The following is a 68,107-nucleotide window of genomic DNA, read 5'->3' on the forward strand; positions in this document are numbered from 1 at the left end:
GGAAGAGAGAAGATGGGTGGGTTAGACACACAAAGTCCTGCATCTTGGTAGGGGTTAGACTAGATGAACCTTGCCAGGGGCGGTGAGTTATATGGGCCCGTGGTGCCTGGGCTCCAGCAAATTCAGGGCCCGGGGGGTCTGGCTCCACCAATGTACAGTGCAGGGTTTCTCCCCCAGTCCCTCCTCCCGCCCACACGCGCCTCCCCCAGAGCGTCCCCCAGCCCGGCCTGCTGCCCCCACACGCCTCCCCCGAGCATCTCTGCCTGCCCCCTGCAGCTCCGCGCTGCGCTCCCTGGCCGGCCGCTGCCACTGCGGGGTACAAGGGAGCGGTGCCGGGGGCAGGCTGAGGCGGCTGACGCGCCTGCGGAGGGAGGAGGCGCACAGCAGCCTCTCTCTTCCCCCCCGGCAGGTGACTCCGAGTTGAATCCGAGGGAGCCGGGGGCTTATCCTGGCAGGACCTCCTGAGCAGCAGCCTGGCGGGGCTTCGGTGAGTGTCTTGTCCCTGGGGGGATCCTCCCCTCTGGCCCCCACCCCAGCCCCAGGGCAGCCTGCCTGCTGCACCCCAAACTCCTCATCCCTGGCCGAGCCCCACACCCTGCATCCCCTCCTGCACCCCAACCCCCTGTCCCAGCCCAGAGCCTGCAACCAGCACCCAAACCCCCTCCCATAACCCCTCCTGTACGCCAACCCCCTGTCCCAGCCCAGAGCCTGCACCCAGCACCCAAACCCCCCTCACACCCAGCCCCCAAAACCCCTCCTGCACCCAAACTCCCTCCCTGAACCTTGCAGTCCCTTCTAACCCGATGGGTCTATAATTCTTTGATTCTAGCATCTGTCACCTAAAAAGAAGGGCTGACGCGTATGGATTTCCTCCGCATCCTCTGCACTGAAGACAGAAGCAAGGAATTTATTTAGCTTCTCCGCAATGGCCTGGTCTTCCTAGACTGCTCCTTTAGCACCTCGATCGTCTAGTGGCTTTGCTGACTGTTTGGCAGACTTCCTGCATCCCATGTACTTAACCAATACTTTGCTGTTAGTTGTTGTGCCTTAGCTAGTTGCTCTTCACATTCTTTTTTGGCCTTATTATACTTTTCATTTGACTTGCCAGAGTTTATGCTTCTTTGTAGTTTCCTCACTAGGATTTGACTTCCAAAGTGCCTCTTTTACTCGGCTGTGTAGCCCTGGGGGCATTTTTTTTATCCTCGCACTGGTTTGTTTTTTATTTGCGGGATACATGTAGTGTGAGCCTCTAGCATGGTGTTTTTAAATCGTCTCCGTGCACTTTGCTGGCATTTCACCCTGGCATGTTGCTTTTAATTTCCATTTAACGAGCCCCCTCACGTCTGTGCAGTTCCCCTTTCTGAGTTGAATGCTCCTGCGGTGGGTTTCTTTGGCAGTTCCCCCCTCCAGGGCTGTGCCATGTAATTCGATCAGGGCTGCGATTCCTGAGAGTAACTACTCCAGCGTGGAGGCTGCACGGTGAGAGCTCACACCGTGCACTGTCCTAAGCAGAGAACGTCTCCAAGGGCCGGCGCTGCGGTACCGCTCTTCGCCAATGCCGGCCGGTCCGCTGCATGTGCCCCGTCAGCCAGCAGGGGTTTGTGCTCGATTGTCACAAAAGGGGAATAAAAGGACTCTCTGATCTGTGTGAGGGGGACCGTTACCCATGGTAGTGTGGTGCAGTGTCTGGTATAATCACTTATTTATCACATTTTGTATATAAGCCACCACTCACTTTTTCTTTTCATCCAAAAGGTCCTGTATAGACATAGAGGTAATTTTTATTCACCAAAATCTTATAAACTTTGTATTTCCATCTAGCTCTGGCCATAAAGGTATCCCAATTTACCTATATACAGTTTTAAAATGTAACTAACTGGAAAATGCAGTATTTGCCTTTTTTCCTTCCTCTTACAATATTTCTCAATTGGTGTATTTTTTTCTCCATTATAACCACCTAATGGCATTAAACCAGTCTGAGGTCCTAATGCCAGTAAATGTCTTCCTATTTTAGCTTGATGTCTTTCACATGAGATTAGGGATATATGTGTAAGGCACAATTTTATTGGACACACTTGCTTCAAGAGTAATGTAAAGGGCAGGGCCAAAGGTAGAGTGGCTTTAAATTTAGCATAATTTGCACTTTGGTAATTTATAGTATAAGAATGTATACAAATTACCATCATAACATCTTGTCTTCATAGTCATTGCTTTGTGTAAAATGCTTGTTATATTTTTAGTGTCTAGCTCCTCAGACATGACATAGCACAGTCATGTCAGCTGATTGAAATCCTCCTTTCCTACTCTACTTTTCTTATTCTTTTGACTTCTTGGGTCAGTGTCTTGCTTTGACAAGTCATTGATTCTTTGTTCTTCCTACTAAACAGGGGAAACAAGTGGTTTGAGCATTGGCCTGCTAAACCCAGGGTTGTGAGTTCAATCCTTGAGGGGGCCACTTAGGGATCGGGGGCAAAATCAGTACTTGGTCCTGCTAGTGAAGGCAGGGGGCTGGACTCGATGACTTTTCAGGGTCCCTTCCAGTTCTATGAGATAGGTATATCTCCATATATTATATATTAATTCTTGATGTCAGAGCAATGTAGGTTTTTACCCCTTAAGCCTATATAATTGAGGAAAGGTATATTTTGTCATTCATATCTATAATGTTGCTATATATAGTATACAGTAATGTAATTTAGGTCAAATACTTCTATCTCAATTTTAATAGCTTTACATACAGTGAAAAAAAGTAGTCCTTGAGCACCCTACAGTATGTGTGCCAGTTGCTGTATATATCTGGCTTTCTGTATTACATATAGTAGGGGGAAAACCTATTCTGTAGGCACTATCACCACACAGAGATGTGGAAAAATGTTAATAGTAATGGCTAGCGTTCTGATCCTGAAGGTCTTATTGAGAAAAAACTCCCATTCTAATAAAATTATTAATGAAGACTGCAGAGCTGAGCCCTAGACTCTCAATGTGTATTTGACAGACACCTTGGTCTCCCAACACGCAATATCTTAGTTCTCACTAGATCACTTAGTTCTCACTAAAATGAATTGGGCCATAAGAAAGGTTAACACCCCCCAAATAAAGCAAATGCTTGTGCTTTCTATTCATTGGTAAGCAGACAATGTAATAGCCATGTATCAAGATAGTAATTAAGGTGCAAATACAAACTTGTCTGAGAGTTTGTCCTAATGTGTTGCATTAATAATTAACACACGATTCTCTAAATTATGCCTTTAGACATTGACTAGCCTTAGCCTTAATAATCATGTATTTGTGTGATGTTTGTAAACATTTGCATTTGCTCTTTCATCACCTCCCCTAAAAATCCTGCGGCCTCAGCCTGATCACCTAAAGCCCCAGGGAGACAGGTAACATAAATCTGTCACACGAGTATCCCAGTCTACCCTAATACACATTTTATTTCAGAAAGAAAAACGTTCATCCTGTGTGTATTTTTGAATTGATCAGCAATAGTCAGTATAAAGAGGTTTTAGTGTACATGCACCCACATTTCAGCAGAAATTTCACAAAGATGTTTAACAAGTCCATGCACTAAGAACTTTACTACAAAGCTGCTGCTGCTCCACTGTTCTCAAGTTTGGTAGGGAAAAGTCTCTTTTTCTCTAGGCCAGGGATCGGCAACCTTTGGCCCGCGGCCCGCCAGCGTAAGCACCCTGGCGGGCCGGGCCGGTTTGTTTACTTGCCACGTCCGCAGGTTTGGCCGATCGCAGCTCCCACTGGCCGCGGTTTGCCGTCCCAGGCCAATGGGGGCTATGGGAAGTGGCGCGGGCCGAGGGATGTGCTGGCCACTGCTTCCCGCCCCCCCCCATTGGCCTAGAGTGGCAAATTGCGGCCAGTGGGAGCTGCGATCGGCCGAACCTGTGGACACGGCAGGTAAACAAACCAGCCCGGCCCGCCAGGGTGCTTACCCTGGCGGGCTGCGTGCCAAAGGTTGCCGATCCCTACTCTAGGCTAACTATTCCCAAACACTAGTCCACAGACTGCTCACGTGGTGTTGCTTTCCTCATTTCTAAATGCTATTCCTCTTAAAAGAAGCTTGAAATAAATTCAGTATTTTTATAACATGTTAGAAATCCCTGTCATTTGTACAGAGAATTTTCCATTCAGTGATCTGTATACTCTATGAACAAAAGTTTTAAAACCAGTTTCAAATATGGCCCAAGCCCGTGGATGTCAAATATTACCATCTGTAAGCTGTTTTATGAATCATAACCAAAGTGAAATGAGCTGGTGATCTCAGTCCACTTCTTCAGTGAAGGGCCCAACCAGGACACCTCACTCAGGCCTTGGCTGCTGGGTTAATGCAGACCATCTGACCTGCAGCAGTGTTTGGGACTGAGATACATTGATGGCAGTGTGAGGAGGCTTGTGTGGCTGGTGCCTATTCTATGGCGAAAGGATGTGTTTCAGTACAGAGCACTGTCAATGCCACTTATGTTGTGGAAGCACTAGTTTCATTTTTAAAGACAGATTATTTTATAAAACCAGTCCAAATAAAAATGGTATATTATAAAATATGTAAAAACAACTAGAAGTCCTTATGGCACCTTAGAGACTAACAAATGTATTTGGGCATAAGCTTTCTGTGTAGTACATGAAAAGATGGGAGTTGCCTTACCAAGTAGGGGTCAGTCTAATGAGACAATTCAATTAACAGAATACCAAGGGAGGAAAAAAATGAGGGTGGCCTATTTCAAACAGTTGATAAGAAGGTGTGAATAACAGTAGAGGGGAATTAGTATGGGGAAATTAGTTTTTGTAATGACCCATGCACTCCCAGTCTTTATTCAGGCCTAATTTGATGGTGTCCAGTTTGCAGGAGCGGCTCTAGGCACCAGCGCAGCAAGCGCATGCCTGGGGCGGCAAGCCGCAGGGGGCAGGCAGCCTGCTGCTCGCTGTTGGGGCAGCAGTCAGGCAGCCTTCGGCGGCGTGTCTGCGGGAGGTCCGCTGGTCCCGCGGCTTCGGCGGCAATTCAGCAGCGGGCACGCCAAAGGCGTGGGACCGTCAGATCACCCACAGACACGCCCTGTGACCAGCGGATCGCCTGCAGGCATGCCGCCGAAGGCCACCTGACTGCCGTGCTTGGGGCAGCAAATAACATAGAGCCGCCCCTGCCAGTTTGTAAATTACTGGGTAAGGCTACTCCCATCTTTTCATGTACTGTGTATATATACCTCCATACATCTGATGAAATGGGTTATATCCCACGAAAGCTTATGCCTAGATAAATTTGTTAGTCTCTAAAGTGCCACATGGACTCCTTGTTGTTTTTGCTGACACAGATTAAGCCGGCTACCACCCTAAAATATGTAGTGTGCGTAAGTATGTGGTATAGGGAATGTGTGTTTGTACAGCATCTGGCCTACCGGAACTATATCGACAGGCCTACGTGGTGCTACTGTCATATAAACCCATATGAAATCCACCTGAAATATTTTAATTGAACATTAAGTATACAACAGTGTAAATTGTAAATACCTACGCCACGGCAGTGGCTACTACACTGAAGAATAAGGATTTACTATTTGTAAAAGTTTCCCTTTTTTCTCATGCTAAACTGTGCCAGCTTTTGCATTACTGTGCCAGGCGTCAGCATGAAAATGAAAGACGCCCTTCACGCCTGTGGTCATAGGACAAGACTTGTGGGCAGGAGGCCACTGCCCCCAAGCTCTCCCTTCCCTTTAGGGCAAGCCTCATGCTATGCAGCGGAGTGGTCTTGTTAGCGGGGATTGAGGCAGGGGCTTACGCCTCTGGGTGAACTGCAGCCCTTGCGGACAGCCCCAGCGCAAGCCCGCCCTGGCACGGTGGCAGGGGGCTGCAATACCACCACGAACCAGAGCTACGTGGCGCTAGAGAGTGCCCCTCCCCCCCCCCGGGTCAGCCGTTGCGCAGTATCTCGTGCGGGCTGCCAGCCATTTTGGCTTAAAGGCGCAACCGCACGGGGTCAGGGCGCCTCAGGCGCGTCCCTCCTCCCCTTCCGCCGCCCGCGCCGAGGCTCCAAACCAGGCCCCGGCGCGTGCTGGGCGCGGCCGCTCACTCGGAGCCCAGCCCCTCCCGCCGCTTGACGAGACTGACCAATCAGGAGATAGAACCGTTCTCCTGCCAGCCAATGGGGTGCGGTGCGCGCCCGGGACGAGGCTATATAGAACAGGCGGCCGCGCGCCGCCGAGAGGTGGGGGCGAAGGGTTCGTTAGCTGGACGTTGGCGGCAGAGAGGCGTCGCGTCGCGTCGCGTCGCGTCGCGTCCTGGGCGGGCCAGCGCATTGCCCCTCGGCCCCCTCCCCCAGGTCTGTGCGTGCGCCCCCCCCCCGCAACGCCCCTCCTCGGGGGTGGGCCCCTAAGCGCCTGTTACCCCGCCTCCGTCCCCTGTGGCGCCCCTCCCCGCAGTGTGTGCCCCCCAGTACCTGTCCTGGGAGTCTGTGCCCTCTGCCCTGGAGCACCTGTTCTCCGGCCTTCTCCCATCCCTTGGTCTGTGCTCGCCTCCGTGTGTGCCCCCCCCAGCACCCCTCTGCAGCATCCTCCCTGTGGTGGTGGTTCTTCCGCCGGCTCCTGCCACGCTGGGAATGGGCACAGGGGATGGATCACTACATGATTCCCTGTTCTGTTCATCCCCTCGGGGGCACCTGGCAGTGGCCACTGTCAGAGGACAGGATACTGGGCTAGATGGACCTTTGGGCTGACCCACTAGGGCCGCTCCTATGTGCTCTCCCTGCTTATGCCCCCCCCCAGCACGCATTCCTGCAACATGTGCTGCCAGGGGTAGGTTGCTCGTCTGCAAATCGGGAGAGTGGTGTTCAGTTCCCAGATCTGCTACTGGTTTCCTGTGTAACCTTGACAAGTCATCAAGTCAGCGCGGCCTACTACACTCCAGAGCTAGGTCAGCGTAAGGCAGCTTGTGTCTACACTGAGGGCTTCAGAGTAGCAGCCGTGTTAGTCTGTATCCGCAAAAAGAACAGGAGTACTTGTGGCACCTTAGAGACTAACAAATTTATTAGAGCATAAGCTTTCGTGGGCTACAACCCACTTCTTCGGATGCATCACCAGTGACACACGGAGCATAGTGTGGACATGCAAAAGCAATTTAATTACTGTGGTGGCTGTAGGTTGATGTAACTTAGATTGACTTAATTTTGTAGTGTAGACTTGCTTTGTGTGCCTTGCTTCCCAATCTTTCCAGTGGGGATAACAGCATTGCCTACGTTGGGGATAAATACATTAAAGCTTCTCAGATGCTCAGGTACTCCAGAAATGGGCTGTGTAAGACCTTAAGATAGATAAATACACAACAGTGGCATTTTTGCCCCTTCAGCACTCATAATGAGTATCCTTTTATTTCAGTTAAATAATCTAATTTGGACCTGAAACCTGCGAATTGCTGAGTGTGACTGAGCCCCGCATTGTAGTCAATGGGGCTCCACACCTAATAAATTTTTGGATTAAGGTCTAAATTACATTTCTTAATGAAATTAATAAGTATGTGCCTGTTTGTAAAATAATTGTTTTGAGACAAATATTTGGAGAACCTCAGTCTTCAAAATTAAGTCTGTTTGAAGTTAATAACTGTTAAATAGCACTGTGAAACACTAAACATTACTGTACTAGGACATATTGAACAGCTTGTTGAACAGCAGGGATGATGTGAATGTCATATTTACAAAGCTGAGTGGACTAAATTTAGGAAGCATGAAGTAAGATGGACACTTGTGATTTCTTTGATTATGTAGAAGTTGTGCACTGTATGCTTCAGATTAATTGGGGTTTTGTTGCTTGGGTTTTTAGCTTCTTGTTTGGTTTGGGGGTCGGTTTGCAGCACACATCAGAGCTATCCAGTGTCTTGTACATTACTCATTTAAAAAAACATTTGGGGGGAATATTAAGAGATTTCTTTAAACATCTGGAAAACATGCAGATGTTTTCTGGAAGTGCCATGGGAGACTAAATGTATTGTTAAGCATGTACGTAGTATTTGTTTAAAAGGTTTCCATGTCAGAAGGAGAGACTTTCCTGACAGTTGCCATTTAGATTTTCCCAAATATTCCAAATATCAGATTTTTCAAAACTTTATTGAGTTGCTTTTTCCCTATGTTTTTCAGAAGGTCTTGTATCTAAAGGCAACACTGTCTACAGCATAAAATATTGGAAATGGGTAGTTAGACCTTGATCCTGTAATTCACTCTACACAGGCAGACCGCTACGCCCATGTGGAGCTTCGCTGAAATCAGTTGGGGTCTGTCCACTCAACAAGTAGCAGGATCATGGCCTTAGTATTTGTATTTTTGAAACACCAGTACACAATGGGCACCACAGAACTTTTAAGGCATTGGAACAGTGTCCCCACAGCAATTTAGCACATGACAGGTGAAAGCACTGTAGATTTACATCCCTGTTCGCCATGTACGTAGTCTTCATGTAGGCATGCCCTAAGGCAGATTCTTCATCATGAATCTTTTCGTCTATTTTCAGATGCCTTTTTCCATCCTGAACCTCTGCAGTTGCTGCAACAAAAGTATAGTTAGCAAAGTAGCGAGCAGGGACCTACAACTGATGTTGCAGCACAAGTTTTCAGAGGATTAAGTAATAGAAAGACATTTCCCTCTTCCATTTTTACACTATCACTGCTTATAAGTATAGCTCCAATTTGATTTAAGGCTTGGATTTTAATTTGAAATATATACTACTGTACATTTGCATGTTCACATAATATTGACAATGTTAGTTTGGTAGTTATGTAGAGTGAGTTAGTAGAAAACAGACATTCAAAAGTCACGTTTTTTTTAATCCCAGAAGATAAATTTGCTTTTTTGTAGATCGTACAGAGGTTAATGCGGGATGAGAGATTTACCTTCAGATCCTGCTTTTCTGTGTTAATCTTTTAAATTTGATTTTGAGTTACTGTCCTGAGGATGGGGGAAGTAATTTATTTTCCATTCCTACAATTTTACTGTTTGTTTCCAATGTGCTAGTCAGAAAAGCCTGAAGTATTAGAACTGGTAGATATACCTGTTAGTCCTTACCTGTAAATGTAACTAAGCCCTAAAATTAAGGCATTAAAGTTGATGGACAAAATTTAAATGTTTTGTGAGTGGGTAATAAGTTGTATTCCTGTTTAAGACGTGCTGAATTGGGGCCATTATGTTCAATGAGGCTGAGAAATGATTGCACTGGACAACATAACACAGAATTTCATGACTTTCCATATTTAAAATCTCAATCATAACATTACATTAATGAAGTTCTCTGAATTTATTGTGTAAATATTTGATATTGAAATGAGCTAGTGGGTGGGTGATCAAACGGATTGAGCAGTATGAAGTTTGCTATTTGCCTCATGCATTTATTTATTTCATTGGATTTATCAGACAAGAGGCATCTCTCATAGTTGATTGAAAATACAATAGATGAATACAATAGATTCATAGATTCTAGGACTGGAAGGGACCTCGAGAGGTCATCGAGTCCAGTCCCCTGCCCTCATGGCAGGGCCAAATACTGTCTAGACCATCCCGGATAGACATTTATCTAACCTACTCTTAAATATCTCCAGAGATGGAGATTCCACAACCTCCCTAGGCAGTTTATTCCAGTGTTTAACCACACTGACAGTTAGGAACTTTTTCCTAATGTCCAACCTAAACCTCCCTTGCTGCAGTTTAAGCCCATTGCTTCTTATTCTATCCTTAGAGGCTAAGGTGAACAAGTTTTCTCCCTCCTCCTTATGACACCCTTTCAGAGCTTGTTTCAGAAGTTAGGGTCAAATCTGTCTTCTAGATCCAGATTCATTCCTTCTAGCAATATGGAGCTTTACACCTAGGTAAATATAGATTTCCAAAGCTCAGATGACGTTCAGCAAGTTTGTCATAAATGTCATAAGCCATCTATCTGTTAGACAAAATTATACTTAGTGGTTTCCTATTGAGCCAGAAACAGCAGTATAGCCACTTCAATCTTGCTCTGTTCCAAGCACACTGGACTATTTACTGTTTCTTCAAAAGAAGTGTCGGGTGGCTTTCGCCTCTGTTGAGATTAATCCTTTTACTGCAGGAGTTTTTCATCAAGTTCTAAGAAGCTTGCTTTTGTTCACCATACTGTAAATAAATAAATAAATAAGCAAAACACCCTAATTACAGGATATCTTCTCTTTGGGCTTGTGCTCCTAACAAGAGACAGGTGAGATTTCTCCCTTAGCTCTGAAGATTTTTGGGTTTCCGCAAATTCCAGCTTCCCAGGTAAAACTGCCCCCACCACAACACCATGTACAGGTGGTACCAAGAGAAATTTGGTGTGATGCAGCCAATGCTCTTGATCTCTGACCACTTTTCAGCAAAGTCTCTGGCTGTTTGGCTCCAGCCTATTGTATTGTTTTATTTTGAGATGTGTTTCAATCTTTTGAGTCATAATAAGTGGGAATATTTTGATGACTGTATGTTTAAGGAACAAGAAATTACTTGTAACTTTGTTTCTTTGAAGTTAACTTTTTACAGGATTCCCACTTACCTATCTCACCTCCCCTCACAGTTTGCAGTTCCATTCCAAGTTGATATATTCCTGGTAGGACATTATACCATGTCCATCCTTGAAATGAGGAGGTGGCTTTCTGTCAGCACTTGCAAGATTCCTTGTTCTCGGGAGACATAGGACTCCACTCCTTCACTTCTACCTGCCTTTTTTTAGACAAGTTCTACTACTCATTTAAAATGGTTTCTGGGGTATCAGAAGTCTCCTCTGCCACAACGTTACTCCAATACTGTATCAAAACTATTTGCATGTTATCATGACTTTAGTAATGTATGATGTAAATTTCTCACTGTATACCAGTAAAAAAAGAACTCGTGGTTCAGCTAAGAAATAAATATTTCATAGAATCATAAAATATCAGGGTTGGAAGAGACCTCAGGAGGTCATCTAGTCCAACCCCCCGCTCAAAGCAGGACCAACCACAACTAAATCATTCCAGCCAGGGCTTTGTCAAGCCGAACCTTAAAAAGTTTTAAGTGTGAGAAGATGGAAAGTTTACCTTGCCCTCTTTGCCTGAGTGATAAGAGAAGGAGCAGTGTTAAATCTAACTGGATTGTGGGGATGCCTGGAATTATATTAGATAAAATGTGTTTTCATTATACTTAAAATAAGTAAGAATAGCAAATCTTTCTGGGGTTTTTTCATGGTTTACCTGATGACTTCTCAGTGAGATTTTCTGTTTTTAGAGAACACACCATACAACCCTGACTTTTATCACAACATAGTTGATCACAGCATGATACCACTTCTATTTTATCTGACAAAATGTTTTATACATTGACATTTTTGTGCAGAATAGATCATTTTGAACTTCTCTTCTTATTTTTAATCAGGTGAGAAACCAATAAATAAAAACAAGCTGTTGATTTCAAGATTTTATAGTGAAAGAGAATTGGAGGAAACTGTGTTTGAGCTGATTGCTTCTAGTGACAACTCTGATACTTGGACCATGGAACAAAGAGAAAACATCAGTGATAAGAGTAAAACAGGAGTCTTCACTGAGCCATCCTATGCAAAGTCTGATGAAATTGACTGTGTTGATACTCTGTTCGGTGAACTTGCAGAGGGCGTCAACTGCTCTGTTTCAGGCCAGGCATGTTCCATAAATGTCTCAGAATTCAAGTTTCCAGATGAAAGCTTAGCTTGTTTCAGTTCATCACTAGATGCAGAACTTGAAACTTACAATAAAATAAGAGAGAGGATTTCCAAAGTGTATGAAGACAAAAGTGAAGCTGGTATGTTGGGAAAGGTCTGCAACAATATACATTTCAGTTACAAGGAGAGTGACGACAAACCCAAGAGTGATGTAGATGAAGACTCACAACTAGAGTATCACAGTGCTGAAGAGCAAGATTATTCTGGTCAAAATACCTCATATATGCCTTTTGCGCAAATTAAAACTCCAAGGACACAAAATTCAGAAGCTCTGGAGTTGGTAGAGCCACTTTATGAAGTTATATGTGATGGAGCCAAAGGTGGGCAAAATCCTGTTAGCAAATTAGGTGATGGTTCTTTTGCCTTGGATTATGGTGCTGTTGATGAGTTTTATAATAAAGCAGCTATATCAGAATTCTCAAAAACATCTCAGGACTTCATATCACTGATGGATTACAAAGGCCTGAAATGTGAAAATCATGAAGAGGAACAAACTGAAGCTACATATCATAGTAAACTTGGTGAAAATTCCTTTGAAAGTGATACTGTTGTGAATAGAGAAAGGGCTTATCAAAAATCACTCTCCATGAGCAGTTCAGAAAATCAACAAAAGATGGAGGCTGTTTCTTTTTGTGATGTTGCACAGTCATCACAAATGGCTATAAAAAAAGGGTTTAAAATGAAAGATACTAACAGCATGTTGCAGAAGCATGGAAATACTTGTGTATTACCACGGGAAAGACCTTCTGTGACATCCACACAGATTTCTAGCAAAAATGCAGACGATTCAATTTCTTGTAGTTGTGAAGAATCATTTTTGTCTGCATTTAATTCTGTTTGTCATGATTGCAGCCAGAAGACTGTTGAAAGGAAACCAGATTTTTCTTTTGCACTTCCCAGAATTCCAATGAAAGATGGTCATTTGTCTTGTGTGGAAGTTCTAGATAAGTATGCTGGTAATAGTACCAGACATCAAGTAGATTTTCCTGACTCAGAAATCAAGTGCCTCACATGCTTGAATAATGCTACAAGTAATAATAAAGTTACAGTTAACCAGACTGTTGATGCAAGTTCTGATTTTAGGGCTTGTTTCACTACAAGCAGAGCTACTAGTGCTAATGCTTCTGTGGTATCTAAAGCAAACAACACAAAGTTAACAATGATGAACAAAATCAAGTCTGAAGAATGGCAGAGTGAGACCTGTAGAAGTATTGCCTGCAATACAGATTTGTCATGTGTAGGTGGCAGTATGGAGCAGATTGCCTCATGGCTTGCTGAGACATGGGAAAATTGTATCTACAGTGAAATCCCAACAACTGAATGGAATTCGCAAATTAAGGTAATTTTGAGCTCACTGAGCAACTCAAAATAAACTCAGTTTTTAAAACAAAATAATTATATTTGTAACTCTTTCAATGTCAGTAAATGCAGATTGTATAATTATTTTCTTTTAAATGATTATTGTTTCTAGGATCCTTTGGAGTTGAAAAATAAGTTGAGTGTCAGAGATTTAAAAGAAAATCCTGACAGGTATGTCATAAATTGTAAATATTTGTATTTATGGATGCTCAGTGATAAATGTAGGATTTACTTAATAGTTTTCAGGTTCTCTGAATAAGCAAATTAAGAATTCAACGAAAATATTATTTAGAATGCTTGCTCTGAAGATTAACAGAGCTTCATTTAATTTTTATGACTGCACTTTCTGCATAAAGATGACTAGAGTGGTAGTGCCATTTCCTCCTCTTAGTTAGGGATCAATATAACGTGAAAGCCACCATGCTTGATACTGCGGAGTACTGTTTTTCCTGTTTGGCTAGTGGAGAGTAGGAATTAACTGATTTTAAGTTTCAAGTTTTCCTTCTAAAATGTAGTCAGAAATACCTTCTGAAAGTTATACAAATATCAAGATAATACATTCACAATAAATTAAGAAATATTCTCTCGCTTAATCAGTTCAATAATATATTTTTCCTTTTAAAGGATGTTGCATCTTAGCAAAGAAATTGAGAAGAATTATTCATCAAACTGTTGTAGGATGTTGCTGCAGAGAGCTATAAAAGCAGAATTGCAGCTTCTAAGAACTCACTATTGGATGTGTCATCAGCACTGCTGGAAGATTTACAGACTTGTTATGGAAGAAAGAGAATGTTTTAACAGGCATGCATTCATTTGATTTTTCTTGACTAAAACAGATATGTAATATTCTTCAATAGGATAGAATTTAAGAAATCCAGCTGCTCGTTAATCTAAAGAGAGCAACAGCAAATGCTTTCCTAAAATCCATTTGAGCGTCAACCAAATAACTGTTACTTATTTGATAGTATCTTGTGAAATTAAAATATTCCAAATATAATTAATATTAGTCACTGCTAACTACCATTCTTGTACACATGTAGTTGTAATATTTATTCAAATACACTAACTGGACCAGTTAATCAGTTCTGCTGAAGACATATTCTTAGGGTGTAATGCCAAAATATCAGAGTATTTTGACCCAATCAGAAGATGGTGGTGTTTGCCACAGAGCTCAAATTGCTAGTAATAACTGGCCTAATTCTTTATTTACTTTTGTCCCTGCGGTAATATTTTGTGTTTTGTTTAAGTACTATTGGAAGGGCATTAGTTGCTGAATAGGACTGCTTTATTATAGGTGGAACAGGTAGTGATGCATATAGTGGAGATTGCCTGACACTTTCCATTATTAGAGCCTGTTTTCAGTTGCTTATCACTTTGTCATACTTTAACCATTCAGCCTGAAATTTTCCATAGCAGGTGTTTGCCTCAGGCTGTGCGTGCACTTTGAAAATTTCAGCTAACTCGGTTCACTTGTTTCCAAGAACAAAGTTACTGGAAAGTCTTTGCAGAGTGACTGAACATGCTCCCTTCCAGGAGCTGGTGTGGACACCGTAGTGCCAGGTCCTGGAACTTAGAATAGGAAGTCTCCTATGCTATCATTGTACCACTGCTGGTGCCCAGACAGCACAGAGGAGGAGGAAACAGCCTGATGCAAATGCCCGAGGGTGAGAGCTAGGGTAGGAACAGAGAGGCACAGGGGAAATAGAAGCCGAGTGAGACGGAGAAAGGAGCTGGAAGAATGAATAGGTGCAGATTCGTACTGAGCAGTGGAGAGGGATGGGTAGGGGAGAAGAAAAGAGGGAACATGGATAGGATCCTGAGGATGGTTAGGAGTAAAAGGGTCAGACAGGCTGGGGCTGAGGCTGGGACAGGGACAAAAGAGTTTATAACCACTAAATCACACTTCCTCTTCAGAACTTGGAATTGAACCCATGATTCCTGAGCCTCACAGTCTTCTTGTGCTAGCAAATAGTTTTGCAACCCATTGGCAAAGTTTGCGTTTCATCCTCCCTTGCTGGTTTGTCTACATAAAGGGTAACAGCTTGTTCCTACTAGTTACTTTGTAAGCTCAAATGATTAGAGTTCTGTGCAGTGGATTTAGAGCCCCCCATCCTGTTGATGACCCATGTGGAGGTCAGTATGATTCTGCATGATGGAATATGATTTTTTAGTTTGCTTAGAAAAAAAAAATCTTAGGAAGTTGCATCCAAAACCACTTCAGACTCCAGGTCGATAGACCATGAAAGAAAATAGAACAATGTTCAGTTTTATCTTCAATTTGTATTCTCTTAAACTAAATGCCCACCAGTCTGGAGGAATTCTTTGGGATTGTTTAAAGTGATTTAAGATCCATTTGTTATCTTTGAGGGAGGTATAGTTCAATCTGCCTTTTAATACACTTACTGTGCCCTGGGGAAACAAATTAGACTCAGCTGTCTCCAGTTGATCCCAAGGGTGGATCTTACGCAGAAATAACTCTGGATTGGTGAGTATTAATGAAAAGACAAATTTACAAATAGGAAACAAATTATCCTATTGTATTTTTTAAATTTATTTTTATTAAGACTTTTAAATAATTACAAATAAGCATTCTTTCAAAGGGTCCCATAACACTTCGATGCAAGAATCTATATCGAAAAAAAGAAATTCTTGTAAAAAGGAAAGTCCACACATAAAACTGCATTAGAGATCACAAAAGACCAAGATGGTTTAAGCTAACATTTATTCGAAATAATAGATTTCTTCGTATGTGGTGGGGGAGGTGCAGGGACATGAAAAATCTTGAGGCACCATAAAATATTTTTGATAATTCTTGAAGCAATAATATAACAGGAATGTCCTATTAGGTATTTGAAGTGCTTTTTTATATTTTTTCAGGAATTTTAAAAGTGACATTTCCAAGACTGAACTAGGGTCATCTTTGTTGTCTGTTTTTGAAGAACTGAAGGCTAGGTATGAAAGCATGAGAGAAAAATTAGTCATGGGTATACCATTGGATTCACTGCCCCCATTATCAGTAGAGTCAAAATTGCTCTCGATCTTTTCTTCTTATGTTCCTTCAAAGGTACAGTAGGGTTTTTTTTAAGTTACTCTTTGGCTTTAAGTTGGAATGTTTTTAAATAAAAACAACGGAATTCTTTTTTTTTCTTGACAGTTAGTGAAAGACGACCTTCTGTATAAGTAAGTAATTACAATTTTTATTTATCTATTCAGATTAAGGTATAGACCAGAAGTGAGCGCAAAATAAATAGTGTGAGTATTTTTGGTTTTTTGTGTAAGAACTTCACTTGTTACTTCAACTCCGTTTAGCTGAAAAAGCAGGTTGGCACTTTTGGCAGTGAGATTTTATTTAAGAGTGAAGTTTTACTCTGCAAAGTAATTGTATGCAAATGGTATTGTAGAGTTCTATGTTTGTATCCTCATGACCTTCAGTTCAGATTTTCTCAATTTACAGATAAAAAGGTGTATTTTCCCTACCATTCAACATTCAATTTCTATCTGGGATCTTAAATTCAAGCTGCGTTATTTCTGGCTTGCATATATTCACCAGTAATAAAGATTTTTGCATTCAGCACATAGTTGACAGTTCTGTTGTCAATGTGCAAGTCTGAAAGGAGTCCAGTTCACTGTTCCATAGATGCGTTGTCTGCAGCGCTAATGGGTAACAAGTAAGGCTGTCAAGTGATTAAAAAAATTAATCGCAATTAATCATGTGATTAAAAGAATTAATTGCGATTAATCGCGCTGTTAAACAATAATAGAATTTAAATTTTTTAAAATATTTTTGGATCTTTTCTATATTTTCAAATGTATTGATTTCAATTACAACACAGAATACAAAACGCACTCAAAAAGAAACCAATGTAAAACTTTAGAGCCTATAAGTCCACTCAGTCCTACTTCTTGTTTAGCCAATTGCAAAGAGAAACAAGTTTGCTTACATTTACAGGAGATAATGCTGCCCACTTCTTAATTACAATATCACCTGAAAGTGAGAACAGACATTTGCATGGCACTGTTGTAGCCGGCATTGCAAGATATTTACGTGCCAAATGCGCTGAAGATTCATATACCTTTTCATGCTTCAGCCATTGTTCCATAGGACATATTTCCATGCTGATAATGCTCGTTAAAAAAAAATGCATTAATTAAATTTGTGACTGAACTCCTGGGGGAGAATTGTATGTCCCCTGCTGTTTTACCCGCATTCTGCCATATATTTCATGTTATAGCAGTCTCGGATGATAACCCAGCACATGTTGTTCATTTTAAGAACACTTTCACTGCAAATTTGACAAAATGTAAAGAAGATACCAATGTGAAACTTTTAAGATAGCTACAGCTTGATCCAAGATTTAAGAATCTGAAGTGCTTTCCAAAATCTGAGAGGGATGAGGTGTGGATCATGCTTTCAGAAATTTTAAAAGAGCAAGACTGATGCGGAAAGTATAGAATCCAAACAACCAGAAAGAAAATCAACCTTCTGCTGGTGGCATCTGACTCAGATGATGAAAAGGAACATGTGTTGATCCGCACTGCTTTGAATCGTTAACAAGCAGAACCCGCTGTCAGCATGAACACATGTCCTCTGGAATGGTGGTTGAAGCATCAAGGGACATATGAATCTTTAGCGCATCTGGCATGTAAATATCTTGCGACACCGGCTACAACAGTGCCATGCAAACACCTGTTCTCACTTTCAAGTGACATTGTAAACAAGAAGCAGGCAGCATTATCTTCTGCAAATATAAACAAACTTGTTTATCTGAGCTACTGGCTGAACAAGAAGTAGGACTGAGTGGGCTAGTAGGCTCTAAAGTTTTACATTGTTTTATTTTTGAATGAAGGTTTCTTTTGTACATAATTCTACATTTGTAAGTTCAACTTTCATGATAAAGAGATTGCACAACAGTACTTGTATTAGGTGAATTGAAAAATACTATTTCTTTTGTTTTTTACAGTGCAAATATTTGTAATCAAAAATAAATATAAAGAAATAAATATAAAGAAATCAATATATTTGAAAATATAGAAAAGCATCCAAAATATTTAATATATTTTAATTGGTATTTTATTGCTTAATTGGTATTCTATTGCTTTTTTAAATTGCAATTAATTTTTTTGAGTTAATTGCATGAGTTAACTGTGATTAATTGACAGCCCTAGTAACAAGTAGCAAAAACATACATCCCTCAGGTACACAAAACTATGTAAGCAGGGAAGTGAAGTTAAGCCACCTAACAGTGCATAGCTTTTATTCCCTCACACATAGTCACATACCATATCATTTCCACAACTGCCGTATACCATAGTCCACATACCACAGCATTAATTATCCCCCCTACGCATGTCAGCCTTCTAGTACGTGGTTTACCAAACTACTCCTACAGCCTTCCCTTGTGCACACCACCTTCACAACTACTGCCTTCTTCCTTACTGTTAGTTTGTGGTGAGGGAGGTGGCTTGATAAACAGGATGAAATAAGGCTGGCCTCTCAAGGGGAAAGAGATTTGAGAATAATGGGAGAAGCTGACCAGAAAAATTCAGAAAGAATTTCTTTCAAAATGAAGGAGATTATTCTTCAGCCGCTGTTGAAAGATAAACTTTCATTTATAAAGAATAACAGCAACAGAGTCTAAATATGTATTTTCAGAAAATCCACTGTATTAGATATACTCAAGATTGACCTCTCCACTAATTTTTGTGTAAATAGTTTTCAAAGGAGATGTCGCCAATAATTGCCTGACTACAACAGATAAAGTTCAACAGACCAGTTTCAAGTTTATTTAAAATTATTAAAAGAAATCAGCAACAACAAAAATTGTCAGAAACTAATGAAAAATTATGAAAAATATTTCAGTACTTCAGTGAAGATGAAAACATTCCGTTTTTCATCTGAACAGACCCCACGAACAAGCAGCTCCAGGAACTGCACTTACATTTCCTGTCTCTCTGGAAGCAAAGGGCTAGTGTTACATATATGATGTTCTTGTCATAGCTACAAGCCAACACCAGGGGCGGCTCTAGCTTTTTTGCCGCCCCAAGCACAGCAGGCAGGCTGCCTTCGGCGGCTTGCCTGCGGGAGGTCCCCGGTCCCGCGGATTCGGCCTACCCGCCCGCCGAATCCGCGGGACCGGCGAACTTCCGGCAGTCAAGCCGCCGAAGGCAGCCTGACTGCCGCCCTCGCAGGGACTGGCAGGGCACCGCCTGCGGCTTGCCGCCCCAGGCACACACTTGGAGCGCTGGTGCCTGGAGCCGCCGCTGGCCAACACAAAGGTGGTACAATAGATCTAAAAGTATAGAGTCTGACAGTTGCCCTGTAAGTATCATTAAAGATTCCTGACTAACATTCGGTTAAAATGAGCCCATTAAATTAAGAGTAATTTTATTCGCGCTGTCTCTAACATGGAACCAGCAAATGTTTCTGTATTACCATTTTGTTACACAAGCAGTGTCATATTACGTCACTCAGAAGCTATTGGAATATGGTGTGATGTAATGGAACTGGCTGTAGTTTGTTTTATGGCTAATGGATAACACACAAATCTGCAATAGTGCAGCTTATCAGAATTCTATCTTTAAACAAATATTATGACAATGTGGATAATTTTCCAGTTTTCTTTTGTCAGTATTTTAAAAACATGTATGTTTAAATACTGTATCATAAAAGAATGCCAGAATAATAAATGATTGCCATATTATGACCTTATATAAGTAGGACAAAGGGAAAAGACAAATAAAACTTCCAGTATTACTGTGTAATTGCAAAATTATTTGTCTTGTGAGAAAGAATTATATCTCATAGCTACTTTTAAACTTTCTCTTAATCATGTTAAATGTAGTCAGACTGAGTAACATGAAATATACTCTTAAAATGAAAAATATAGCTACAGAAATAAGCAATTTAAAGAATTGCTGGTTACATCAAAATGTATACAAAATATTTGCATAAGAGGGATAGTGATTCTATTCATAAAAGTAGGTAAGAGACAGTAAGGTAGTATTACAGTGGATGACTGAAAAGGTCTCTAAAATGTTTCCTGGAATTGATATTTTTCTTTTAGTATGTATCGCATTACCAAATAATTAATTTTAACTTCCAAACAATTGTTTTTCTAGATGATAAAATATTCCTAGCAATAGGGACAAACTGTACTTTTTTTTCTTTCTCTGTTAATATCTAGTATGTTTATAGAATCTTCAAATGTACAATTGTTGTCTCTATAAAATTGCTATTAAAATAGAATCATAGAATATCAGGGTTGGAAGGGACCTCAGGAGATCATCTAGTCCAACCCCCTGCTCAAAGCAGGATCAATCCCCAACTCAATCCCCAAATGGCCCCCTCAAGGATTGAACTCACAACCCTGGGTTTAGCAGGCCAATGCTCAAACCACTGAGCTATCCCTCCCCCTTATTAAACTTTAGTATCTTTTACACTGGATATGTTGATGTTTATATATTAATTTTTCCTCATCTTCAATAGACTAAGAAAAATAAAGTTGGTAGAGACCATCCATTTTGAAAATTACACTGAATAACAGGAGACTATATTAAAATTTATAATCTACAGTAACTCCTCACTTAACGTCTTCCTGCTTAACGTTGTTTCAAAGTTACATCGCTGCTCAATTAGGGAACATGCTCGTTTAAAGTTGTGCAATGCTCCCTTATAACGTCATTTGGCTGCCTGCTCTGTACACTGCTTGTAAGATTCTGTGCAAGAGCAGCGACTTTACAAGGGACCATTGCACAAGTTCCTCTTCTCCGCCTCTTCCCCCTCCCTCCCAGCGCTTCTCCCCACGGCCAAACAGCTGTTTGGTGGCACTTAAGACTTTCTGGGAGGGAAGGGGAGGAGCAGGGAAGCGCTGCCTCTCCACTCCTCCCCCTCCCTCCTTCCCAGAAAGTCCTAAGTGTCGCCAAACAGCTGTTTGACGGCCCTTAGGACTTGGGGGAGGGGAAGGTGCGGGGACGTGGCATGCTCCAGAGAGGAGGTGGACTGGGGACGGGAAGAGGTGGGCCTGGAGTGGGGACGGGAAGAGGTGGGCCTGGAGTGGGGACGGGAAGAGGCGGGCTTGGAGTGGGGACGGGAAGAGGCAGACCTGGAGCATCCCCCAGCAAAGTCTGCACCTGTTCTTCTCCGGGGAAGCTGCCACTGCTGCTGCGAAGGTGCTTCCTAGCATCCTTACCTGCAGCGGGCTGTGCCTGTGTGGGGTAAGCCAGGGACACTTCCCAACCACAGTACATACTGTACAATATATAATGCCTTTTGCCCCCCCAACATTTCCTTAGACCCTAACCCCCGCATTTACATTCAATCTTATGGGAAAATTGGATTCGTTTAACATTGTTTCACTTAAAGTTGCATTTTTCAGGAACATAACTACAATGTTAAGTGAGGAGTTACTGTATTTTCAAAAGTTGCATGTTATTTTTTAGTTCTAGTTCTGCGGCAGAAAAATCAGGCTTGGAAATGTCAAAACATCAAGAGAGAGAAATTTCCTCCAGCCTGAAAAGAACACCACCTTTAGTGAGTTTCCTGAACATTTACTTTGGAACCTTCTTATAAGCTAATAATCTTTTTAAATCCTATTCTTTATGCAGACATATTTTTAGAACAGTATATAAAAATATAATTTTGATCTTTACACTGCATCCAAGTATTGGCATTTCTTAGCATATATCTCAGTGCTAGCAATGGGATGCAATGCAACTGATATTACCAAGGGATTATAATACTGCTTTCGAAATGTAAAATGATTGAGATCTTGAACTAAGATTAGTGGGCAAAAGTTTTTCTATAGCTAATTAGCACATCTATAGTGTGAAACTTGGAAAAATATTAAATTATGCATTTTAAGCAAAAAAAAGTATTGTTACTCAACAAGTAATTAATGCAAGCCTATTTATAGGTCACTCCTCAAATGTGTGTAACTGACAACAGGCAGCATAAGCAATATCCTTCCTACAAGAACTTTGAAATAAAGTATGAGGCTCAAGATATAGAAAGGGGTAAGTTAGATGTATCTAATTCAAGATTTGACAGTAAAGTTCAGTAGGAACAGCACAATGTATTTGTTATTTGTATTATGAATTTGCAAAAACCCAAAACCTCTGAATAAAATATCCATATTGATACTCTACTGCCCTTTCTCTAAGGGGTCATTTAATGTTAAATCAACTACACACTGCAGTTTCAGATATACAATCTGTGGGTAATGTAACAAAGAAATGGAAACATGCACAAATATGTTTTCTATGTAGCTGCAAACCACAGTATCTTGAATAATGTTATGTAGAGGCCTTAGAAGAATGATTCCCTTTAAGTATAGCGTGAGTCAGTGGTGACAGGGAAAAGTCGTGTATTTTACCTACATGTTAATGTTCTTGTCAGTATATTACTACAATTAAATTATTTTCTCTAGGTACTGGAGAATGATTGTAGTTAGGGCTCTCAAGTGATTAAAAAAATTAATCATGAGTAATCACGCTGTTAAACAATAATAGAATACTATTTATATAAATATTTTTGGATGTTTTCCACTTTTTCAAATATATTGATTTTAATTACAACACAGAATACAACATGTACAGTGCTCACTTTCTATTTATTTTTTGTTACAAATATTTGCACTGTAAAAATAAAAGAAATACTATTTTTCAATTCACTCAATACACAAGTACTGTAGTGCAATCTCTTTATCATGAAAGTTGAACTCACAAATGTAGAATTATGTACCAAAATAACTGCATTCAAAAATAAAACTATGTAAAACTTTAGTGCCTACAAGCTCACTCAGTCCTATTTCTTGTTCAGCCAATCGCGCAGACAAATAAGGTTGTTTACATTTGCAGGAGATAATGCTGCCCGCTTCTTGTTCACAATGTCACCTGAAAGTGAGAACAGGTGTTCGCATGGCACTATTGTAGCTGGTGTCGCAAGATACTTACATGCCAGATGCTCTAAAGCTTTATATGTCCCTTGATGCTTCAACCACCGTTCCAGAGGGCATGTGTCCATGCTAATGACGGGTTGTGCTCGATAACAATCCAAAGCAGTGCGGACCGACTCATGTTCATTTTCATCATCATAGTGAAATGCCACCAGCAGAAGGTTGATTTTCTTTTTTGGTGGTTCGGGTTCTGTAGTTTCCGCCTTGGAGTGTTGCTCTTTTAAGACTTCTGAAAGGATGCTCCACACCTCGTCCCTCTCAGATTTTGGAAGGCACTTCAGATTCTTAAACCTTGGGTCGAGTGCTGTAGCTATCTTTAGAAATCTCACATTGGTATCTTTTTTGTATTTTGTCAAATCTGCAGTGAAAGTGTTCTTAAAATGAACAACATGTGCTGAGTCATCATCCGAGACTGCTATAACATGAAATATATGGCAGAATGCAGGAAAAACACAGGGTAGGAGACATACAATTCTCCCCCAAAGAGTTCAGTCATAAGCTTAATTAAATAAGCATTATTTTTTTAATGAGCATCATCAGCATGAAAGCATGTCCTCTGGAATGGTGGCCAAAGCATGAAGGGGCATACCAATGTTTAGCATATCTGGCACATAAATACTTTGCAATGCCAGCTACAAAAGTGCCATGCAAACATCTGTTCTCACTTTCAGGTGACAGTGTAAATAAGAAGCGGGCAGCATTATCTCCCTTAAATGTAAACAAACTTGTTTGTCTTAGCAATTGGCTGAACAAGAAGTAGGATGAGTGGACTTGTAGGCTGCTAAGTTTTGCATTGTTTTGTTTTTGACTGCAGTTATGTAACAAAAAACTATGTTTGTAAGTTGCACTTTCACAATAAAGAGATTGCAGTGCGGTACTTGTATGAGATGCATGAGGGGTGTAACCATAGGTGCTGAAAAATACTGTTTGTTTTGTTTATCATTTTTACAGTGCAAATAGTTGTAATAAAAATAATATAAAGTAGGCAGTGTACACTTCGTATTCTGTGTTGTAATTGAAATCAATATATTTGAAAAAGTGGAAAACATCCAAAAATATTTAAATAAATGGTACTCTATTATTGTTTAATGGTGTGATTAATCATGATTATTTTTTTAATCACTTGACAGCCCTAAACATAACCAATATTTTTAATATCTTCCTTTATTTTGAAAAAGGAACTAACATGATGTGTATGTTACACAAAAAATTTTCTCTATCTTACAGATGAAACTGAATCAGAAAGGTGAAATCACTTGCCTGAGACCATACGAGTCAGTGGCAGAGTCAGGATTAGTGCTCAGGGCATCCTAATTCTCAGCCTTGTGCTCATTTCTGCAGGCAACTCTGCCTTCTCAATATCATTGCTTGAATTTTAGTACAGACGTTCCCCGACTTACGCAAGCGTTCCGTTCCTGAACGCCTTGCGTAAGTTTAATTTTGCATAAGTCGGGAACGTATACCCGACAATTACACGCGCGCAAAAAAAAAATGTTTACGGAACCTTTTCTGTAAGTGCGGGTTTGTGTAAGTCGGGTTTGCATAACCCGGGGAGCATCTGTATATGAAACTAAGGCCTGGTCCACACTAACCCCCCACTTCGAACTAAGGTACGCAAATTCAGCTACGTTAATAACGTAGCTGAATTCGAAGTACCTTAGTTCAAACTTACCGTGGGTCCAGACGCGGCAGGCAGGCTCCCCCGTCGATGCTGCATACTCATCTCGCCGAGCTGGAGTACCGGCGTCGACGGCGAGCACTTCCGGGATCGATTTATCGCCTCTAGACAAGACGCGATAAATCGATCCCAGAAGATCGATTGCTTACGGCCGGACCAGGAAGTAAGTGTAGACCTGCCCTAAGTTTGCTTTAACTGTGTTGCAGACTGCAGAAAAAATCAAGAAATAAATGAAGACTGGTTTGATGCTAAAGAGAACTTTACAGTGACTGATTTTTCAGTAACACTTCTAGGGAATGAAAAAGAACAAGAAAAGCTAGAGAAGGTCATTAGTACAAGAGGTGAGTTGAGCACTCTATTGGTTTAGGTAAGAATGGCATTAGTGTTGCTTTATTGAACATTGCTTGTCCTCTGAAGGATCAGCTGGATTTTCAAGTGCTACTTTTTCATATTTTTTTAGTACTATTCTCTTTCCTTGTTTGCGATGAGTTTCCTATAAAGAATTGCTTCTAGCTTTTGTGTAAAATTTACCACTTTGGTCAAGATTTTCAAATGTGTATGTCATCAAACACAAACCTGGAAATATTCCTCTTTAATTTTTTCTAATACTGACTTCTCCAGAGATAATTAGGACAGATTCACACTCTTGAGATTGTGCCCCTGTATGGGGGCATGGTTGGAACGACTCAAATTAAGTGTGATATAAAGCTTGTTGGTTCCATAAGAGGAGGGGAGGCATGTTATACCCATAGGTGCTGTCTTCCTCTTTCCTTGGGGGGTGCCCGACCCCCCCCCCACCTTTGCCCCAGGCCCTGCCTGCACTCCACCACTTCCTCCAAGTCCCCACCTCACCTCTTCCCACCCCTGCTCCGCCCCAGTCCCCGCCTATCTCCACTCCTGCCCCCAAGCCCCCATCCCACCTCTTCCCGCTCCGTCCCGCCTCTTCCCTGCCTCTTTCCACCCCCTCCCCTGAGCATGCCATGTCCCCGCTCCTCCCCCTCCTCCCAGGGCCTCCTGCACGCTGTGGAACAGCTGATCGTGACAGGCAGGAGGTGCTGGGAGGGAGGGGAGGAGTTGATCAGCGGGGCCACCGGTAGCAAGGTGGGAGCTTGGCTGCCAGCGGGTGCTAAGTACCCACTATTTTTTTTCTGTGGGCACTCCAGTCGGCACCTATGGTTACACCCCTCACGCAATGGAATGTGGGAACCCTTTAGTGTTCCAACCAGTAGTACCTTTCTGATTGTGGTCAGTGAAGAACTCCCCGAGTCACTGCAACCAACTTTCTTGCTCTATAGCTCCATATTGTTGCCTCTCCACTACTTTATTCTTACAGAAAATATATTTTAATAGCACGTCAAACTTAGTGTTCCCTATTTGATGCTTAGCATATTTTTTACAGCTCAAATTGGAGTCCCTGCATCAATGTCACCTGCATCAGTGCCCTTAGTATGTTCTTTCCTTTGGAAAGGCCTGTGCATTCTCTGCTTGTGTGATTTCTGACTTTGAGCAATTAGGTGCTGAAGAAAGTATGTAAAGTCTCTCTTGGCTTCTTAGCATCTTCTTATAAATCTAGTGAGAAGCCAGCCTGGAAGACCTTGAAAGTTTCAGCTTCAAGTGTTCCTGAGTGGCAGGTTCCAGTTGAATGTCAAGACCTGCATCTTACTGACATCACTGCCCAGCCATTTCAGTGTATGCCAGAAGTGGTTTGCAGAGGGGCACCTAGTGGACTGTGCCCTGTTAGCTGAAACCAACAATGATCTCTGGGTTCCTGAGACCGAGTGGTAGCTGGAGGAGGAAAGGATCAGCTTGCTCCTGCCCCCAATAGCTGCTGCCACCCTTCCCCTTCTTGTCCTCCACCCTCATAGCTACCCACATGGGGCTCTGCTCCAGGGTAGGACCATCAGCACTTTAAAGGACTCTAGAACTGACATCACTTGATGTGGCGCTGCCCAGAATATGAGTGTTGTGCAGGTGAGTGCTGGGAAGGTGGAAGGAGTGTCCTTCCCCATTCTACTGTAGAGCACCAGTCTCTCCCACACCTGTCACTCAGCAGCAACAGCTGTCTCACAAGCCACAAAATTCCATCAGCAGCCTAAGCTTTTCATCTCACCCCATTAATGACACCAGCTCCCAGGACCCATTTTTTAAATCGATAACACTCACAAAAACCCTCCAAACCCTAAAAATGTTCAGTGGCCCAGTCCTATGCATGTTCAGTGGATCGCAGAATGTTGTGACTCAAAAAAAGATTGAGACACTCTGATTTAAAAGTATGGGTCTCAAAGCTGCATTTTGACACCATTGGAACATCTAGCTACACTTTATGCATAGTTGCTGAAGCACATCGAAACTTTGAGGACCTGAATTGCATACCTGGACAGTGTTTGATACAAGCTCCTCCTCTAGAAAGACGTTACGCCGTCAGAGCTGTAAGCTTTTCCTGCGCAAGGGGGGATCACTAGAATCCCAATTTGTGACTAACTCTGACTTTGAGTCTTGGAAAGGAACCTATTGGTTAGAATTAAGAAAATTGGTTAGACAAATACAATTTCAAATTAAAACCTGTACTCTGTTTTTAGAATCAATTTACCAGATTTTGTAGAAGTAAATGAAAAAATGTTTCTGGTCTTCATGCTCTCCTTTACAAAATTTTAAATATGTATATTTCTATGTAGTGTTTTAAGGCAACTATTTGAAAACAAATGCAATTTCACCCTTTTCCCTGTTTGTATCATGAATAGGGCTCTACCAAATTCACGACCATGAAAAATACGTCATGGACCATGAACTCTGGTCTCCTGCCATGAAATCTGGTCTTTTGTGTGCTTTTACTCTATACTCTACAGATTTCACTGGGGAGACCAGCGTTTCTCAAACTGGGGGTCCTGACACAAAAGGGATTTGGAGGGGGGTTGTGGTATTGCCACCTTTACTTCTGCGCTGCAGCCTTCAGAGCTGGGCAGCTGCAGCTGGAGAGTGGCGGCTGCTGACTGCGGGCCCCCGCTCTGCAGGCAGCAGTGCAGAAGTAAGCGTGGCAATCCCATACCATGCCATCTTACTTCTGCACTGCTGCTGGCGACGGCTCTGCCTTCAGAGCTGAGCTCCCGGACAGCAGTCGCCGCTCTCCAGCCGCCCAGCTCTGCAGGCAGCGCCGCCACCTGCAGCAGCGCAGAATTAAGGGTAGCAGTACCGCAACCTCCCCTACAATAACCTTGTGACACTCCCACAACTCCTTCTTGGGTCAGGACCTCTACAATTACAACACTGAAATTTCATATTGAAATAGATGAAATCATGAAACTTACAATTTTTAAAATCCTATGACCATGAAATTGACCAAAATGGACCATGAATTTGGTACGGCCCTAATCATGAAACACATTTTCTCCATTCAATCACTTCGATTTTTTTAGCGATACCGTTTTCCTTTTACATATTTTCTGCTTTTTTTTTACAACTTATTGTAGATTGAATTGAATAAGGAATAGCACATTGATATTTTTTCTTGTATATTTCTATACCACCAGAAATAAAGATGGTGAAGAATACAAAAAGTGAGCCAAATAAGCATTATTTTATTCATGTTGGTGGCTTAAGTCCTTCAGTATCAGAGGTAAAATAGCCTTTCTTTAAATAATAATAATAATATTAATACCTTGTTTATTTAGTAAATTACTTTCATGCTGTACTTTACATCCTAAATATGCTATCTGTTGTAGGTTGATCTAAGGTCTCATTTCCAGAAGTATCAGGTTTTGGAGGTTTCAATATGTGAGTTTTCTAGTAACTACAGGTACATTCATATTAATGTAAATTTTATTTGTATTACATTTGTTACTGACAAAATAAGTGGCACTTAGGAAAGTTTTTTTTTTTACTTTGTAAGTTACTTTAATGTCAGTGGAATTTTAATTAAATCAATACATTTTCTACAGGTTATATTTTAGCTGTTGACTGGCAGTGTCTGAGTTCCAGAAACAGTTGACATGTTACTGGAAAATACCAATTATAAAATGTTGTCCTTGCTGGATTAAAATATTGTAGTTCAATTAAAAGCTGTAGCTAACATTTTAAAGTAGAGAGCTGCACCATAATCAGAAGCATTTGTAATTAATGGATTTGGTATCATCCACATATGGAAGCTGGTTAAATTGTATATTAAATTGTATTTTTTCTTAGTTCTTGCACATGTTTTTAAATTTTAGGTATGCATCTCTGAGTTTTAAAAAAGCTAGTAAAGCAAAATTGGCTGTGGACGAAATGAATGGGAAAGAAATAAAAGGAAAAGCAGTAAATGTTCGTCTTGTAAAAACTGCAGGAGAAAATATACTTCCAGCTTTTCAAAAAGTTTCCAGACCACTTCACTATGAAAACCAAGCCACTGATAATTTGGAAGAAAATATTCAAGTCAGAACTACCTGCTCTGTCCCGGACTCTTTGAAAGTGCCTTCCACCACCTCAACCTCTTTGAAAGTGCTTTCCCCTCCCTCAGTTTCTTCAGCAATGCCTGCCCCTACCCTGGCCTTTTCAAAAGTGCTCAGCTCTGATTTAAAACCACTTAGACATGAATCAGGACACCTTTTATTCTCAGTTGATCAACAGGTAAATTATTCTTCCTGGGACAGATTACGATGAGTTTTTAAAGTTAATTCTTACTTTGTACTTAGCATATTTTGCAGTAGTGTTGGATGCTGCAAAGTGCTCAAAAATCAGTATTTGTGGCATATTGTAGAAGGGACATAGCTCTCCATCTTCTCCTGCCTAATGTTGACATCTCCACCTTTATTTCTTTAATGATGTAAGCTCATCAAGTAACTATACCTGTACATTTCACCGCTGGAATAACTATGGTTTTATTTTGTTTTTTCTTTTAGATTTAAAAGTTTTCACTTTTAATAAGTTTGTATAAGTGTAATGCATTGTGATTTATTAAGGTACAAGAAAGATTTTTGTTTGGCAGAAGAGCGGAAGGGAAAACTTCTGTTTAGATTGTATCCTAAATTATACGATGAATTCATTTTCAGATTTTCTTCGTCCACTGACTTTATCCAATAACAAGCTTTGTGGTTGTGATTATTTAAAAAAAAAAAAAACCCTGAAAACTTATTCTACTTTTATTTAATATGAAAATGACTGTTCCTAGGGTAACCTAGATTTTGCCTAATTTAACATGGTTACACATGAAAAAACATAAAAATGGTAACCAAAATAAGAATATTTTAAATTTTAAGATATATGCAGTAGTTACATTGTAACATGATCAGTTTTGATCCTGATATACATCTCTATAAATATTTTACTATTGAACTAAATCTGTAATTGCTCCAATAGTTTGAAAAATGGTACATAACAGAAGCGATAATCTTCTGTAAAATAGAATAAGCAATCCATACAATACTTAACACATTCTATGTTCAATTGTTTTAATTTGCATCTAGAGTACAAGAGAGAATCCTCTGCAGATAAAACCTGTTCAGTTCTCTCCTAATCCATCTGCTACCTTTATACCTCCTAACACATTGAACTTGAGCAGCTTTACCAAATTGATGAAGAAATTAGAAGAACTGCATCCCAAGGCTAGTAGGTAAGAATATCTGATTTTTCTCCACTGATTTATGAATCTAATATTCAAGATACAGACGCCCCCCAGGTTACGGAAACCCAACTTATGCAAATCCGCACTTATGGAAAAGTTCTGTAAGCTAGAAATAGGAGTGTGGGTGCCTTTTGGGGTTTTTTTGCGTAATTGTCGGGTATACGTTTCCGACTTGTGCAAAATTCGAGTTACGCGAGCGTCTGTAGTCAAATGAAATGATAAATTTGGAATTGGTGAAAACATGTTTATATAACAGGAGTACTTGTGGCACCTTAGAGACTAACAAATTTATTAGAGCATAAGCTTTCGTGGGCTACAACCCACTTCTTCAGATGCATATAGAGTGAAATATATTGAGGAGATATATATACACACATACAGAGAGCATGAACAGGTGGGAGTTGTCTTACCAACTCTGAGAGGCCAATTAAGTAAGAGAAAAAAAACTTTTGAAGTGATAATCAAGATAGCCCAGTACAGACAGTTTGATAAGAAGCAAGTGTGAGAATACTTACAAGGGGAGATAGATTCAATGTTTGTAATGGCTCAGCCATTCCCAATCCCTATTTAGCCCTGAGTTGATTGTGTCTAGTTTGCATATCAATTCCAGCTCAGCAGTCTCTCCTTGGAGTCTGTTTTTGAAGTTTTTCTGTTGTAAGATAGCCACCTGCAGGTCTGTCAAAGAATGGCCAGACAGGTTAAAGTGTTCTCCCACTGGTTTTTGAGTATTATGATTCCTGATGTCAGATTTGTGTCCATTAATTCTTTTGTGTAGAGACTGTCCGGTTTGGCCAATGTACATGGCAGAGGGGCATTGCTGGCACATGATGGCATATATAACATCACTCGGTTAAAGACAATCTTATTTCTGTCTCACTTGTTTAGAGATAATATTGTGGATGCTTTGCTGGAGGTCAGAACAAATAATAAAGGTTTCCTAAGTGGCTTGTCTATTAATGTTATTGTGGAAATGGCTTCCTCTGTTCTGAAGAAATCTGCATCCAAATGTGAGGAAAAAGTAGCATAAACAGGTGAGCATTCTAGTGCAGAAAGAAAAATACTTTGAAATAGAAAATGTATTGTTTGTATGGCTGTATAACGTAGCTATATGTATAGCCTAGTAAATAACTCTTTGTGCTTTGATTACCACACATGTGCTTCATTGCCAGTGGGGAGTGCACTGAAAGAATTGTCACTGAAGAAGAATTAACTTCTTTTGGAATAGTTGTGTGATGAGCACTTACAGTTTTTAATGTTTACTAAGTTAAATTGCTAACTCTATCAGATATAAATCTCACTGTGTAAAATTTGGCATACTTGGGATGATATTATCCAAATTGTTTCAGAATTTCTGCTGATTTCACAACAGAAAGGTTAAATCTCCATTAACATTACTGTACATATAGATGGTGCTGCATTTACAAAAAATTTCCAGACAAAAGTGACATCTAATGGCCTGTTCTTTTAACAGAAATGATATAGATAGTCCAGAGAATATATACTGGATCCAGTTTTGTATTAAAGGTTGACAGACCAAGTTCTGTTAAACATGAGGATTGGATGGGTGATTTGCCTGTCTTGGTCATTTGGGGAGGAGGGGATTTATTTGATGGGATTCTGTGGATTTTGTTTTTTTTTAAGGAACTCAGATTGATCCTTCTTTCTGCAGCCCTGCATCTCCCACAGTTCTTGACATCTGGGCTGCTCCGTTCACTTTGCAGCTCACAGAGGCCGATCAACTTTTTGGCACTTCCAGTCTGACTGCTGCTTCTTTGCTCCCACTCCAGGCCAATTTTTCTCCTTCTGAAGCAGAGTGTGGATTGCTGTTTTAGTGATCCCGCCTTCTCATCTGCCTAATGGGGGGGGGGAGGAGGGGCGTCGTCAAAATTTGGGGAAGTGGGGAGCATTGATCTCTCTCCTAGCCCCTCTTCTCCCCCCTTGGTTAGTTTTTTGGCTGGGTGTTTGAATGCTCCCACTCCAGAGCCTTCACTGCAGGCCTCCCTGCTGGTTCCTCTGCACCTTCCAGTTATGGCAGAGCAGCCTAAAAAGCAGTGAATTAAAAGCCAAATAGTTTTCCACCTGTGAGACAGCCACCCCAGGATCGGCAGACAGTTAGTTATGCCCAGTCTTCCATTGTTAACTGTTAGGTCCCAGGCCTGAGTTAGACAGGCATGTAAAATCCCCTACCCAAAAGAGCAGCCCTGACTCTAATGTATATGGGAAATTGGACCAGGAATCGATAGCAGAGCAGGGCAAGGCTCCAAGGATGAGGACTCCAGTCAACTGACTTGGGATAAATCCCAAGGGGTCCCTGGAAAACAGAGGGTAGACTTGCAGGGTCACAAGTCCCCCAAGTCCTAAAATATGTCCTAAGCACCATGGGAAAAGAAGCGGGGCTCATAAACACCCCTGGCCCTCTCCCATTTGGTCAGGAGGGCTCTGGAAGTATTTTCCCTCACCACTCTCTGGGGTAATGGGACCCATCAGGCAAGGACTCAGAAAGAAATCTTGTCAGAGGACTTAAGGTCCACAGCATGACTAGCTGCAAAAGGCCTCACCAAAGTGCAACAGAGCTCATATGTACGTGAGCTAAAAAAGTGAAAAAAGCAAAGCAAAAAAGGAAAGAGAAAGCATAAGAGATCTGGGAGATAGAAGCCCTCTGACTCCTCTTCCCCCTCTTCTATAGAGGATAGTGAATTGTTGGACTCTGACTCTGATCAAGACCAGGAAAAGACTCAGCAAAAGTTTGTTCCCCCTGAGAAATTCAAGGCCATGAGCAAAAAGGTTGTATCTACTGTTCAGATTCAACCGAAACGGAGCCCTGTGAGTAAGCCTATAAGAAAATTTCTCTTCTTGAACTGCTCCCCTGAGGCATGATTCCCCTACATTCCTCCTTCAGGGAAGTAATCAGGAATAAATGAGACAAGTCAAGCAAGGGCAAACATACTAACAAAAATGATCTTAGATTCTACAGGATCCAGCAATCAAAGGTCCAGCTTACTGAGATACATAAAGTTAACGCTCCCTTAGGGATCCTGGCAAAAGATACGGTTATCCCCTCAGAAGGGGAGTTCTAGACAATACTTAGTCCTGCCTTGAGTGCAGGGGACTGGAGTAGATGACCTCTCGAGTTCCCTTCAAGTTCTCTGATTCTATGATTCTATTCTAAGGATCCCACGGTTAGAAAAATGGAGGCCACTCTCAAAAAAGACTGAGGCCTCCTGAGCCTCCAACAGGGCATCCCTAGAGGCTGCTTGCTTTGCGAGAGCATCTCTCTCTTAGCTGAAAGATCTCAGAGCTCTCAAGGATAGAGATCACCCTGACTTCAACTCTATTTTGAAGAAAGTTTCCCGAGCAGCAGCATTGCTGGTACCTCAATGGCTGTGATGAGATTCTTAGCCAAAGCCAGGGCCTCCAGCTCAGTGACCAGGTACTACCTATGGCTCTGTCCCTGGAAGGTGTATAGCCACTCTAAACTGGTGCTGTTCTCCAGATTTATGAGAGTCCTGCTTTTTGGGGAGAAGCTAGACAAAGTAGTGGCAGACAGTGCTGCAAAAATCTGAACAGTTCCTCCCAATGCCACACCATGCATTTAAGAAAGAGTACAGATAGGCCTTCAGACAAAGATGTTCCAGATGGAGACCCTAACCTCTACGGTGTCATCCCTGTTCCAGAGTACTTTCTGACTTGAGGGATCTGGTGAATGCATACCTCCACATCCTGATCAGATCGTGCTATTGCAGGTTCCTACAGTTTGCATATGGTAGGGAGCATTATCATTATGTGTTGCTCTTATGGCCTATCCTGGCCCCCTTTGGTCTTTACAAAGATCTTGGTTTTGCAGTCATAGCCAGACTCATCACAGGGGACCACATGTACCCCTTGTTGGACAATATTTTAATCACAGCTCCATCTCTGACAACAGGACAAAGAGCCATGTCCCTGACTTTAAACCTCCTGCTGGCACCCAGCTTTACTGTCAGTATCGAGAAAAGCTCCTGAGTTCCGTCCACCAAAATAACCCACTTGAGAGTGGACATAGACACCTCTATAGCAAGGATACCCATGTCTGAAAAGGTTCCAGAAGATTCAGGACCGTCTCATATTGTTTCAGAGCTGCAAGAACCCTACCATAGCACTTAAGCTTCAACAGTTACGCCTCCTAGTTTTGTGCATATGGATCACTCCATCGGTACAGTCACACATCAGGCACTTTCAGGCCTTCATCCTGAAAGTATGGGACCACTGCCTGGAATGCATGAAGGATCAAATAAAGGTTCTGGTGCAGGTGATAGACTCCTTGAAATGGGGGTGACCCCAGGGCAGTGTCCGCAAGGGCATGCTGCTTTCCTGTTCCGCACAACTGATCCCAGCCTGAAGGTCTGGGGAACACACAGCTCAAGGCACCTGGAAGAAAGGACTCAGCATAGACATTCTAGAACTAAGAGCAGTCATGCTTGTGCTATGAAGATTATAGTCCATCTTAGAGGGGAACCACATCCTTAGTCAAACAACGTGATCACAGTCACATGTATGAACAACCAAGGAGGAAAAAGAACCCTAGTGTTACACACCAAAGCAATGGAAATCATGAAGTGGGCAGAACCTTCTTCTCCATCAGGGCAGTTCACACAAAGGGAGACCTGAACCAGAAGGGGTGGAGTGGCTCAGCAGGCGCAAGGTTAACAACTCTGTCGTGCCTGAATCAGGAAGCCTTTGAATTGATCATTGAATCAGGAAGCCTGCGCTCATGTGAGCGGTTTGCAAACCACATGAACACCAAGAGACCAAGATACTTCACCAAGGAGATCAACATGGGAACTTTGATGCCCTATCGCAGAGATAGTAGCAAAGTCTCCTCTGAGTTTCCACCCTTCATGTTATTAAGCAAGTTAATCCAAAAAATAAAACTGGAGCAGGTGACCGTGATACTGATACTTCTCCTTGTCTGAGGAGACCTAATAGCACTGAAATTAGGATTGCCACTACAGCTCCCAAAGAGACAAAACATCCTCTCACAAGGTCGTCTTCATCCGTACCCAAACTGGTTGTATCTAACAGCCTGACTATTGAAAGTGAAGCGCTAGTATCATTGGGCCTTTCTTCGAGAGTCATCAGGACACTTTTCTTCCAGAAGAGCATCGAATTTGAAAGCATACCCCTCTCTCTGTACCATGGGCGCTGATTCTGTGGGGCTCCGGGGCTTGAGCACCCACGGGAAAAAAATATTGGGTGCTCAGCACCCACCGGCCCCATGGATTAGCTCCTCCGCCTCCACCATAGTGCCTCCTGCCCGCCAGTGGGCCCCGCTGATCAGCACCTCCCCCTCCCTCCCAGCGCCTCCCGCCCGCCGCGATCAGCTGTTCAGTGGCAGGCAGGAGGCGCTGGGGCAGAGGGGGAGGAGTGGGGGCAGGAAGAGGCAGGGGTGGGGGGTTGGGGTGGAGTGGGGGCGGGGCCTGGTGCCACCCCTCAGGGAACTCACAAAATCAGCGCCTCTGGTCTGGACCAAGTTCTGCAGATGGCGCCAGGAACACAAGACAAAACCCAGAAATCCAGGAATTCTGGCTAACTTGGGTTTTCTCCAAAAGGGTTTCGACAAAGGTTTCCAACCCAGCATCAGTGCATGCTGGATGTCTGCCCTTAGTAGATTGATATTCAAAGGACCCACAGGTTCATTGGCAGAGAGCCCCCAGGTAGCCAGATTCCTTAGGACAGTCTGATTAGGCAAGCTAGTGATCAGGCCTTTTTTTCTCAAATGGAACCTCCTACTTGTACTGAGGGCCCTGATAAACCACCCTTCACACCACTAATGTCTGTGTCAGCATTTTTTGTCCATCAAGACTTTGTTCATAAAGTGAGTGTCAGAACTGGCAACCCTTTCTATGCAGGAGCCTTACTTCTTGCTTCATGAGGACAAAGTGGTGATCAGGATTCCAGAATCATTTATTCCAAAGGTGAACTCTTCTTTCCATGCATCCCAAGGGGTGATTCTCCTTTCATTTTCACCAAGGTCGCAGCATCCTATCAAGGAAATTTGGCACATCTTAGATGTTAAAAAGGCCCTGAAAATCTACATCAAACGTACAGGGTCTGTGAAGAGAATGGAGTGCCCGACTTGTATCTTTCTACATGAAATGCCAAGAACTCAGAGCATCCAACTTCTTTCTCACTAGTGTATTAGACTATGCATTGCGGAACGGAAGTGTACAAAGCATCGGAGAGTCTGGCTCCAGCAGGGGTCAGGGTACACTATAAGTGATCCCTCATGATCTTATGGGCAGAAAGAGCTAGTGCATCCATACTGGAAATTTGTAAGGTGGCTACCTGATCAACTGCTACTATCTTTATCAAACACTACAAGGTGGACTTCCTGTCCTTGGCCTTGGCATCCTGTGGCAGGAAGGTACTGCAAGCAGTATCCCGGAAATGATTTTGCACTTCGAGCAAATGTTGTAAATAGGAATGGATACTGTTTTTCTAGTCCTCTGACCTTATCCTTTACTCTCCCTACATCTCTTCACTGCTCGCTACTTCCCAGACACCAAGAATGGTGGGAGACGCAGGGCGGCAGAACGGAAAATTTCTTATAATTTCCTTTCTGCTAACAGCATTTCCCACACTTATACCCACACTAAATGACTCAAGGGCCAGAAGGTCAGGTGCTGAGAGGGATCTTTACCATGAGATGGTGTTTTCTGTTTTGGTCCACTGTATATAACAGGCAGTTAAGTATTTCATACTAATACTGTTATACATGTTTTTGCAGTTTTGGAATAACTCATCTGTCCATAAGCAGGAGCAAAGGGAGCATGGCCAGAGCGCAGCTCCAAAAAGTTGATCTGCCTCTGTGAACTGCAAAGTGAGTAGAGCAGCCCAGATGTCAAAAATTGTGGGAGATGCTGCTAGCGGAAAGGAAATTATTGGTAAGAAATTCTCCCTGATTCCGGGTATGTGATCCACCCAAGTCGTCTCCTGCATGATCATAGGGAGCAAGCCTGCTGGGACAGCAGTGGCTGCTCTAGAAAGCTGCAGCAACCATAAGACGACTAGAAGGTGACAAGCAGAGAAAAGTGCACTCTGTGCCCCCTTCCCCCTCCCTCTAAAAGATAGGCTGCAGCTTAGAGAAGGAACACTCTGCAGGAGGGAAGACAGCAAGAAGCCTGGGAAGAAAACTGGGGGTTGGGAAGGAGCTCTTGTGACATCTTTCATTGGAAATGGGGCTAGCCCTGGAAACAGTGGCACTGACCTCCCTACTGCTGATGCTGCAGAGCTGCCAGTGGCCCCACTGAACTTCCCCCATGCCCCAGCATTTTGAGCTGCCGTATGGAAGGGAGGAGATATGTGGGGTGAGTTCCCCCCCACGTATGCAGGACCCGTCTCTCAGAGGGTTCATACAGCCCAGCCGAGGAGAGGCTTTGGGTGTGGAGGGACCTCACAGTGTACATTTCCATTTGCTATGACATAAGTATAGTGGGCTTCCTTTGAGAACAGTGTGCATGCACACCATCTCCTCCATTATTTGCTGTTTGTCCACCTATGCCTAGAGTCACCGTACCCTCCACTATAGGGTGTTACGAGTTCTCTTTCTCAGTCCCCCAGCTCTTTCCTATTACAGTGCATGGGATGTTTCTTGCACTTTCTCCCACACGCCCAGAACTGGTTCAGGGACAGGGGGATCTGTCCAGCCCCATCACGTCTATTCTCTTGTGGTGTTTCCTCCCCTAAGCTGCACAAGATCGTTTATTTGGAGGGGGGCATTCTGCTCCTCAGTAAATTTTTAATGTCTCTGCTGAAGGGCAGTTGGAAAGGTTGGTGTTTATGTAATTACAAAATAAGACCATAAGAATGGCCATCCGGGGTCAGACCAGTGGTCCATCTAGTCTAATATCCTGTGTCCCAACAGTGGCCCGTGCCAGATGCTTCAGAGGGAATCAACAGAACGGGACAATTATCGAGTGTCCCACCCCCAACTTCCAGTCCCAGCTTTTGGCAGTCAGGCTTAAGGATGCCCAGAGCATGGGGTTGCATACCTGACTCTCTTGACTAATAGCCATTGATGGACCTATCCTCCATCAACTTACCTTATTATTTTTTGAACCCTGTTATACTGTTGCCTTCATAACATCTCATGGCGACAAGTTATATAGGTGGACTGTGCATTGTGTGAAGAAGCACTTCCTTATGTATATTGTGAACCTGCTGTCTATTAATTTCATTGGGTCACCCCTAGTTCTTGTGTAATGTGAAGGGTTAAATAACATTCCTTATTCACTTTCACCACACCATTCATGTTTTTATAGACCTGTGTCATATCCACCCTTAGTCATCTCTTTTCTAAGATATTAACAATATATATCTATAAAATTGTATATATTTTATCATCTTCCCCACCTTTCCTATGTCATTCATCATATTAGGCAAGCTCTTCAACACATATACCAACTACCTTTGTGTTTGTACAGCACATAAAATAACAGAGCCATAGACCTGAAGAGAGTCTCTGGGCACGATGCAGTATAACTACTAAATGCCACCAGCTGGCCCTGCCCTTCTGTGGTGGTGATGAATTTCGCATGGGGATGCATTTACCTGAAAATATGGAAGAAAAGGGGAGAGGGTTAGTCAGTAGCCCCAAATGTGTGTTTAAAATTATAGATATAATTTTTAAATACACATTTTAAAGGCCAGTATTGGCAATTTGCTCATCCTGATCTTTGCTTTTAGGAAGTTACTTGAATTATGAGAACTGTGCTTTAAGCTGATTGCATATAGATAAAGAAAGAATGCTTAATATATTCAGACGTCTGTTTGATGGGGTTTTTGGAGAGGGCTAATAGTATGCTTCCCGTTACAATAAAGGGCTGGAAAGAACTCAATAGGTGTTTGGCTGGCTGAATTCCTCTTAAAATAGGTACTTTAAAACTTCTGGGATTTTATTTATTGTGTGGTTAGGGTGCCTAGAGTCTTGGATAGTTGCCTTTTTTACTTTAAATCTAAATAAAATTAAAGATGATAAATGTGCTAACGTTTTTACAGAATGTCTAATACTTAACAAAAAATTATTATTTTCACAGCGTTGCTAGCATGGATGCAGAAAAGACCAAGAGAACCAGTGTGGAAAAGTGCTTGTTTTTTTTAATAATTTTTAGTTTTATTTACAAAACATTTGTAATACTTGAAAGCCCTGAAATGTGTTGTGTTCAAGCGGATGAGCATTCTCAAAATACTATTTTATAAACTTTCCTTTGTAATTTTTTGTTCCACTCGTGAAAAGGTAGTCACAACAATCTATAGCGAGATTTTGACTTTCATTGTGAGGGAGCTGGATAAAATGAAAGCAGCCTTCTGCCACTGAGGCTCTGAAGCAACCAGGTCATTAGTTGCCAATGGGGAAAAAATAACATCTGTGTAAAAACTGTAATCTTATTAGAGCATGTTAATGAGAAAAAGGTTAAAAATAACTTTAAGAAAAGTTTGCTCTTGTTAGTTTGTTTATAGATATTCCAGTATGTGCTTTCAAATTTCCTGTGGATGAACATCCTTTGAGGAAATACCTTTTGAGTAACTTAGTCAGTCCTGGAAGCTGGTGTAACATCTAAATGTATTTTGCAGCATATTATGTTTAACACTGTAGTGTGAAACAAATGTTATGTCACAGGTCTTCCATACAGCAAGTTACCAGTGTTTGTTTTGCAGGAGAGCGCGATATAAATATTAGTTGTAGATTTTGGTTTCACAAACTCATATTTAGACTTCTAAAAAATAAATGTTTGTAAATGTTGCATATGGTCTTTATTTCTTAATTTTGAGGTTATATTTTAAAATTTTCATAGATGAAAAATGTAGTGCAATAGAAAAATGACACTGAGGTTTTTGTATTGCCAACATGTAGCACAGTGTAAATGCATCAGGCCAACTCCTAGTTTTTGAAGTGCTGCATAAAGATTGTGGCAGTTCATTATAAAGCTGTTAAAAGTCAGAATTTCCACTTCAGGGGAAATTTCAACATTTTAGAATTTCCCACAAAACAGAATTTCCAAAAAATTTCTGTTTCAGTATTGTGAAATTTGCTTCAAATTTTATTGTATGGGTCTTTTCATTTATATATTTTATATTATTTCATAACATGTCAGAAGTATTAGTACATACTACATATGTCATAATGTCAGAGGTAATGTAATAGTTGAAAAAAACTATTTTCATTTTATTTTTAAAATCAAAGGCACCTGTTACTTAGTACTAATTGAAATGTCATCTTCTCCAGATCAGAGTGCCTCCTGTGTGTGTTTTAATAAAACAAATTGATGACAATGTTTGTAAAAATCAACATTTTTCAAAATATGATGATTTCAATGAAAATGGCATTTGTCTGCCAAAAAAAAAAAAGTGTAACTAAAAGTTTGACCAGCCCTACTTCATTATTTGACAATAGAACAGTTAAGCATTGTAAACAAAAATAGGTGAACTTAGACCCTGATTCAGCAAGGTACTTCAGCACATGTCTAACGTTAAGCATGCAAGTAGTCCCAGAGTTAGGCAAATCCTGTTACACCATTGAGTTCAAATGCTGATCTTACTGTTACACTTGTCCATGCAACCCCACTGAGGGCAGGATTTGATTGGATTTTTGTTGATCATTCTGGGATCTAATCCAGCTCTGTTATGTAGCTGTGTTGAATCTGCAGGGCTCCTAGGAGTAAAAATGCATGGTTAAATACTAAACGCAGGTATGACTAAGAGTACAGGATATATTGGATGTGTGCCATTTTTACACAGTCACTTCTCAGGGTAGAGCTCCACCAAATGTCAATAGGAGTAATTTGTGGTGTACTTGAAGAAAGCACTGAGCTCAAGATTAACCCCCACACCCATCAGGCTCTTGCCTACCTTTAATTACTAGTGAGCCTGCTGTGGATTGAGCCTTGTTAGCTCATTAGTAGTCCACCACTAATCACCTTATTTTAAAAAATGGTATTTCCAGATAAGGATGGGCTTAAGTATATTATGCAGGTGAAGCCACTTAACTTTGCAGGAGGTAATAGAGTCAAGGTAATAAATTAATCAATTGTAACATCTTTTATAGTCCTTTATCCAAAGTTTTAGTACTGAAGGATTAATGTATCAAAGTCTTAAGGAAATGCAGTTGCCCTAATGAAAAGGTAAGAGGATTATCAGAGGCTTTTTATCTACATGAGTGAAGCCTGCCTTCCTTAGCATTTCAACTGGCCACCAATATTTTTTTTCTTCTTTCCTCCACTCATTTTTGAAGTCTGTCCCTAATGGCTGCCATCCTTCCTTAAGCCTAAGGCAGTGGGGCCCAACATTAAGCAGGAGGTCCACATAAACCTAAGCACAACCTTGTGTGGACCAAACATGATGACAAAACACTGAGTCAGCCGTTAGTATATTGTGTTAAAGCAGGCTGCGGGCCTTATGAAATGCTCTAGTGGGCCGTGTGCGGCAGGGGCCATAGGTTGGGCACTCCAGCCCAGGGAAGATGAAGCAGTTCTGTCCTATTGAGATAGAGCACTTTGGCCTGTAATGGGGTATAGGTTCTGGATCCCTTCCAGGTGTAAGTCTGATCCAAAGATTGCTGCAGTCAATGGAAAAATTCTCTTGACATCAATTGGATGATAGACCCCCAATAGTTATTCAATAAGAGAGACCCAACAATTTGTGGTTGTGGTGGGAATTCCCTGTAAGGTGAAGCACTGACTACTCTTGGAAACCTCAAAAATGACAGCTGTAAGGTTGAGTGTTGTGTGACCTTATTTACTGGTTCCAAGCTAGCAGATCTCCTCATATTACAACAGATGGCAGCAGAGCAAAGGATTTTGCTGCCCAAAATAAATTGGAGATCTTTCCAAGCATCTAACTTTTCTTTTTCCTAAATGAGTGAAACTATGAATATGCTATTTTTGTGGGCATATATTCAGTGTCACCAAAGGCTCTTAAGCAAAGTAAGCTGGCATGGGAAAAGAGGAAAGGCCCTCTCATGGATCAGTAACTGGTTAAAAGATAGGAAACAATGGGTAGGAATAAATGGTCAGTTTTCAGAATAGAGAGAGGTAAATTATGGTGTACCCTAGGGCTCTGTACTGGGACCAGTGCTGTTCAGTGATCTGGAAAAAGGGGTAAACAATGAGGTGGCAAAATTTGCAGATGATACAAAACTACTCAACATAGTTAAGTCCAAAGCAGACTGTGAAGAGTTAGAAAGGGATCTCACAAAATTGGGTGACTGGGCAACAAAATAGCAGATGAAATTCCATGTTGATAAATGCAAAGTAATGCACATTTGAAAACAATCCCAACTATATGTATAAAATGATGGGGGTCTAAATTAGCTGTTACCACTCAAGAAAGAGATGTTGGCGTCATTGTGGACAGTTCTCTGAAAACATCCGCTCAATGTGCAGTGGCAGTCAAAAAAACAAACAGAATGTTGGGAATCATTAGGAAAGAGGTAGATAAGACAAAATATATTGTATCTGTATAAATCCATGGTACGCCCACATCTTGAATACTGCGTGCAGATCTGGTCGCCCCATCTCAAAAGAGATGTATTGGAATTGGAAAATGTTGAGAAAAGGGCAACAAAAATTATTAGAGGTATGGAACAGCATCCATGTGAGGAAATATTAGTAAAACTGGGACTTTTCAGCTTGGAAAAGAGACAAGTAAGGGTGGATATGATAGAGGTCTGTAAAATCATGACTGCTATGGAGAAAGTAAATAAGGAAGTGTTATTTACTCATAAGACAAGAACTAGGGGTTGCCAGATGAAATTAATAGACAGCAGGTTTAAAACAAACAAAAGGAAGTATTTCTTCACATAATTTACAGTCAACCTGTGGAACTCCTTGCCAGAGGAGGTTGTGAAGGCCAAGACCATAACAGGGTTCAAAAAAGAACTAGGCAAGTTCATGGAGGATAGGACCATCAATACCTATTAGCCAGAATAGGCAGGGGCGGTGTCCCTAGCCTCTGTTTTACCAGAAGCTGGGAATGGGTGACAGTTGATGGATCACTTGATTACCTGATCTGTTCATTCCCTCTGGGGCAGCTGGAATTGGCCACTGTCGGAAGACAGGATACTATGCTAGATGCACCTTTGGTCTGACCCAGTATGGCTGTTCTCATCTTATGTCACCTACCCTCAAGAACAGTTACCGTTTTCACTTGAGGCCAGATAAGACATATTTCAATTGAATCAAGGAGACTATCAGATATTAAAGCCACTATACATGAATATAATTTAGTGACAATGTTTTGCCTATCTTTTTGTTAAACATGCGGTGGTCTTTGGTTTAAACATTTACCACAAGAGCTCTTCCTTAAGCGGACTATAAATGTTAAATTACAATTTTAAATGTTCTAACAGTGGAGGAAAACTCCAATGCACCATCAGCCTTTACCACCTGGAGGAGCTATGCTACATTTTGTGATTTTAAAAAAAAAATTGATTTTTTTCACAAAAATGGAAAGGACAAAAAGGTAAATGATTTACAGCATGTACATGAACACCAGAGTTATGAACTGATCAGTCAACCACACACCTCATTTAGAACCAGAAGTAGACAATCATATGCTTCAGAGGGTCTGAAATCGAATTATGCAGTTTTTTAGCTCCTCAAAGCTACATGAGCAAACAGTACTACATAGACATAACATATTAAGGTACCCGCTTTTCTTTTACACAAATGCAAAGGGTATGTAATTTTTAATTATTTATGGACATGATGTAGCCATCAGGATTTATGCAGGAGGACTCTGTTGAGTCACCGGGCTGGGTTCTACTTAAAAGCGGGATGAGACCGTATGGCCCAATGATTTTAGGTGCAAGAATTCAGTTGCGGTGGCCGAATCATGGTCAGTTAGTTACTCGCTAAGGGACAATATTGAATGTGTGCCGCGAGTTTTACACCGCTATTTAAAAAGTGTAGCGATGGTCTGGACCTTTATAATAATAGACGGGAAAAGTGGACTGCCCTTGGGCCGGTCCCTTTAAAGCTAACACGCGTGAAATTATTATTAGGGCAAGTTATTGACGGTAATGATTAGATACCCGGAAACCCTCAAACACGTGGGGAGGCGGTAAAACCACAGCTGCAAAGTGGCCCTTTCACCTGGGTGCATTTGCAGTGTCCCCGTGGCGAACGAGGGCAGTTTGTACAGGCAGGATCACGTTCCCACCTATTAAAAGGAACCAGTTTCCTAAATGTGGCTCCATGGCAGCCATCCAGCCCTGTGCTTTGCCGGGTTTCCCTTCCCCGTAGCGTTGTGTACCTGCCATCAGTCCCTCTCCTTGTGACGCCTGACCCCGCTGCGTTTCGCCTGCCCCTGGGCGCTCCTGCTGGCAGAGCCACTAGGGTTGTGTGGCTGGGACAAGCCTGACGCTGGTGGTTTTGTGCCTAGGGTGTAAATCGCTGGCGCAGTTGACAGCGTCTGTCAGGCTATTTTTAACAGCTCAGGTTGTTCTAAACTTAGATCCGCCCATTGCTCGGAACACTCAGCGCTGCCCCTGCAGCGCCTCAGACGGACCCTGCCCGCTGCTTGCTCTGGGCACCTTCCCTCGGCCCAGGGGGCTGCCCTGTCCCTCCCAGCCCGCTCCCCTACACCGCGATCGCCCCCCAGGGCCGGGCAGCGGCTCGGAAACCTGCGCGGGCACTAGAGAGACCAGAGGGGCAAAGGGCAGCCAAAGCAGAGCTCCGCAATGTGCTTTCCCACCCCCTGAAACTGACCCGGGCGCTGCAGCTTGTGGCCCCCCGGGGCCAAGTCACTTCACTCCCCACCTGCGGGATCTTATTTTGGTCTTAATTGCTCGGCAGGGCAGGCTCTCCCCACCGGCGTCTCTTTCCCGCTGATGGGGTGTTCACACCGGTTCCGCGGCTCGGGATAAACGGATCCGACGTCGGATTTGGGGCATCACTTGAATCATGGCCCTGGAGCTGACTCTCATCCCGAGACGTTTCCTCTGGTTTATCCTGGGTGAGTACCTGCCTTTGTTTGCTCTTTGGGACGCGGCGGCAGCGTGCATCTCTTTGTCAGGGAGTTTATCTTGGCTTGACGCTGGCTCTGTAGCTGCAATGAGTGGAGGCTGAGAACCACCGATAGCTCCTCACTCGGGGCTATGAGCCATTCTCATAAGGAAACATACAAACTCATTCATGGGGCGGAAAGAATTTGCACCGAACGTCCTAACTGCCCGCTAGCTTTTGTGGGGTATGTTGGCAGCTTTCGGTTCCTTGCAACTCCGCGTGTGAGATGAATGAACAACTTCGGTGCGTTTGCAGCCCCATTCGTTGCTGGTTGCTTTGCAGGATTTTTGTCCTCTGTTGACTTTCCTGTGTTTTGCTGTTCGCAGGATGGATCTTAATGCTAAGCTGTTTAATTCGCTAGCTTGAGCAAGCAGTAAAACTAGTTCAACAGGCTCACTCAAGGCAAAAGCAAACAAACCCCGTTGCGGTTCTCTGGCCGGTTTGTGTGATGAGGTTGTGCCGGCCGAGTCAGAATTTCCTAGTAAACCAAAATGTGAGGATACAACAGTAGTCGGTTCTTCAACATGTGTATTCCTATTCCCAATGCCTACTCAGTGTCACAACCACAAAGTATTGTCTAGTGGAAACACTGAGAGCTACCTGTTAAATACTCAGTGAAACCATTTGTCCCCACAGTATGTTTATGTACAATAGGTAATTGCAAAAAATTCTCACTTTAATGTCTGAAGGGATAACGCTCAGAAAAATGTGTAGTTATCCCCTGTTTCTCTACTCACTAAAGGAACCCTTGGCTAGACTGTCCTGCCATCTCTATCCTGATTTAGTAGGGAGTCATGGTATTGAAACTTGGCCACAGGAAAATCTCTCTCTTAGCAAATGTGCTATAAAAATACTTTAGTGAACTCACTGCCGTTCAGACACACTTGGAATTTTTATGCACATGCTGAAATAATTTTTCTTTTGTCCTAAACACTAATATTTGGTACCATTCTCATTTTACATTATGCATTGTAACTTTACTAAGTGACAATCATCTACTTTAACTGCAGTGCGAAAAGGTCTGTGTTGCATTTTTGAAAGCATATAATGAAAGCAGCGTATCTATTTAAATAGAGATTAAAATTAAATAACGTGGAATTGAACCTAGATGTTTAACTTGGCTCCCAACATGTCAGCTGGTAATGCCACCTGGATCAATCTGCTTTAGACGTCATTTTCTACTTGAAGGAAGGTCTGCTTTCTAAAGCAGGCTATGATTACAGTTCTTTCCCTTGTAAAAATTTCTCAAAGATTTATAAATGGATTGTTCTACAGTTGTCTTCCCTATGTCTCTATTTCTGACACACACGTATTTAGAGGGCCCAACTGGAATGACCTATTTTGAGAAATGTTTATACCATTAAGACTGGGATTCCATAGCGCATAGTTCATTTTAAGTCTGTCTCTTTAAAATTAGTTTGTCTGGCAATTCTTTCTGTTTCTTGCTTAATTATTTTTATGTGGCATCATGTGTCTCTCCATGTTCTTGTTAACAGAATTACAGATGCAACAGGTAGAAACTTGTCTGCTATTTTGCGGAAAGTACTTGAAAGTCTGTAGCAAAAAGCTTTGAAGAATAATCTAGCTGGTATTCTTTATAATAATGAATATATTTATTTTAGATTACTTAAATATTCAAAGAAAAGCCATATTAGAATCATTGTGATACTGACTTGAAATACAAAAATCTTGAGGAAATGTAGATTTCCGTTTTTCCTGCCTTCAGTTCTTCCTTATTATTTTCCTCCTCAGAACCGTAGTAAATAATGTATTGAGTTGTCTTATCTGTACAGTGTAATTAACTATTTACCACTTTTTAGCTTGTGACTATTCACAAGGAAATAGTAGACAGCACAAGTTAGGCAAAACTTATTCTCCATGTTTAGTTTTAGAGACATCCTCGTTTACATGACTAAATAGTAAGTTGTCCTATTCAGAAACTATGGTATAAGCAATACACAGTGAACCCTAACATTACTGCCCATACATAGTCATTCTCATTTACCCCGAACAGTTGTTCTGAAGCTTTATTTTAGACTAGAAATCTGCTTGTCTGTCTTTATCAACGCCGATGTTAAGAAAACTGTCAATAATGTGTTGGCTGCAGCTTTGTTTTATATTCTAGAAAATCTTAAATTGAATATTATGACAACATAAATCGGTCAAATCAGTGACAGTACTATGCATGTGTTGGGCCCAATCCTACAAAGTGCTGAGCCTCTAAGTAACTTCACTTCATCTCACGGAAGTGGACGTACACATGTCACTTATTATTCTAGAGTTAGCATTGCCCTTTGGTAAAATCATCCTGGCCATAAAGTCACCAGTCTAGACAACCGATTGAAAAGCCTCAAATCCACTGTGTAAAACCTGCCTATATTGTGCAATAAACAACAGCTTCAGTAATAATTTGTTCAGTTCCCAGGTATTATCTCTTGGTTATGCTCATAGTACAAATATATTGGATTCCTTTGTTGCACATATTTATATGCTATTCGTCTCTGCTCTGTTAGATGTGGTAGTGTACGGCAATTTAAACGTTGGTTCTGAAATACCTTTACTACATATGTAATGTGACACCTTGGCTGCAGGGACGGAACCTGGGACCTCTGGATTCAAAAGCATATGAGCCCCTATTGACTGAGCTAAAATATCCAGCTCTGTTAGCTGAAAACCAGTAGCTGACTTGTAAAATGATGTGATCCGGCAACACTGCCCCAGAGAGGGGAAGCTCTCCCGACTGTGTAAACACAGGTTACACACAGCACCTGGCAGGATCAACTCAGCCCTTCTTTCCATGGCAGATACATTTGAGCACGATGCGGATGATTGCTCAGGTGTCTTTCAGATATGAGCCCTTACAAAACAGTAGTGACCAGAACACTGACTCTCTAAAAATAATCTCACTCAGCAGATCTGATACCTGTTTGTATCCTGAGGCAACTGTTTACAGTCGTGATAAAAATAAGCTTTTATTATCAATCCTGCAGAAATAACATAGCTATGAGAAGAACAGGAGTACTTGTGGCACCTTAGAGACTAACAAATTTATTAGAGCATAAGCTTTCGGATATACATCCGAAGAAGTGGGCTGTAGCCCACGAAAGCTTATGCTCTAATAAATTTGTTAGTCTCTAAGGTGCCACAAGTACTCCTGTTCTTTTTGCAGATACAGACTAACACGGCTGCTACTCTGATAGCTATGAGAAAGTGAATTGTCTTCTCTCTGGACTGTGTACCATTGCCAGTAATAGAGGTTATATAGGCCCAATTCATCCCTCAGTTACGCCTGCACAACTCCATGTAAGCATTTATGGGGCTGCACAAATGTAACCATGGGTAAAATTTGACCTGCAGAATCTTTATTACTAGCGATGATGGATGAGCCAGAAATAATTCAACTTGACTCAGATCCCAGGTTGAGATTAAAGGGCTGGCAGTGGGGGGGGGGGGGGAATTGTTGTACTTGTAAACTGAGCAAATGTGCTTTGCAAATCATTGAGACACAATAACATGACTCCCACCTGATGCTATTTCTACAATGTCACTTTTAAGTATGGAACCGCACTTTAAAAACAGGATCATCACTATTTTGCATTGATACTAAAAAGGCAAGATTTCTTTTTTGTTTTGTTTTACTAAGAAAAAAGTTCTTGTTTGTATTAACGGCCAAAATTTCTCCTCTCCCTCACTATTTGTACGCTGTACCAGTTGGCTGCTACATTCCAGAGGTACTGCCCGTATCTACTAGCCAGTTGCTTGAGATCTTTTAAAGGGAAGGATGGTATACAAACGTAAAAGTATAAATATGTGAGAGAGGAATACTTGATGGTATAAAGATTTTATTGGCTTGAGTTTGGGGTGGCTGCATTCCTCACAAATGAGTTATGCAGAGCGTCCCAAACAAGGGTTTGGTACCATAGCGCTCCATCATGTATTCTGTAAAAAGGTCACAATTAAAAGATTAGAAACCTTTAAAAGTGACCTAAAATGGCTCATCTGAACATATAAATATCATGACTTTGAAGTCCATTTACCTCTGGACCTTCCACAGGTAGAGCCAAGTTCTATGTGTACCACTAAGGGTTAGGAATGTAACCCTTCCCATTGGTATAAAACTGACATTTCTAGCAATTCAGGGTTGTTGAGGTATTTAACTTTAATCTTTCACCGAGTCCTCAGACCACTGTAATGGGGATGAGGAGGGAGAGAAATTTTACATCTGAGGGAAAGAAGGAAACATTTTTGTGACATGTTGACTTAAAAATATAGGACAGCTGCTTAAAGCTGCTCAAGTATGTGGAATTTTAGACAGGCCTGATAGAGATGGATTAGTGAGCAGAGCACAGGTGAAATGGTTCAAGGTATGTGCTAAATGCAGTTTATTATATGGGTATTATATCTACAGACACATAGAAAGAGGCAATGTGAAACAGGTACTTCTATCTCACACACACCCACACCTGATTGTGATCGTATTCCCACTTTTCCCCATAACTTTTTAATACCATAGATTAATAGATTCTAAAGCCAGAAGAGATCATTATGATCATCTAGTCTGACCTCCTGCAAAACCCAGCCATAGAATCTCAACCAGTAATATCTGCATGAAGATGATAACCTCTGAGGCCTGGTCCACGCTACCCCCCCACTTCGGACTAAGGTACGTAAATTCAGCTACATTAATAACGTAGCTGAATTCGAAGTACCTTAGTCCGAACTTACCGCGGGTCCAGACGCTGCAGGCAGGCTCCCCCGTCGATGCCGCGTACTCCTCTCGCTGAGCTGGAGTACCGGCGTCGACGGCGAGCACTTCCGGGATCGATCCCAGAACATCGATTGCCTGCCGTCGGACCCGGAGGTAAGTGTAAACGTACCCTGAGCTGTAGCATATCTTTTAGAAAGAGATCTAGTCTTGATTTAAAGACTTAAAGTGATGGAGAATCCACCAGATCTTTAGGTAAGCTGTTCCACTGGTTAATTACCCTTACAGTTAAAATTGGGCTGCCTTGTTTCCTATAGGCTTCCTACAGATGAAATGAAAAACAAAAATAAAACGGGTTCAGTTCTTAAAAATAAAAACATCTCTGGAATGTAACGGTTCCAGTTTACATATTACATCAATAGCTCCCAGTTCTGTATAGTTAAAGTGGTGATTGCATTTGATTGTGCACTGACGGGGCAGTAGCCTGCTTAACATCAACTAGCAGGAATCTGCTGGGCTTTGAGCAATTTTGCAGAGTTAATTGATGTCATTAAACTAAATATCCGTTAAATACTGAGACGTTAATCTCTTCTGTGTAAGTGCCCTGAAGATTGCTGATGACTAACAAATGCCATGACCTGGAATGAAATTAGAAGCCTTGTAAATTGTCATTAAGAATGGGACTGACACTTTTCAGACTTTCAGCTGGAGTAAAATCAATTATAGATTTTTCTAATTATAGATTTTGAGAAGATCTTGGAATTATGAAAATGCAGATTTTGATTTATTATTAAACTGTAGCAAGTTCTTTTTACCATAGCAACTGGCTATAGATCTGAAACCAGATCTTGGGATATTATGTATTTAAATGAAAATGGTTTATATTCACTTACGACAGATAAATAGTCTTAATAGAGCTGGTTGAGAAATGATTTTTTCCTGCTAAATTTTTCTGACAAAAATGAAAAAAAATTATAGAACATTTTGGGGGTTTCATCAAAAAAAGAAAAAGCTGGAAACTGAATCTTTCCTTTTTTTGCTTTGAAGTTTTCATTTTTGACACAAACCTTTTTTTTTTTTTTTTTTTTTTTTTTTTTTATTAACATGGAAATTTTTGGCAAAAATGCACTTTGTTAAAAAGCCATTTTTCGGGGGGAGAAGGGGTGAAGGGGAGGAGGGATGAAAGAATTTTTTACCAGCTCTAATTCTTAATTTTAAAAAAAGGAGATACAGTACTCTGGTAGAATAGCATCAATTACTATATTCAATATATTTCATGGATATTCATCAAACTGTTTGTTCCGTTAATGCTTTGAGATATATGACCAGCTTTACATCTGAATAGTATTCAGCAAGTTGATTATTCTCTGATTACCAGTGAAATTTTCTAGTGATATATTTGTGAATATGAATTCCCGATATTTGACTAGCCCTTGGTTCAGTGTAGTCTTTTTGTGTGTTTGCTTACTTATCAGACCACATTTTCACCCAAAGATCTCTACATATTGGGGTATATTGCACATGTTTAAAACACTCTTTCCCAATGTCCTTATGCAATGTAGTGGTTTTTATGTATCTTTACATGGTTGTGACTTCCATATATTTGTTTTTTCCTGAAATTCCTTTGTGATACTTTTTGTAATCTAGTTTTGAAAAATAAGTCAACATCTGTCAGTTCTACACCTCAGTGACTAGCATTAATCATTCTAGATTTTTGGCATCATATTCTTTGTTTACATTTTAAAAACAACTCCAAAGCATGAATTTAGCTCTGGCAAAAGGTGCCAGAGTGAATGCGATAGAAACTAAAGTCCTCACTTTATCTGTAAAACAGAAGCATCCTGTTCTGACCAGATCCCTTTTAGGTGTGAAATGACAATTGTATAAATTCAATCCTTGGCTTTCTTCTGCCAACTGTGATGGATGTTAACAAAATGTGGACATAAGGAAGTAGATCGAGATCACTAGCTCATTTCATATAGAGCAACAAACAGACATTTGGTGGTGATACTGTCAGGTCTGATTTGATCTAGGGGTTGGTGAAGTAAATGGAGTTAGGCTAGGTCTACACTACCCGCCTGAATCGGCGGGTAGAAATCGACCTCTTGGGGATCGATTTATCGCGTCCCGTTGGGACGCGACAATCGATCCCCGAATCGACACTCTTACTCCACCAGCGAAGGTGGGAGTAAGCGCCGTCGACCGGAAGCCGCAGAGGTCGATTTTGCCACCCTCCCTACAGCGGGGTAAGTCGGCTGCGATACGTCGAATTCAGCTACGCTATTCGCGTAGCTGAATTTGCGTATCTTAAATCGACCCCCCGCGTAGTGAAGACGTATCTGCACAAAACGTAATGCAAGTTTAAGAATCAATTTTTTCCAGTAGTTTAATCAAAGGTGAGTTAATTTAAAAAAAAAAAAAAAAGCCTGCTATGTATTAAGGAGAGAACAATCCCAATATTGATTTTTTTTATGCCAAACTTCCCCTCCCTCTCTCTGTTCCTTTCTGCAATCTATTTCTAGTTGTTTTTCACTCTGACTGGTTTCTGATCCGTTTTATACCTATTTTTTGTCTTCTCTTTTTTCCCCCACTGTCTGTCCTTAACAGAATATGAGCCTAGTAACAGTCAAGTCAAACTGTCAAACCTCTAATGTTCAAGTGGGTTCAAAATAAGTTTGCCCATCCTGTCATCAGTCCTTTGAGCCATCAAGTTTTGTTGCTGTTGTATCAAATTCAGAATTGGCATAGATAACAAAAATTATCTAATATTTTGTTATATGGGCCCCATTACTACAGTATCTGAGCACATCACAATCTTGAATGTATTTATCCTCGTAACACTCCAGTGTAGTGGAATGTTGTTTGTATAATGTTATCCCCATTATACAAATGGGAAACCGAGGCACAGATGGAGACTTGCCCCAGGTCACAAGAAGCGTGTGGTGGAGCAGGGAATTGAACCCAGTCCTAGGCTGGCACGCTAATCATTGCACCATCCTTCCTCTTTTTGCTAGTCTTACAAAGCTGAGTGTATAAAACAAAAAGTATGAAAAAAATAACCACATAATGACCTGTCCTCTGAGCAAAGATGAATCCTGATACTGCAATGTGCTGTGTGTCCTTACCCCTCCCCCCATCAACTTTTATATGCATTTTAAAGGAGTTGAGGGCCCTCAGTACCTCACAGGATCAGCTCCGTCATTTGGAAGACTAAGTCAGGAACCAGTACAATTATAAATTGGTTTGGGACGTTCAGCCAGTCAGGTAGCTGGAATGGATGCATACAATAAAATGGTTTGGCTGAAAGCTTCCATTTAATTGGCTGAAGACGGTTCTGTGAAACCAATCAGTGATCTCCCAAGAAACACATACTGAGACCTGATAGCTGAGATGCTCCACACAATTCACTTCTTGAAAAGGCCAATTAATAATATTTTACAACACCAATATCTGCCATTTACTGTATCCTCTTTAGCAAAAACAGTGATACTGAAAACACCACAGGAGAATTCATCCAGGCTGTCAGGGGAAGTGGAGCTTGCTGTAGCTTTATTTGATGGATGCTTCGGTACTATTTGCGAATCAGTTGCCATCATTTCTTATTTGTATTGCAGTAGCTGGTGGTTTAAAAACTATCCAGGACCCACTACCACAATATTGTCTTGCATTTTAGATCCTTCAGCTAAATATGAGAGTTTCAAATTCCCTTATTTTTGATATTAAGGACTGGAGATGCCAAGTACCTGTGTTTTCCAGCCTGCTATCTTGAAGCTAGTACATTTGACAGATCTATTCCCTTAATTCTGATATATGATTTTAAAAGACCTGTTAAATGAAGCCATTGCACACAATCACTCTATCTTTATTACATAGAGAAAAAAATTAAATAGCTAAATCCATCCAGGAATAACGAATTTCTTTCCAGGTTTGGATATAATAACGATCAAATTCAAATATCCATTTGGTTTCAGTGTTGAAATACGTTGGCCCCTGCAAAGGAACATACAAATTATACACCAAGCTGATGTAGATAGTCCTACAAGAATTTATATCAATTTAGTTACAGCTAGAATTGCATTAAATCTCCTCTCCAGAGATTCTTGTATTTGAGTCAGCCCACAGCCAGAAACAGAAAAAATGGGAATGTTTTATTGGCTGTAGAGATGGATGAATAGTCCAAAAAAAAAAGTTGATTCAAATTTGTAAAGGAATTCATTTCACTCCGGTTTGTGTTCCAATGTTGTTGTTCATTGTCAGCAAAACAGTCAAGTGTTTCAGTTTTGCTGGCAAACATATTCGTGGAAAGTGAATTTCAAAGTTGGATGCATAAGTGTTTCTGGGAAATAAAATGAAAACGATCACCTTCAAGTATTTACATGGGAGAGGGCTTGTGCACTTCTCTGTCTGAGGAACAGAAATAATGCCGGCGGATTTATTTGGTTAGTCGCTAGTGAGCAACATGGCTAATATTTTGAATGTTTGTGAATAATCAAGAGTAAAAAAAAAAAAAAATTGAAAATATTTGTCCAATGCACTTCAATAACAAATGCATTTGAGAAAACTATGATTGGCCTTCTCTTATGTAATCTGTGTGCAGGAAAAAGAAGATAACTTAGCTGAAAAATGTATTCTGTCCGAATTATTCGTTGACTCTAATTGGCAATATAACAGTCAACAGCTGCTAGCCAGATCAACACTGTAGTGTAGCTGGTTAAATTCTCACCTCTAGCCAGAGCCTCTCGCAACTGGTTCAATACCAAACACACTTTATGGATAACAGTAAAAGAACAGTTAAAGGAAGGGAAGAAGAACAGTCTCCTGTGGGCTCTGAAAACTCACTGTATTATCACTTATAACAGGAATGACCTTTATCAGAACACATCTTCCACAGTAAATTGACCTGGTCTAGATTCCTAAGTATCAGAGCATGTGTCTCAGCCAACTCAGCAATGGTTTAAGCTAACAGAAGTGAGAGCAGTGTCTTCCTTAGGATTACCACAGGGCCTGGTCTTAACTAGTGTTGAGCACCTATAACGCTTATGGATTTAGATTGTAAACGCTTTGTGACCGGGACTGTCTGTCTGTACAGTGCCTAGGGCTCCTGGGCACTATGGTAATACAAATAATAATAATTAACCACTGTGGGAGTGTTGGGCAGTCAGCACTTCTCAGGGTAAGGCCCTTTTTCTCATACTGTGTGAGTCTCCCATGCACGTAGCTGCTGATATTCAAAGTTGTAAGCTCTTTGAGGCAGGGACTGTGCCTTCATTAGTATTTGTATAGCACCTAGCACTTGAGCAGGAGAGTAATTTTCCATCAACATGATTTTTTTTCAACAGAAAATGTTTTTGCTTTTTTAATTTTTTTTTTTTTTTGGGCTGGAATTTTTTGATTTTTCTCAAACAATCAAAATGATTTTTTTTTTTGGTTTGTTGAACTGAGCCCAATATTTTGTTTTCTGTCAGCTTGATATTAAACTAGGATGAAGCCTCATGGGAGTTGTAGTTCAGGTGCTTCATGCTCCTACTCTCCATTATAGGGCTACTTGGATGGACTATATCTCCCATGATGCACCGAGCAGTGTGGTGCAGAATGGGAGTCATATGACTGTTGTAAAGCTTGGGAGATGTAATCCAGCCAGGGAGCCTGGCCTATAAGGAAGAATGAAGGCATGAGGCACCACTCCATCACAGGTGGATGCAGTTTAACGTTGAACTGAAACAAAATGTTTCAACCGGGAACATCAAAACATTTCATTTTGATTGAAAATGTCAAAACAAAACACTTCCAAATCAAAATGGTTAAAACCTTTTGTTTTGTGAAAATTTTTTATATTTTGACTTTGTCCCACTTCGAAATAGCTATGCCTCAGAATTTCCCACAGGATGGAAATTCTCATTTTTCACCCAGTTCTACCAAATGCACAGTGGTTGCTACTGGGATAAAGTAATAAAGCATAACAATAAGTAATGTATACTTTTTAAAATTTAGTAGCCCGTATGTTCATTTTCCCCAACACAGTGGTCACCATTAAAAAGTCAGCATTAGCCAATAGCTCTTCTGGAATGGTCTGAGGGAGCACAGCACTTCCTTTTACTTGAATAGGAAACAAGCTGCAGAATGTGGTAATGTTTGGCAAATGCTGACTTTTTAATGGCAGCCACTGGAATTTCTTGTCCATGTCTGTTGCATGCATGGAGGAAAATAGGTTTTATATCTGGTGGCCAGAAGATTTTATGTTCTTGTGTGTGCACGTGTATTTCTGTATGCAGGCTGGTGGCTAAAGTTTTAGCTTCAGTAGAGCTGTGCAGTTTACATCAACTAAGAAACTGGTCCTCTGTTTCTGTCTCTGAATCAAAATTCCCATTTGAGGCAGATAACAAAGTATGTTTTGTTTAAATGGTGAACTCTTTTCTAATGTAAAGTTTCTAATCATCATACAACAGAACTTGGCTATTGACTGTGAATATTGTTATGGTTGAACTTGTTTTAACTTGGCTTTTTGAACACACAACATTTCAGATCAGGTATTTAGAAAATATTGCAAAGGATTCTGGCAGTGTGAAGTTAGGTAATGGCTGGACATGCTTTGCTTTCATCACGGCCATTGTTAAAATAGCCTTATTTCTGAGTCAAAGAAACTTGCTGAGAGTAGCAATGCACTGCACCACGAGCAACATTGAATGTGAGTTCCCCATGTTACAATTCAACACAGATCAAATTCAACACAGGGCAAATTGCTAAAATAATTTCAACCTGCAATCTGATCCTGAACATGAAATAAATTGTGTGTGGAATGAACATTGGTTCTCAATGACAGCAGTTTGATGTTTAGCCACCTGAGCTGCAGGCATAATTAGGAAATGACATATCGAAGGCCTAGTTTACACTAGAAAGGGGTTGTCAGTATAGCTAAACTGTCAACTACCCTAGTGGGGACACAGCTTGGACCAGCAAAAGAATTCTGAACTCTTTTGCCAGCATAGCTTTTACCAGTTCACGGACTGAAATAAGCTACACCGGCAAAAGGACTTTTTTGCTGGTATAACTGGGTCTATGTCAGGGGGTTTTGCTGGTATAAAAATGTGGTAAATAATCACACCCCTAACCAGCATTATTATGGTGGAAGACATTTCGAGGGTTGACCTGGCCAAAATGTTCTTATATGTCCCTGCTATTCCTGGCAGGCGCACACAATAAAAATGCAGACCCAGAATTAAGGCTATGTCTCCATTACAGCTGAGAGTGAACCTCCCTGCCTGGGCAGACTAGCTCATGGGCACTAGCTCAGTTTGAACTAGCGCACTATAAATGCAGCATGGATGTTGCAGCAGCCCAAGCAGAGGTTGCTCAGAGGCTGCCGGAGCTCAGCCGCAGGGGAGCGGTGTGGGTGTGTCACATGGCTCCGAGCTCGGGTGGTTACCCCATGCCTCAGCCGGTGCCACAGCAGCCCTGTTGCTATTTTTAGTGCAGTAGCTTGAGCTGAGCTAGCGTGAGGCTGTCTCCCTGGGCGGGAAGCTGGCTGCCAGCTGCAGTGTAGATTGATCCTTCCAGACTGTTTCTATGTGGCCCCGAACAAAAATCTCAAAGCAAGGGAAGGAAACTTGCTACTAATTACTGGGCTAGAGCATGCGTTTAAAACCAGTTTGAACAGAGTTTGTCCCGTTCCACACTGGGTAGGGTGCACAGTCCGGCCCCGATTGAGCTAAGCACATAATTAGGTTCCATTGAAATGAACCCTGTCCTTTCAGTGCTTTGCTGGATCAGTCTTAATTGGTCTGAGTTGAACACCCTTGTTAAAGTTAGTTGTTGAGTTAATGTAGGTGGAAGACCTAAGTTGCTGAGTGACTTCACTTATTCTCTCTCTGCCTCAGCTTCCCTATCTGGAATATCAGTATCATGCCTACCTAGTGTGAATGTAATGCTTTCCGGTCACCTTCTATGTTAGAATCCATGTGTTAGCCTGTTTTAAAGGAGTACATTTTCCCTTCCATGCGCACGAGCCTTATCCCGGCACATTTCCCTTGCCCTAAGGAGATTCTCCCATTAAAAGGAGAATTCAGGGTGGGTTCAGAACATGCAGCCAAACCTAGAGCTGGAAGAGGCCCCTCCATGGCAGGGACAGGCTGTGCTGTGTGTGTGATTCTTTCTGCTCAGTCTCCCATGTCGTGTGGTGTGGAGTGCGAACTGCTTTGTGCTGACTGGGAAGTCTGGAAATAACCGGAGTCCTCTGTGTTAAGGCTTCAGCCATTTTTATCCGTGTCCTCATGCACTGGGGTTATCCCTGCTGCATCTGGGGCACATTGCAAGTTCCTCCTGGCTCTGATGTAACCTGAAACCTCCATCTGCTATTCTGTTACCTCTGCAAAAACACAGAATCATAGGACTGGAAGGGACCTCGAGAGGTCATCTAGTCCAGTCCCCTGCACTCATGGCAGGACTAAGAATTATCTAAACCATCCCTGACACGTGTCTGTCTAACCTGCTCTTAAAAATCTCCAATGATGCAGATTCCACAACCTCCCTAGGCAATTTATTCCAGTGCTTAACCACCCTGACAGTTTAGGAAGATTTTTCTAATGTTCAACCTAAACCTTCCTTGCTGCAATTTAAGCCCATTGCTTCTTGTCCTATCCTCAGATGTTAAGAAGAACAATTTTTCTTCCTCCTCCTTGTAACAACCTTTTATGTACTTGAAAACTGTTATGTCCCCTTCTCAGTCTTCTCTTCTCCAGAGTAAACAAACATATATTTTTTTTCAATCTTCCCTCATAGGCCATGTTTTCTAGACCTTTAATCATTTTTGTTGCTCTTCTCTGGACATGCCCTGGTTCTAGACACATTCCCAATGTCCCTCCCTACTCCCCATCCACATTTCATCTGAACCCATCCAACTAACATGATCTGACGTACGTAGATCGACTTACCGTGGTGTCTTCACCGCGATGAGTTGACTGCTGCCGCTCCCCCGTCGACTCTGCCTGCTCCTCCTGCGGCGCTAGAGTACAGGAGTTGATGGGAGAGAGCTCGGGGGTCGATTTATTACATCTAGTCTAGACGCGATAAATCGATCCCCATTGGATCGATTGCTGCCCGCCGATCCGGCAGGTAGTGTAGACATACCCTTAGTGATGCCAGATTGACATTCTTGATTATACTGTCATCAGTCGGCTCTTTTTATCCTGTACTAGAGCCGCTGAAAGCTGCCTCCAAAGCTTTCTGTTGACAAGAAGTTAAAAGAAAAACATGGTAGAAATGAAAGGGCACCAAAATAGCAGACAGTGCAAACATCAAGATAGCCGGGGTAACTAACTGAGTGACTCAATCTGCCTTGAAAAGGGAGAGTTTAGGTGGTTTTCTAATTTGAATGTATTACCTGCAAATCACTGCCTGGGGTACTCCTGAGAGAATTCTGCACCAAAAAATTAAAAATTCTGTGCATAATACTGCAAAATTCTGCATATTTTATTCAAAATAATACAATATAACCACACCATTTTAAATTATTTGCTGATGAGTATTTAGAAATAAATTATCAAAATATTTGAAAATGGTGTGACCATGTTGTTGTTGTTGTTGTTTGTGTTATTTTGACAAATAAAATATGCAGAACTTTGCAGAATTTAAAAATTTTTTTTTTTTTTTTGGCGCAGAATTCCCTCAAGAGTACCAGGGTTCTGTGTGTCAAGTATCAGAGGGGTAGCCATGTTAGTCTGGATCTGTAAAAAGCGACAAAGAGTCCTGTGGCACCTTATAGACTAACAGATGTATTGGAGCATAAGCTTTCGTGGGTGAATACCCATGCATGCGTCTGAGGAAGTGGGTATTCACCCACGAAAGCTTATGCTCCAATACATCTGTTAGTCTTTAAGGTGCCACAGGACTCTTTGCACCACATAGAACCCTGTAAAAAGCAACAATCTGTGTGCGGGCCGCTCGGTGGAAGGTCAGGGGGGGTGGAATCTGGATGTACAAGGGCTCGGTGCGGGGTTCTGGGTGCAGGGGCAATGGGATTCTGCAGGGGAGTCCAGGTGACTAGGGCTCAGTGTGGGGGCTAGGGAAGTGGGGCTTGATGGGGTGGGGGGGATCAGGGTGCAGCTGGTTGGGGCTCAGTGGGGTGGGGGTCCTGGTGTGGCGGACTTCTGATGTGGGGGAAAGGCTTGGCGGGGGGTTCTGGGTGCAGGAGGCTCCTGATGCAGGGGGTGGTTCCAGGTGCATGAGTGGGGGGGAGGGGTCAGTGTACGGGGAGCTGCTTCCCCTGTCCACCCAACCCCCTCCCTCACCCAACCCCCCTGCTGAGCCTCACCCCCCCCGCACTCTGACGCCTCCACCCCACTGAGCCACACCCAGACCTTCTCCTGCCAAGTCACCCCTTCCCCCCATGGTGCAGAGTTTCCTGCAGCCAGGGGAAGTTTCTGGGGCTTGATCTAACCCAGCCCCGGCTGCTCTGTAGGGAAGGGGGAACTCCATCTCCATCCTCCTCCTCCCCCGCCAGTTGGGACTAACATCCTTGGGGCATCCCCAGACCCTCTCCCCCAGCTGCCAGAACAGAGCGTCTGAGTCTGAGCTGCTAGGAGGGGTGAGTGAGCACTGGTGCAGCTTCTCTTTGCTTCCCCACAGAAACCATTTTCTGCAAGGAAGCAAAGGGAATCTGCGGGGGGGGGGAGGGGGCATCACTTTTCTCTTGCAGCGCAGTGACGCAGATTTTCCCAGGAGTACCAGGGGCTGCAGGTTGTCTTGTCCCTACAGTAGGTGTACTGTTGTAGACTGACAGAGTGGGGAACACAGAGAGAGGACCCAGAGGAAATAAATGCCTATTAGCACCAATGCCCTTCTTGCTCCCCAGTGGGTCCTCCATCACCTAAGCAGCTGGTGTGAGATGTGCACCTAAAGATGAACCAGCACAATACCCATGTTTGATTCAAGCAGACATTTCATGGAATTAGCCAAAGAGAATTTATGTCCCTCTGTTACTCCTTGTCTTGCACCTGTAGATTCTATCTAATACAAACAATACATGAGATGTAATTAAAATCAATGAGCGTTTTGCCATTGACTTCACTGGGGGCAGGATTGGGTTTGGTATTTATGCCACTCTAATTTTAAGTCACAAAGTACATTCCTACAAGTATTCGCTCTAGTATAGACCACAGGCTGGTGGCCTCTGGTATTATTGCCATCGTATTAGTTTAACCTGCAGAAGAGGAAGTTTAATTGATGGGATGGTACAAGCAGCAGCAGCTGCTAGAGAGTTCTGTATATTAAGGCTTTCCGTGGTGCTAACAGGGGTGCAGCTAAACTGGTGGGTAGTGGCAGTCAGAGATTTATTTGAAAATTCTCTAGTGTAGCCAGGGCCTAAAAGATGCTTATAAACAGGGAAGACTTGGTAGGGGAAGTAGAAGTGGGTCGCAACCTGGGCAGCAGTTGGTCGAGTTCAGGATCCTGACAAAAGGAAGAAAGGAGAGCAGCAGAATACGGACCCTGGATTCAGAAAAGCAGACTTTGACTCCCTCAGGGAACTGATGGGCAGGATCCCCTGGGAGGCTAATATGAGGGGGAAAGGAGTCCAGGAGAGCTGGCTGTATTTTAAAGAATCCTTATTGAGGGCGCAGGAACAAACCACCCCGATGTGCAGAAAGAATAGCAAATATGGCAGGCGACCAGCTTGGCTTAACAGTGAAATCTTCGGTGAGCTTCAACTCAAAAAGGAAGCTTACAAGAAATGGAAATTTGGACAGATGACTAGGGAGGAGTATAAATATATTGCTAGAGCACGCAGGAGTGTAAGCAGGAAGGCCAAGGCACAATTGGAGTTGCAACTAGCAAGGGATGTGAAGGGTAACAAGGGTTTCTACAGGTATGTTAGCAACAGGAAGGTCAGGGAAAGTGTGGAACCCTTACTGAATGGGGGAGGCAACCTAGTGACAGATGATGTGGAAAAAGCTGAAGTACTCAATGCTTTTTTTTTTTTGCCTCAGTCTTCACAGACAAGGTCAGCTCCCAGACTGCTGCACTGGGCAGTACAGCATGGGGAGGAGGTGAGCAGTCCTCAGTGGTGAAAGAACAGATTAAGGACTATTTAGAAAAGCTGGACATGCACAAGTCCCTGGGTCCAGATCTAATGCATACAAGGGTGCTGAGGGAGTTGGCTGATGTGATTGCAGAGCCATTGGCCATTATCTTTGAAAATTCGTGGCAATCGGTGGAGGTCCCGGATGATTGGAAAAAGTATGGATTAGATGAATGGACTATAAGGTGGATAGAAAGCTGGCAAGATTGTTGGGCTCAACAGGTAGTGATCAACGGCTCGATGTCTAGTTGGCAGCCAGTATCAAGCAGAGTGCCCCAGGGGCCAGTTTTGTTCAACATCTTTATTAATGATCTGGATGATGGGATGAATTGCACCCTCAGCAAGTTCGCAGATGACACTAAGCTGGGGGAGAGGTACATACACTGCAGGGTAGGGATAGGGTCCAGAGTGACCTAGACAAATTGGAGGATTGGGCCAAAAGAAATCTGATGAAGTTCAACAAGGACACGTGCAGAGTCCTGCACTTAGGACGAAGAATCCCATGCACCGCTACAGGCTGGGGACCGACTAGCTAAGCAGCAGTTCTGCAGAAAAGGACCTGGGATTACAGTGGATGAGAAGCTGGATATGAGTCAGCAGTGTGCCCTGGTTGCCAAGAAGGCCAACGCCATATTGGGCTGTATAAGTAGGAGCATTGCCAGCAGATCGAGGGAAGTGATTATTCCCCTCTATTCAGCACTGGTGAGGCCACACCTGGAGTATTGTGTCCAGCTTTGGTCCCCCCCACTGCAGAAGGGATGTGGACAAATTGGAGAGAGTCCAGCGGAGGGCATCGAAAATGAGTAGGGGGCTGGGGCACATGACTTACAAGGAGAGGCTGAGAGGACTGGGTTATTTAGTCTGCAGAAGAGAAGAGTGAGGGGGGGATTTGATAGCAGTCTTCAACTACCTGAAGGGGGGTTCCAAAGAGGATGGATCTAGACTGTTCTCAGTGGTGGCAGATGACAGAACAAGGAGTAATGGTCTCAAGTTGCAGTGGGGGAGGTCTAGGTTGGATATTAGGGAAAAACTTTTTCACTAGGAGGGTGGTGAAGCACTGGAATGGGTTACCTAGGGAGGTGGTAGAACCTCCTTCCTTAGAGGTTTTTAAGGCCCGCCTTGACAAAGCCCTGGCTGGGATAATTTAGTTGGGGTTGGTCCTGCTTTGAGCAGGGGATTGGACTAGATGACCTCCTGAGGCCTCTTCCAACCCTGATATTCTATGATTCAGCCTTCACCTCTGACTGGCAAGCAGAGCTGAGTGTGAAACTTATTTCATTTGCCATTTTGTTTGCAAACTGGAAACTCAACCAAGTTTCTTGAAGAGCAGCTTGGATTCAGTTATGAGCCTGCGTGGCTTGGTGTTGAAACCAGGCAGTGCTCACGGTGTGCATGTTTCTGTATTGAAACCAGGGCAAACGTGGCAGTTTAGAAAGATTTTCCTTTTTGCTTTGAGTATTGTGGGTTTGTTTGAACATATTCTATATAGGTTCTTATATCACACTCCTCATTGTAGTATCTGAGCACTGTCCCATAGTGCATTAAGCAACATGACTAATGTGTCACTTGTCTGTTCTCTCATCTTCTCCCCCGGGAGAGAAACATGCGATACAGAGTGACTTGTTTTGGGACTGTTTTTATTATACTGTTGCTACGTATTTATGTTCGAGAAGGCAGGTCAAAGACATGTTCCTTGCACTTGGAGCAGAAGGTTTATGGTGGTCCTTAGTTCCTGGGGGGGTTCATTCCACAGTCTCAGACCTGCCCCTAAGTTCTGTCTCCTGCACAGATGAATGTCCCCCCCGTGGTAGAGAGTTCCATTGTGCGAGAGGAGTGAAGTTGTCGATCTCAGTCTCATCCCAGAGTTTTAACTTGATTGTTAAGGGTGTAAACCTAGGCAAATTCCAGGTGAGGGAAAGATTTCCACAAGCCCCAAAAGCCTGAAAATGCAGAATTCTACTATCTTGGAAGACAACTTGGCTTTAAATCAGCTGGGTGGCACAGCTGAGACCACCAGCTGCAATTTCGTTCGTTCTTGATTAATTTCCACCCGATCTTTTAGCAGGGCCAAAGGGGCATCACTCCACTAATGTTGAGTCTCTCTAGTACTGTCCTGTTGTACTGACTTCCCCCCCCCCCCCCAGCAGCAGTGACAGTGCCAAAACCAAAAGGCCCTTGGGGGGTGAGGGGGAAACAACATTTCATTAATACAATTTTAGAAATGGCCTTTCTTCCTGGCCCATTCTACAAGATTTCAGTTATTGCTGTTCGGAGTCTTGCTGTCTTTGGTTCTGTATTTTATGTTTGTTTCCCATCTGTAGAGGGGTTTGGCCGGGGCTCATCCCTCTCCGTGGCGGCGGGGAACCACACTGCCTCAATATTTCCATCCAGTTGCTGACGGGGAATTAGCCTGGCCACGGGAGTTTCTCGCCACGGCAGCAATAGAGGCAAACACAGTTATTTGCGCCTGGCCCGTGGTCGGTGGGCTATAGCAAGTCAAGGGCTCAGGCCCTCAGGCAGGGGCTGAGCAAAGGCAGGTTAACAACTAGCCCAGACTCTTGGCTCTGAGTGGCCTGGGAGAGGGGGAGACGGCCACCCACAAGCTGGGTGGCAGGGGGGACGCAGGCCCACCCACTCCACTGCGTCCCAGCTCGGGGCCCTAGCAACAGCAGAAGGCCGGCTGCTGAGTCAGTGGGGATCCTGGCCGCAACACACTGACGCTGGCTCTGGTCGGCTGCCCCCGGGCTACTTCCAAACTCCCCCTCTGGAGGTACCTGGGTACGGACGGTGTCCTCCGGGGAGTCAAGCACCATGGGGTCCTCTTGGTAACTGGTGAGGGGCAGGCTGGGCAGCTCCTCTGGGCTCTGGTCGGCATTGGGCATTGGCAGGTCAGGCCAGTCCTCCCGTCTGCAGTAGGTCGCCGGGGTCTCCCAATCGGGAGCTAGGCCGGAGGCGTCTGGCCTCTGTGGCGGCTGCTTCTCGAGTGAGCTCTGGGGTCGGGCTTTAAACTTCCTGTCCTACGCCTTGACATCTGGGGGGTGGGTGCAAGACTCGCTGGCTCCGCCCACTCTGGTGTCGGGAGGGGCTCGTCCCTCTCTGGGGTGGTGGGGAACCACACCGCCTCACTACACCGTCCCACACTCCAAGTGAGAACTTTCGAGGCTTGTAGACAGTGACAAAACGAAATGGCTGCTTCCGTAGTTGAGAAGTCACATAGGTCTGAGTCCATCCACAGGAAGTTCTCATGGGCATCTCTGATCCACAGGCTACTTTTTCCAGTGGCAATTTAGATGAAGAATCTAATTAATGGACATATTTATGAGTGGGACAAGAGAGGAAGGTATGCAAGGCCTGGTTCTTTCTTGGGGCCAAAAATATGTAAATCCTGTCTTTATAAATCAGAATTCCTTGGCAAGATGTAATGTTTTTAATTCATTCTGAGTTTAGCTCCATGTCATAAAAACCTTGATGTGTTTATTAATAGAATCTGGTTGACTTTGTGGAGTTAAGGGTAAATATTGGAACAAGAACAATACTCTGGGAAACGTGTTCATTTTTGTTCACTAATGAAATCATCACAATTAGCCACATGTATGAACAGCTTCAATCCCTCTTGTTATTTGCATACAAAGTATAACAAGCCTTTTAGGCTGAATTTCTCGATATCTAGATTTCAGATGTGCTGCCAATATTTTACTGAGGGGCTCCCACTAAATTGTTCCTCCTTTTCCTGGCTTGAAGCACGCTGGTGACAGGGTTTCTGTGAACTGACACACAAGAATGGGGCATCTGAGGGAATCTAATTTAAACCAAAAACTATCGCTAAGGAGGGAGGCAGCTCCAGTGGGCCAACAAATGTATCTTAAGTGCACTTTATGGGGAATGTTTATCCTTTGCTCCTGAAAAATAGATGGAGGCTATTAGTAGCGTAGCACAGTGTGCAACTTGTGGAATATGAAAGGGGATGAGGGGGAAGGAGGGCTGCAGGCTTTGTGGGGTGGTCTGGCCTTTTGGAACATTTCTGGACGGAGTCTGCTATTTGGTGCAATCGGATCCATTCCAAAAGCAAAATATTTGCTCTTCAAAAGTATTTTTATGAGCTGCAGGCTGATGGGCATTCTCCTGAGGTGGGTCAGAGGGACATGGACGCCAACTGTCTTTTCAGTTTGGTAGACAACTTTTCAGCTAGGCCAGTTCTTCATTGCTCGGTGTTTTCAGGTTGCTCTTTCCTTGGCTTCACTGCTTTGGACTCCATGGCACAGTTTTCTAAAGAGCTCAGCTCCCGCTGAGTGCTTGGCAGTCTAGCCCTGGTCTCCTCTTGAAAATCTCATCCTCTAGTATTAATCGTGTACCCTGAGATTCTGCTCAAATGTTGTATCATAGAAAACCATCCGGATTTCTGTGGCTTGGATACATGCAGAAGCTGCATATAGAGAATAATTGTTTGTCTCCCTGTGGCATCAGTATTCTAATACAACATGCTGAAGCTTCCGTTTGATAGTGTGAATTAAAGTGGACAGAAGGACAGCCTTGAACAGTCCCTTTCTGCAATAAGAATAGCTGTGAGTTAAGACCAGTCACTGGACCAGATTGCCACCCCTAGAAAAACCTGCTGGAGACTGGTTTTGTCCCCCTGCAGAATAGGCAGGAGGTTCATACCCCAGAATACGCAGATCCTTGAAAGTCAGAGATCATTGCATGGATGCATTGTTCCTTTGTGCTTCTTCCTTATTCCCTTTAGCATGGCGCTACCAGAGCTGTGCTGATAGGACCTTCCCCCAGTCGCCACTCTCCCTTGGAATACCCCTTAAAAAGCAGTGGAAGATATGGTGTAGAGCGGCTATGTGGGAAAGGTAACATCCTCTGGAGGCATTTATTTTTCAATGGATTCTCTGTTGGTTGCAGTGGGTATTGAGTCAGGCACAATGCATGTACCACAGTAGTCCGTGTTAAGGAAGTGTTGGTATATATGTCAATAGTTAATTGATCAGGTGCCAGTAGATGGCGCTCAAGAATATGTAGTGGGTTTTGTAGGGTCAGTAAAAGTTGTTGTGCATGGCTTTGGCTTCCATTGTTAGAGGCATTTGGCTTGAACTGTGTAGTGTATTGTATAACATCAGTCTGTGGTTAGCGGAAATTAGAAATCTGTATGCTAAAGCCTTAACACAAGTCATGTGAAGTGGGGAGTGACTACCTGAAAGCACAATGCTGACCAGAAAAGTTTTATTCTGACAGTTCACTAAGTGGCAGGAGACCAGGATTTGAGATCATGCCAGGTCGTGGTGGGTACTGTCTGGAACAGTAACACATAGTGACACGTCAAGGGTAAGTGCGTTGCCTGCAGTGCCATACACCACATGCCCCTCCAGGAAAACAAACTGACCTTCCAACTGTCATCAAAGACACTTCATAAAACACCATTTTCTCAAATGAAACGACGAAGCCAAATCAAGCTGACAGCATTATGCAAAAATAATTTGAATGCTCTCATTTCTTTTGCTGGCTGGCTGCCCTCCAGCCCTGAGAAAAGCAATCTACGAGGTTAAAGGCGAATATTTTCAAATCTGGGGGATCTAAATTTAAGTTCTTAAATCTGCATTTGGGCAGCTAACTCAGCGTTTGGTCTGATTTCCAAAGTTGCTGAGCATCTTGAAATGGGACATCAACGGGAGCTGCCAGTGCTTAGCACCTTTGAAAAATCAGGCTTCTACGAATGGGCTTTTCAAAAGTGACTTAGGAGCACACGTCCTGCTGACTTTCAGTAGGTCGTGTGCTCCTGAGTCACTCAGGCCTTGGCTACACTTGCAGCTGTACAGCGCTGTGAGGTAAACCTGTCTTCATACAGCTGAGTAGGGAAAGCGCTGCAGTCTGTCCACACTGACAGCTGCCAGCGCAGTGGCATGGCCACACTTGCAACATTTGCAGCTGTGTTGGGAGCGGTGCATTATGGGCAGCTATCCCAGCATTCATGTGGCTGCAACGTGCTTTTCAAAACAGGGG

At 42.4% G+C, this 68,107-nt stretch overlaps 1 protein-coding gene across 1 annotated transcript; it reads left to right on the plus strand.

The window, feature by feature from the left end:
• Nucleotides 1–11,499: 11,499 nt before the first annotated feature.
• On the plus strand, nucleotides 11,500–39,571 carry LOC112107638 (RNA-binding protein 44). Its single transcript, XM_026654007.1, has 14 exons — nucleotides 11,500–13,044; nucleotides 13,177–13,235; nucleotides 13,689–13,865; nucleotides 15,942–16,128; nucleotides 16,219–16,244; nucleotides 21,504–21,594; nucleotides 21,977–22,076; nucleotides 24,902–25,036; nucleotides 28,223–28,308; nucleotides 28,415–28,488; nucleotides 28,901–29,297; nucleotides 30,134–30,279; nucleotides 31,177–31,322; nucleotides 39,366–39,571. The coding sequence occupies exons 1-13, from the start codon at nucleotides 11,500–11,502 to the stop codon at nucleotides 31,316–31,318; spliced, it is 3,165 nt and encodes a 1,054-aa protein (XP_026509792.1). The 3' UTR covers nucleotides 31,319–31,322; nucleotides 39,366–39,571.
• The last annotated feature ends 28,536 nt before the right edge of the window (nucleotides 39,572–68,107 follow it).

This window comes from Terrapene carolina, unplaced genomic scaffold (genome assembly GCF_002925995.2).
Source record: "Terrapene carolina triunguis isolate 2854851 unplaced genomic scaffold, T_m_triunguis-2.0 Scaffold175, whole genome shotgun sequence".
In the NCBI taxonomy this organism is placed as follows: Eukaryota; Metazoa; Chordata; order Testudines; family Emydidae; genus Terrapene; species Terrapene triunguis.

What these genes read in the sequence shown, in the direction of transcription:
- LOC112107638 (XM_026654007.1), top strand. Translation starts at nt 11,500, where the DNA reads ATGGAACAAAGAGAAAACATCAGTGATAAGAGTAAAACAGGAGTCTTC. An exon ending in GAAGGTCATTAGTACAAGAG is followed by an intron (nt 25,037 to 28,222) that starts GTGAGTTGAGCA and finishes CTATACCACCAG; the next exon opens with AAATAAAGATGGTGAAGAAT. An exon ending in CTGCATCCCAAGGCTAGTAG is followed by an intron (nt 30,280 to 31,176) that starts GTAAGAATATCT and finishes TCACTTGTTTAG; the next exon opens with AGATAATATTGTGGATGCTT.